This window comes from Monodon monoceros, unplaced genomic scaffold (assembly GCF_005190385.1).
Source record: "Monodon monoceros isolate NGI ecotype Baffin Bay Population unplaced genomic scaffold, NGI_Narwhal_1 Super_Scaffold_15, whole genome shotgun sequence".
Taxonomy (NCBI): Eukaryota; Metazoa; Chordata; class Mammalia; order Artiodactyla; family Monodontidae; genus Monodon; species Monodon monoceros.
In genome coordinates this window covers 14004889-14076977 of record NW_021703771.1, presented here as the reverse complement: position 1 = coordinate 14076977, position 72089 = coordinate 14004889, and the positions used below count along the sequence as shown (strand labels likewise).

The following is a 72089-nucleotide window of genomic DNA, read 5'->3' as shown; positions in this document are numbered from 1 at the left end:
AGGCTTCAGTAGTTGTGGCGCATGGGCTTAGTTGCTCCGCGGCATGTGAGATCTTCCCAGACCAGGGCTCGAACCCATGTCCCCTGCATTGGCAGGTGGATTCTTAACCACTGTGCCACCAGGGAAGCCCTTAAAATGTGTTTGAATTTAAATGACTACCTATTTAAAAAAAGTAGATACAGTTACAGGTCAACATATATGAACCCCATGGTAATCATATATCAAAAACCTACAATATACACACAAAGACTAGAAAGAAAGGAACACAGGAATACTACTAAAGAAAATCATCAAACCACAAAGGAAGAAAACAAAAAGAAGAAAAATGAACAGAGAAGACTACAAAAACAACCGGAAAACAAGTAATAAAATGGCAATAAGTACTTACCTATCAATAATTACTTTAAATGTTAATGGACAAAATGCTCCAATCAAAAGACAAAGGGTGGCAGATTGGATTAAAAAAAAAAAGACTCTTCTATTTGCTGTCTACAAGAGACTCACTTCAGTGCTAAAGACACACACAGACTGAAAGTGAGGGGATGGAAAAAGAGATTTCATGCAAACGGAAGTGCCAAGAAAGCAGGGGTAGCAATACTCAGATCAGACAAAATCAACTTTAAAACAAAGGCAATAACAAAAGACAAAGTAGTGCATTATACAATGATGAAGAGATCAATACAAGAAGAGGATATCACACTCATTAACATATATGCACCCCATACAGGGTCACCTAAATATGTAAAGCAAATACTAACAGACATAAAGGGAGAAATTGACAGGAATACGACAATAGTAGGAGTCTTTAACACCCCACTTACATAAATGGACAGAACATCTGATCAGAAAATCAATAAAGCAACAGTAGTCTTAAATGATACAATAGACCAATTAGAATTAATAGATACCTACAGGACATGACACCTAAAAACACCAGAACACACATTCTTTTCCATGCATGTGGAATGTTCTCCTGGATGGATCACATGCTAGTTCACAAAGCAAGTGACAACAAATTCTAGAGAATAGAAATTACATCAAGCATTTTTTCCAACCACGATAATATGAAACTAGAAATCCATTACAGAAAGAAAAATGGGAAAAGCACAAATATGTGGAGGATAAATAACATGCTACTAAAAAACCAATGGGTCAGTGAAGAAATCAAAGAGAACGCAGAAAATACCTTGAGATGAATGAAAATGGAAACACGACACTCCAAAATCTATGGGATGTAGCAAAAGCAATTCTAAGAGGGAAGTTTATAGCAATACAGGCCTTCCTCAAAAAACAAGAAAAATCTCATATAAATAGACTAGCCTAACACCTACAGGAGTTAGAGAAAGAAGAACAAAGCCCAAGGTTGGCAGAAGGAAGGAAATAATAAAGATCAGAGAGGAAATAAAAAGAGACGAAAAAAAAACCATCTCTCTGTAGCTCATGGACTGAGAAGCACTAAAAAATTACAAGAACTTGATGGAGCCCCACTCCTACTTCCACTCCCGGTTTCTAATGCACTAAAGAACTACACCTGGGAGTGAAATATGGAGAGGTAACAGGAGGCCTGGGGCACAGAAAGTTTCCAACACGTTGTGTGGCATGAACGGCCAACTGAGAAGCTATTAGTTATGTAAGATAATGGGTAGGTTTAACTCCATATACTTGCTGTTAATGAGATAGCACTAAATTGAAGACACTCTTAATGACCACAGTTTGAAAAAGAGTCACCCTGTCTCCATCACTTATTTCCAACTTTCTTCTCTGCTTTCCTTCTGTAAAAATTTTCATAGAGCCTCTAACACCTCTGATCTTCATTTTCTCCAGTTTTCTTCTTATTCCTGGGTTCCCCATGCTTCAGTTGGCTCTTATAAGATTTTTGCTGAAGGATTCTTCTTTTCAAGTGGTTTACCTGCTTCCAGGAGAGTCCTTAAAATCACACCTGCTACTACAAGTCCACTTGCCCCAACTTAGATTTTTTTTCTCTAGTGACTCCCTGTAAGTGTTCATGGGTCCTGTTCCATTTCTAGTGACTATCTCCCAATTTCAGCAATTCTTTCTTATATTTTTTCAGCATATAAATAATTAAGGAGCTCACCCCAAATTTCCAAAATATCAAATCCATAGGATATACTTGAGTGTTTGTTTGATCTGACATTTCTCTTTTTTTTTTTTTTTTTTGCGGTACGCGGGCCTTTCACAGTTGTGGCCTCTCCTGTTGCGGAGCACAGGCTCCGGACGCACAGGCTCAGCGGCCATGGCTCACGGGCCCAGCTGCTCGGCGGCATGTGGGATCTTCCCGGACCGGGGCACGAGCCCACGTTCCCTGCATTGGCAGGCGGACTCTCAACCACTGCGCCACCAGGGAAGCCCTGATCTGGCATTTCTTTGAGACTCTTCTCTCTTGCAGCTTTCCATCCAATGCTTTCTCCTGGCTTTCCTACTTCTCCGGGTGGTCCTTCATTTTCTGTTCTCCAGGACTTCCTACACTATCTCCTCACAGCCACTGTGCTGTCCGATGGTGAATTTAAGCACCTGGGTGTTTCACCTGCTCCTCAGACTCACGGTATCCAAAAGCAGCCTCATTATCTCCCGTTTTGTTAAACTGCATCCATCCACCAAGCCAAAAAATGTGGGTGTCACCCTCCCTCTCCCCAACTGCTAATGAGACATCTCCATGGCCATGAGCCTAGTCCAAGCCCATATCATCCCAGAATTAACTTTCTAATTGGTCTCTCAGCCTCTATTCTTCCCATTATCACCCTTCCCCACACCCAATCTTCTCTTACTGCCAACTCTGTAATTTTCTGAAAATGCAAATATGATTCTTTGACACTCTCGCTTTCAACGCTTCAGTGCCTTCTAGTCTCTACAGCAGTGCTTCTCAAACTTCAATGTGATTCTGAATCACCTGGGGGCTTGTTAAAATGTGACTTTGGGGCTTCCCTGGTGGCGCAGTGGTTCAGAGTCCGCCTGCTGAGGCAGGGGACGCGGGTTCGTGCCCTGGTCCGGGAAGATCCCACATGCCGCGGAGCGGCTGGGCCCGTGAGCCGTGGCCGCTGAGCCTGTGCGTCCGGAGCCTGTGCTCCACAATGGGAGAGGCCACAACAGTGAGAGGCCCGCATACCGTAAAAAAAAAAAAAAAAAAAAAAAAAATGTGATTTTGATGGGGTCGGAGTATAGCTGGCTCCCCTTGCTGCTGCAGCCTTTTGGACCACACTTTGAGTAGCAAGAGTTCCAAGTTCATGTCCAAATCCCATAGCCCCTGACAGTCTGGTTTCTGCTTAACATTACATCTGCAATTCCTGACATTGCCCAGGAATTACCTGTCAAACCTCTGGGGCTCCAAACCTTCATTCCACCTCAATCCAGGGACCCTCACGGTTTTCTAGCCACATTTCCCATTTCTTTTGCCAGCCAGTGAAATAAGCACCAGCTGAGGATTACCCCATATTCAAAAGATAAAATCAAATTTCCATAATAGCAAGGCAATACGTGTTTTACAGGCTCTTTAGTGTGAAATGGTTCAATAATATCACATTTGTTTCAAATTTCTGAACAATTCACCTTTGGGTCTTTACCATGGTAATCTTTTTTTCTTAATGAAAATCTCACTAAAATTTTCATGAGGCCAGTGGTAAGAGGACAAAACTATATTGAGTCTTATGAAAAATATATTATACATCTTCCTCCAGATACTGTCTTTTAATATTTTCATGAGATTATCAACTGCTTATCTTCATTCTAGCTTTATAGCTTCTTTTTCTTTTATCGTTAGAAGTGGCTAATAAAAAGGTAGATTAAAATACATTCGGCTGTTTGACCAGAGTTGAACAAAATTTCCTAACACCCTGAATACTGGGAAGCAATGTTTGCTTTTTAAAATTTTTATTGGAATATAGTTGATTTACAATGTTGTGTTAGTTTTAATTGTACAGCAAAATGATTCAGATATATATATATTTTTTTCAGATTCTTTTCCATTATAGAGTATTACAAGATATTAAGTATAGTTCCCTGTGCTTTACAGTAGGTCTTTATTAGTTATCTATTTTATATATATAGTAGTGTGTATATGTTAATCACAATCTCCTAATTTATGTGAGAGAAAATCAACCTCCTTGTTCCTTGAGCCAGTACAGAACCGACTGTAGAAGAAACACCTCTCACCACATATATGGTTGAACTATTAGGTTCAGCCTCCTCTCCCACCATGTCCAGCAACACAACCCAACATATTATTAGTCATGCAAACTGCTGAGCTATTTTTACACATTCCTGTACTTTTGCATATGCTATTTGCTCTGCTTAAAATTCCCTTTCTTACCTCTGTAGCTAACTCATCTGATCTTTCAGAACTAGGTCAAACGTCACCTGGATTAGGAAGCCTGCGCTGCTGATGGCCTCAGCTGAGACAGCTTCTTACTGAGTTACCTACGAGGACCGCCATTTGTAACGTGGAAAATCTGATTTATTTGCATGACCCCCGTTCCCACCCCATTAGAGGCAGGGACCTTATATCTCCTGTGCCCGGCTGTAAGAGTGTTGAATTACGACGTGGTGTTTGTGGTGGGCAGAAGAATGCCCTCTCCTCTCAAAGATGTACATATCCTAACCCCCCGCACCTGCTTTCCATTGGTAAAAGGGACTATGCAGATGGAACTCATGATCTTGGAATGGAGTTTATCCTAGATTGTTATCTGGGTGGGGCCAATGTAATCACAAGGATCCTTCTCAGAGGAAGGATGTAGGGTCAGAGTTGGAGAAGGAGATGTGAGGTGAAAACAGGTTGAGTGATGCAGTCTGGAGCTAAGGCCTCTGGAGGCGGAAAAAGGCAAGGAAATGGATTTTCTCCAAAACTGAAAGGAATGCATCCCTGCCAACACCTTGATTTTGGCGGCTGAGACCCATTTAAGCACTTCTGACCTCCTGAACTCTTATATTTATGTTGTTCTAAGCCACTATATTTGGGTGATTTGCTACAGCAGCAAAAGGAAACTAATACAGTGCTCAACCACTGCTCTTTTGCAGAATACAGGAAGAGGAAAATGCCTCGGGGCTCACCTCCTGACCTGACCAAGATACATTTCACACCCATAGTTGTTCCGCCCCCACCCCCCACCCCCACCCCCCGCATGGCCTTCTGTTGGCCCAGCTGGGTCAGGGCTGGGAGGGGATATGGAAGGGGCTCCCTACGCTATCACTCCACCAAAACTCAAAGTCCTGCATCACGAAGTATTTTCTATCAACTACTGGTGCGAGGCCCAGCGGTTGGTGCCGTGGGGAATCTTATTAGGTCTATAGTTTAAGATTCTCGAGAACTCCTTGAGAACGAGTACTGCAACAAGGTAAATTCAAGCAAAACACCTCTGGCGATCCTCCGCCCTCCACCGGGTCTCTCCACGCTCCCCTTCTCCCCCAGGAAGACGGGACCGCCTACCTCCTTGGAGAACCCAGGTTTCCCCACCCACTTCGGTAACCTTCTGAGATACTGCAAAATTTCCCCCTCCCAAAGCCTTCATTTCCAATGTAACGTATGTAAATATATACTGAAAAAGACCTTTTTGGAAAGGTAGATTTCCTTTTCACAGTTATCTCCATAGGTCTTTGAATTGCTATGGCGACGGTTAAGATGCTACACGAAGTCCACTCTGTAACTTGCAATCAGCCGTCGGGCCTCTAGGTGTCGCCACCACCCAAGTCCTGTTATCAGAGGGGGGCCGGCCCTGCACCTACGTGCTAGACGTTCACTATTGTTTCAAATTATACAGGAAAAAAAATACGCATATAATATACATTGTATATATAATATGTATTATATATACAATGTATATATTTGTTCCTATATTATATATATATATTTTCTTGGCCTAGATTTCATATATATGTAAAGAACATTGGCTTTTTCCTCCATTCCATTCCAGCTCTAGTTTTCTGTGCAAAATTCAAGCTAAGAGAGTAAATGATGTACCTGGCTACTTTTAAATTTTATTCTTTTATTCTGTTTTCCACATCAGCACTGGAAAATCCTGGACTTTCTTTGGCTACCAGAATATTCATTAAAGATGCACCGAGTTCCACAGACACACACACAAAATTCTTCTCATACAACATGGTGTCAGTGTTTTCTCTTCCTCTGGATTCGCATGCAGTTTTGGAGACTATTGTGAGTTGGTTTTCAAAGAAAGTGGAAAGCAGCAAACATGGAAGTGAGGACGCATTTAGAGTTCCGGAAACACGCTGAAATTTCACTAGTTAATCACTAACATTTGGTTCTTCCCCATTCTGAACTTTTACAACTTATAAATGTACATATATGGTATTTGGAATCTGAAATAAGAATGCTGGGTGGGAGAATTCAGAAGGGTTCACAAGGGTCGAAAGTCTGCTCTCCAATTCTGCTCCTCTGTGATCTTATGAAGTTTTTCTCTCAGCTGCCTATTCAGAAGATGTGTCCGTCTTGATTTCAAAACATATGACAAACTTTTACAAAAATCATCAGTTCAGTTGTTCAACTTTTTCTCTTTATGCTAGAGCCGCCTCCTTTGTTCCTGTGTCCTTATATATGCCCTAGCATGGCTATGGCTTCTGCAGCTCTACCTGTCACTCTCTCCCCATGATTCTCCTTGGTCCTGGCTCTGTAGCTATTGCACTTTACTTCTTATGTCTGCTGTAGGTCACATTTCATAGGGTAGGCCAAGTCTTAAATTGAATAACTGGAAAGAACATTCTGTTTAAAGATATTCCTTGCCTCTCTTTTTTTTTTTTAACTAAGATTTGGTAGAGCTAAAAATTGAGACAAATCTCCACTAAGATATATATGTATGCATGTGTTTGCATATACACACATACACATACACATAAATAAATGGGAACTTTCTAAGTCTTACATTTCAAATTTAGATAGTCATTTTCTGACAGCTTTGAATATAACCAAAGCTATTGTTAGGCAAAGAACTTTGACTGTAATCAAGGTTATTGTAAGACAAGAGAACATGCTGTTTTTATCATCCACCCCCTTGCTCTACCCAAGAAAAATACTGAACAGCAGTGAGCTCGTATTAAGGGCTATATCTAGTTACTGCTAAACTGGCAGGTTCCTGTCAGGCTTCTAAAAACAATTCGCATTGATTTTTTGACTTTGGAGCTAAAATTAATAAGGAGACCAGGAAGGCCACGGTTTTTCCTTGAACAGAGAAACAACCCAAAGGCTATGTTAGTGAATGAATTGGCTGTGCTAATGAAGGGTTGTTGTTGTTGTTGTTTTAAGTATGTATATAAAAGAATAGCAATCAAATTGAAAAAGTAGGGCAAACTATTTTATATAGGATGGATAAATAACAACGTCCCACTGTATAGCACAGGGAACTATGTTCCATATCCTGTGATAAACCATAATGGAAAAGAATATGAAAAAGAATGTGTATATATATATCTGAATAACACAGCATTGTAAGTCAACTATACTTCAATAAAATAAATTTTTTAAAAAATTGAGGGCTTCCCTGGTGGCGCAGTGGTTGAGAGTCCGCCTGCCGATGCAGGGGACACGGGTTCCTGCCCTGGTCTGGGAAGATCCCACATGCCGCAGAGCAGCTGGGCCCTTGAGCCATGGCCGCTGAGCCTGCGCGTCCGGAGCCTGTGCTCCGCAACGGGAGAGGCCGAGACAGTGAGAGGCCCGCGCACTGCAAAAAAAAAAAAAAAAAAAAAATTGAGAAAGTGGGTAGTTACACAATAAAAGTAAGTATCAAATTTTGGTCTGCTTCCATTGTAAGCCAGCAGTGACCCTTCCACTTGGCTACTGGGGAAATTAGAATGTTTCCTTAACTAATACTTTTGTAAAATAATAAAGTCCCCAACCTCCCTGGCATACATATTAACAGTTGACAAGTCTGGGCTTGTGGGTCAGGGTAATTAATTACCGGAACTAACACCGACGTTACCATTGATTTACAGACACCTGTGAAATCTAAACCATAGAAACTAAGAATTAAAAGCGTGCAGAGGCTGTCCAGGGCAGCTCCTCTGCACCACAGAAACCTTTTCTACAAGTGGGCTTGGTGGCACGACAGTGACATCAACACCATAAGCTCCTAAAATGACAGAGCCACACTAGAAGTTACTTTTCTATTCCCAACAAAGTCCAGAAGGGTGCTGGTACTCTGAATATCTATTTGTTACTCTTGATTTAGTAAACATGTGTTGATGGCACACAAACGCCTCCGATGCCGTTGAGAAATCAAAACAGAAAACAAGCATTCCAGCGGCACGCCGAGAAAGGCACTGGGAAGGAACAGAGAATCCTGGACTAGTCATCTTGTGAAGCCAATTACTTTCTCAGTAAAATTAATTTTTCTTTCACTTCAAGCTCACTTAAAAGTTAATAAAGAAGCCTAGCTGGCTGGATCATCTATCTCTTCATTTACCCATGCATTTAATCACTAGCCACCATAGATTGAGAGTCTGGGAAAGCACCTAATCATTGGATTTAATTGGTTCTGGCGCCTACCGTTTCCTAATAACCTTTTCTGCCTTGTCTTCCATTAGAGGTAGATCTTTTAGGGTGAGTAAATAGGTCAGACTTCACAGGTTTTTTTTTTTTCAATTTTCTGTTTGCCACAGGAGTAAATTAAAATCAAAAAGAGCTAATAGCTCTGTTCTTTATGGAAGTATTTGGTTCTTGGTATTTATTGTTTGGGAATTCAAGAGAAATTCTAGCGCTAGGCTAAGATTCACAGGTTGGTGAATATCCCCTAAGGAACAGATTACATGAAGAGTCATTTCTAGAAGCTTTGAATATATTCCTCGGCATCATGCTTTTTCCTTTAAATTTCAACAGCTTTATAAAACTGAGAACCACAAAGTAAGGCTGACTGGAAGTCAAGGTTACATCCTGAGCGTTGCATCTTCCCCTAACGTTTAGATTTGTGACAAGACACTCACCACCTTAGTTAGCAACTTAGTTGCTAGCTTCCCACGATGGATACTTGTTAGCCAGGCATCCCTACTGCTTGTAATGCAAATTTTCACTTCAACTACCTACACTTCACAAAACATGGCTCATCCTTTGCTCTTAATGAACATGGCTAATTCCAGATGAAAAGTCACTAAGTGAATCCTCTTATGATATGTGGCAGCTATCACTTTATTGTGTCTTACCTCCAAATTCATGCGCGAGCGCCCGTTCTGTAATGATGGACAGAACTCCTTTAAGCATCTTTCCTTCACAGTGAGCACGATGTTGCGTTCTCAGTAGAGAGTGCTGGAGGGACACTGCAGGACCAAGGGGATGCTCCTGTGGGGCTGCTGCGAGGTGGGTCAGTGGTGTCGGTCTGATGGTGCTGCTTTAACTCGGGCCCCCAGAACACCTGGTGCCTCGGGGACCTTGTAGCTCTGGCCTGGCCTGGTGATGACCAACCTCCCTGCAAGCGCCCTTGACATAGACACACATGCTTCAGGCCTCCTGCCAGCACTGGCACCTCATCTCCATCTGCAAGCACCTGCTGGGCAGGGCTCACCTGGTCCCGCCTACACTCCGGGGTGGGGGTCGGGAGGGTGGGGTGGGGTTTGCTTCCTGTTGCCAAGCAACCGTAGAGCAGCGCTGCCCAGGGGGAACCGTGAACCTCTCAGCCAGCCAGTAGGCTGTAACTACAGCAAACCCTGAAGCCCGGCCACCCTTCCTCCCAAGTTTGTCCTTCCTTGGGTATTCTCCTTCAGCCCCAGGGTAAAATATAGTTTTCTTATTTCTTATATTAAACCCTTTCATCAAAGTTTAATAATTCTTGATATTTAACTTCCCCTGTTTAAATCACCATGGGGTGTGTATCTCCTGATCGGTCACAGCCTAATACAATACGTTTCCCACTTAGCAACCAGTAGTTGTCAGCAGAAAAGACATAAGGCATCAAAGTTACCAGTGATACCATAAGAAAAAAACTAGACTTTTCAGTACATGGCCATATAATTAATTATCAAACAGACTACTGAACACACACTGACAAACCATGTATTTCATTTGACTGTAGGGTCAGCTTTTATCTAACAAATTTACTGTATCGAAGTAAAGAGGACATATAAATAATTCCTCTCTCATAATACAAAGCTGACCCAGACCAAATAGTATAAGATAAGAAACACCCCAAAAAAGCAGCTTCTGAGATACTAAATAGTATACACTTATGCTCACGGGTAAGGTACAAAGAGTACTACATCACACAAACGTAAATATCAATACAGGTACCAATGTAGTTATCAAAAAACTCCACACGTTGGTCCTAATACAAGATAAGAGATATGGATCTGGTTTTTATAACATATTTGGGTTTAACTGGTGATTGGTGATTATGCCATTTCTGAAATAGGAAAGGGTTTACCCTGTCCTTTCTCAGAGGTTTACAGGTAAAAGATACAAACCAAGGTACAAAGAACAAAACAACCAAAAAAACCCACGACTTATTAGCAGAGTTCTTGGGCTTCGGCTGGACAGTTTATTCGGTGACTTATGTCACCACACAAAGGATGCTGTTCCAACCAGCAGAAAATTAAAATGTAAATTATAACAATAGCATATTGAAAATACTACCCAGTAAAGGGCCGTTTGCAATGAGAATGACTAATAAAGTTTTCAGTAACACTGGAGGAAACTTAAAATCCATTCTCTGTTAAAATGCCCCTATTTTAGGAAGATAGCTGTCTCCCTGGGTAGACACTACTATCACCCAAATTCCCCTTTCATCCACTTGTCATTTTGTCTGCATTACCTGATTCCAGTAATACCTGTCCATCCTCACTGCAGATGTAACTGTTTACATTTTGGGGCTCGGGTAAAGCTGTCCCTAGAGAAGTGGGTCACTCTGGAATGGTCTAAGAGGGAGCCTGGTCCCTAAAGGAGTCAACGATAGGGAACTGGTTTCCTGCTGTCGTCATTCAGAAACTGCCCACAAGTCTGAATGCTGTGGTCATTCTACCTGCTAAATATGTAACCACTAAAAGTTCTGTTTGCCCAGTCAACTTGACTAGGATGGGAAACCTGTCAGTATTCGGTTTCTCATTTATGACTGGGATCCAGTAGAATAAATATTTCTTAGGCCTGTAAAACAGTACAGGAAGGGAAGAAGCAGCCGGAGTCCTTCCTTCTGGTTGCCAATCTGGAGAGTAAAAACATTGCCGTTGTCATCACTCTGTTCCCCCGTTCATGTTGCTTAGGCTACGGCTAGGAGCGGATTGTGTAAGAGTGGTTTATCCCCAAAGACAGGCAGGGAGAGAGAAAAGGACGAGTCTGGACTAGGGAAACAGTGTCGATGCTGAATTGGTGGTGTTTCTGCCCCGGCTCCCCACCTCAGAGTCATCTCTGAGCCTAGCTGTGGACTGTCCTAGAGCCCATGTATTTTAACCTAGTGATATTAGCACATGACGTGAAATGGATTGACAGGGAGAAAATTAAGAGAAAAGTATCATCCCAACTGAACAGATGGGAAAATAGTATCAATAAGCTAAATCAAATTAGCATGAAAAATGCATCTATCATTTATCTCAAGTTGTTCCACCCATTCCCAAAGGCTAAATCCTTCTTAGGTGTGGTAGCTCATTAAAATGACAAATAAAGAGCCCCAAAGCAGCATGCAAAAGCAGCTACAGGAAACACAGATGGTTGGCATCTTTTGGTTGGCAAAGGCTGTACTACAATCACTCTTTTATTTCAGGGAAGGGTCCCAAACTAAATAATTCAAAGAAACATTCTACCACTTAATGAGTACTATTGCCACCAATTGTTTTCATGATAAAAATAATACAGGCCTTCCCCCCCCAAACTATTTGGCTAAGAGAGTAGCAAAAAGAAAATGGTTAAAAACCCTGGGCAGGGAAAGGAAGCTATTTTCCCTTAATATTCACATTCTGTTTTAATCTTTGGCAATGAGACCAGAATGAAACTTTTAAAAGCATATTATCCATATAGTCTTTCGAGCTCAAATGAGTTTTACAGATACAGAGAACTAACATTCTAGGAAATCTAGGACAAAATCCTATTAATATTCATCACTGTCCTTTAGATTATAGATGGTATCTGTGTGATTCATTAAGGTCCCTCTTTTTTTAAAAAAAGAACAAACAGATAAAGGCCACCATGACTTAGTTGGACCGATTCAACAGGGGACATCAACTTTACGTGACAATACAGGAACGAGAGGTTGGACACAGAGAGATGTCTCATGTTACAACGCAGACACATTACTCTTCTTATTCCAGGAAAAAAACTCTCCCCCTTCGCGACAAAAATGCTTCAAGCTAGGGGGACAAAAAGCAAAATGAGAAAAGCATTTATCCTTGGCATCAGTATTAGAAAATTATATTCCAGAAGAGGTTCACATTTCCTTTCATATAACAATTAAAAAAAGGAGATATTTTGCCAAAATCCAAAAAAGCATTTAAAGGTATTTCTTTCTCTACTGGAAATTCAGGTAAAGAGGCTGGAACAGAACAGAACTGTCCAAGAGAACTAGAACACAAGCCATATACATAATTGAAAATTTTCTAGTGGCCACATTAAAAGAAGACAAAATTGGTTTTTAATATTTAATTTAACCCAAAATATTATCACTTAAAACATAACCAATATAAAAGTTAATAGATAGTTTACAGTTTTCATACTAAGTCTTCAAAATCTGGAACATATTTCACACTCATGGCACATCACAAAGTCAGTGAGCCGCGTTTCAAGTGTCCAATAATTCTATGTGGCTTGCTGGTACCACGCTGAGCAGCGCTGTTCTGTACTACAGAGCTTTCATTTCCATTACACTAATGATGATAGATATTTGCACTAGAGCTTTTTCAGCGGAAAGTTTGGTTACAGTGAGTTTTATCATTATAGAACCCCAAAGGATGTATATTGCAAGAGTATGGACCGCTGTTTTAATAAAAAGGTCTAAATCTTTGTGCCATTCATTATAAGCAGTACCAAGTTTTCAGTTAACATGCTTTCAAATGTCAGGGTCCTTGGTCTATTAAAAATGCTGTCCCCTGATTAGCAGGGGCCTCAGAAAAGAAGACTGCATTGTAGTTTCCTGTTCTTATACCTGTCAACCAGTTTACACACATGAAAACATGCTACTACCACAACATACTGGGTTATAGTCACATGATGGTCACATTTCATTCAGATTAAGAATTAGTCAATTATGAGTATAGGTTCAGTCCAGTCTCCTATAACTCAAATAAATCATTATGCGGGGGGTGGGTGGTGAAGTAGAAAAGAACAGCTTTATTGCTTTGCCAGGCAAAGGGGGCCACAGCGGGCTAATGCTCTCAAAACCGTGTGTTCTGCAAATTAATCATTTTTTAAATGTCCTTTTAAGTGTAACATCATTTTGGCCTATCGTTGTAAGCCTATTCTATGTTAACATAGTAAGGAAATGTGCGTATATAAACGTGCAGTCTATATAAAGATTTCCTTCTGGTTTAATTCTGTAGCAGAAAACCAAATCATGACATTAATTTCCTACCAAATAACTGGAATTGATGAGCCTTGAAATCTCTTCAGAGAAGGAACCCTTTGAGAGCACAGAGAGGTTTCCAAGGTATATCTTCTCTTGGCTGATATGCTGACAAGGTGAAAATTAGCATACAATAAAAACACACAATATCTGTGTTTAATTTTATTTTCTCCAAATAGAATAAAGTTTCACATGCTTTTTTTCATAGTTCTGGAAATAGTTTCAGAAGATTTCCACTCCAAATATGGTTTCTCTCTAATAGGTGAGCATTAACCAGGAAAAGGTTAAGTATAAAGAACTTTTAAAAATTAATAATTGAAAAAAAAAATATTCACTTATTTAAAAACAAAAAAATTGAAAACACACCACCATAGAAAAAATGGTAAAAGACACAAAGGGGGATTTCCAGGAAGAAACAGTAATTCCCATAGTAAAAACATGTTCATCTTATTAGCAATCAAATATATGCAAAATGAAACCACAACGAGATACACACCTCAGCTTGACAAAACTTTGAGTCTGATGATCTTAAATGTCGGTGAACATTGAGAGTACCAGAAATTCTAGTACACCAGTGGAGTGTCAGTTGGTACCATTACTTTGGAAAACAGTTTGGCCTTATCTGTTCAGGTTGACGATGTGCTTTATTGCACGTGTGACACAGCAATTCTACTCAAGGTATACATCTACTTGTGTATGTGCACCAGAAATCACATAGAAGAATGTTTGTAGCAACATTTCCTTTCTCTATTTCAAAGAAAGATGTATTTCCATATTCAGCAACAGGAGAAGGGAAAAATTGTGATATACGACAAAATAACACTTAGCAGTGAAAATAAACAAGCTAGGGCACTTGTTTCAAAATGATTATGCCCAAATGCAATGACCATAAAAAGAAGGTGACAGAAGAACAGAGTTTAATTCCATTTATTAGTTTTTAAGGATATGTACACAAAGGTAAAATAATAAAGGACAGGAAGGCTATGATCAACATGGCGTTCAGGACGGGCTCCCGCTATCAAACAGGGACGAGACAGGGTCAGGGAGGGAGCACACAGAGCCCCAAAGGAAAGGCAGGCAGCTGGTGGCAGACACACGGGGGTGTGTTTATTTTTCTTTATATGTCAGTGTATATATTATATACGTGTGTGTGTACATATTTATTCCATTGCATGTATGAAATCATTTTAAAAATTGGACTGGTTGAAACATACAAAGAAAAAGACTATACAGCACGTTTCAGATGACAAACCATCGCTTGGAACACTGTGAACTTACCTGTTTCTCAAGTCACTGCCACTGTCACTGCTGCTAATGCTTCTCCGTTTCTCTCCTCTTTGAGGGTGGAGACTATTGTCCTGCTCAGACAGTCCCTGTCACATTCTAGGGGTTCAACACATGCCGATTAATGGGATGACCAAACTAACCTGGCCTGTATTTCTAGAAAACTAGGAAAACTTTGAAAATCTGGGTTACAAGTGGGCGGGGATTACTTGGCTTCTTTGGCTTCACAATTTAGCGCATTTCTGGAAACTGACGGCCTGTTCTCTTTATCTCCTCCTTCACCCTCCCTCATCTTGGTGTTTAAGTTAGAAATAGTTCAGCGATGGGCTTAACCTCAGATGCTGCCTTCAGAGGTGTCTGCAGCAAAGGCAGCCCTGCTATTAAGGGTTGTGGCTACACTGTACTTTTCTCCTGCACGAAATTAGGGAAGGGAATCCACAGCCCATCGCTTCATTGTACTCAGGAAGCCACCATCATCTATTTGAACCAACCAGGGGATGAGTGATTTAACGCCATCCTTCGTCCTGGTCACTGTCTGAGATGATCCTGCAGTCACCTCCAACACACACACACACACACACACACACAAGTGTGTCTCCTCAAGTACTCAAATGATCCATCTGCATTTTTACAACAAATCTGCAGCTTTCAGGTATGGGGTTCACGATGGGAGCAGAAATACAGCATCCCAGCTAAACAAGAAGGTTTCAACCAAACACAGAAGCAAAATTAGAAAAGGTGTAAGAAATGGTCGGGAACAAGCACTCCATTTTCAGAATATGTGTTTTCTGTAATTTATTCCTCTTTAATGCTGAATATAAAATCTGAGATTTCACCAATGCCTTTAGAGACAAATAAATGCATACAAATGGAAATCTAAACACAATAATTTTGCAGATCAAAGTGGGCTCTGACACTTCAGAAAAGATGTAAGCATTTCTAGAAAAAGCAAAACCCTATACAGCAAAATCAAATTAAAAAACAAAACAAAACAAACCAGAAAGAGGCTTTGGTACCTTTCAACAAGGAAGGACAAAAATAAGTTTAGTTCTTTATTAAATTCATGTAATATAAAAACATCTATGTGGGAGTGTTGAATAAATCTATAAAACAGAAACAAATCTAAAATATATTAGAGCCTGAGAGAAAAAAAAAATCCTCCTTTTCTCCTTTGTGATTTTAATAGAATACCAGAATGTGGAAAAACAAGTACTTCCCCAACTAAATTTTCTTCTGGTCTGCATATACCTAGCAGGATGGCACTCTCTGTATTTTATCTCATTTTAAAATGGGATAATTTGATTTTTAGCAGCACATTTTCTTTGCCCCAACAAGCCTACTACAGGAAATAAAAATTCTGTCTTAAAATGCTTTTGATATTACATCTATGTCTGCAATTCCCATCCACTTCTTTCCTAGATTTTTAAGACTATGATTATTCAGATCTAAAGGCAGCTAGTTAAAGAAGGGATGAAGGGCTTCCCTGGTGGCGCGCTGGTTGAGATTCCCCCTGCCGATGCTGGGGACAGGGGTTCGTGTCCCGGTCCGGGAGGATCCCACATGCCGCGGAGCGGCTATGCCCGTGAGCCATGGACGCTGAGCCTGCGCGTCCGGAGCCTGCGCTCCGCAACGGGAGAGGCCACAACGGTGAGAGGCCCACGTACCGTAAAAAAACAAAACAAAACAAAACAAAACAAAAAAAGAAGGGATGAAGAAAACCATTACAGGTTTGGAATTCAGCTGGTAAAACACAAGTAAGGACACAGTGCGGTCCCAGAGGGCAATACCTTAGGACTCTGCAGAGCCTGGGTACTGAGGGAAATGCCACACAATGTGTTTCTAGCTTGCTCATAACAAGTACAATACCAGGTGAAGCTGGTCTCTCCTATTTCTTTGCTGCTCCAAAAAAAAAAAAAGTGGGGTGGGGTAGATGATCTGTAACTGTGGTAAATAATTTAGCACTCCTATTCATCTAGTCTGTTTAGGACAACCATACTGGGCCTACTACAACCAGAGTAATTCAGAAGTTTTGAGACAAACAATTCTGAGTAGCTTTCTTGGTCTAGCAGGTATTGAATTGATCCTACAACCCCAAGACTCAATCTTACCAAGTTGCTTCTCGGTAGTCACTGGCAAGAGTAGACAAAATGTAAGTTAGACCATTGCAATGTTAACTTTTAAAAACTGCTGTATCTTAAAAAGAAATTCTAAGTCTTCTTAGACTTTAACACGATATCCAGTTCAAAAACATTTCCTGGTTAGTCCCTGGGATTTAGCAAGTGGAATTTGACCTGGATCGTATTTAATGCCAACTAAGCAGTCATAGCCGTGATTTTACAGCAGCTTTCCTTGCAGAGAAAATTGTGGATTATGTATCTGTTCCAGTCATGTAGGAATCAGTGGCATGCTTTCCTTCTGGTTGTAGTCCTGGGATGCAAATCTCAGGCTGGGATGTCAGCTTTAGCATTCAACAGGTTCTTTACAATAGTCCACATTTAGCAAGTTGGAGGGAGAGAGAACACAGGTGACAGGGACTAAATTCTTCTGTTTTTTCCATTTCTTACAAACTTCCTGCTCAGAATCAAAAGGGCAGGTCCACCATCAGGACACTGAGAATAGCAGAAGATCTTAGGCAGCACTCTGAATTTATTCTATTCAAGACTATTCCCAGGTTTGGCAACTAAAAACTCTAAAAAAATGTGAGCAGGGACAAGGATGCAGAAAAGAAGCCTTTGCCCTAATGAAGTCGACGGGTTCAGTGTTTGTCAGCACCCACTCCAAAGGAAGGAGAGATTTCACATGCCAAGTACAATTCAGAGTGAGTCTCTGACAGCCCCTTTCTCGTATGTACTCTGTTCTGAAAAATCACTGGTGTTCATATATGGAATGAGAACATGTATCTATGTTACTCTGAAAATCCGGAACTGTGCACTGGCCAGAAATATGAGCTGGCAGTGTCAGAGGACCAATGAAAAGTAACACAGGAAAAAAATTAAAGTGTGCAGCAATATTAGTATCTTTTAATATGCCTCATCAAGGGTTCACAAAATATATCTAGCTGAGATCTTCCTTTCTCGAGAAATACAATCCCTTTGCAAAATATATAAGCAGCTATTAGTTGGGGGAGCTGCGTTTAAAAATATACGTGCACTTACGCATAATAAGTTGCTAGAGCTGAAATGCCTTCAGGTACGAGTGAGATAATGTCCCTATGAATTAACTATCAGTGCACCTCTTTAAATATATCTTTTAAGTCATCTTACACATTAGGTGAAACTTTTCCTTTGTAAGAGATAAAGAAGCATTTTTTTTTCCAAATAGCAATTCTTTTCATCCCTGTCACTTGGTTCTGATCACACATTGTTGCAACAGTGATTTCTGGAAACATCTGTAGGGGTTTGGAGGATTTATGGGGGTAAGAATTTCCATTACCGAAAGGAGGCTAGAACACCTAACTTTTTCTACAGTTATGACAAAGCACTGGAATAGTGATGCTCGTGAATCTGCAGCAAAGATCTTTAGCCCTTTGTCAACCAACATTGCTTTTTTTTCCTTTCTGATCAGAATATTCTAAGAGCCTGGCAGACTAATTTCAAGGACACCACCTAGGCAGCCTGAAGAGAAGCAGGTCTGAGCAATCCTGGCATCAACTACAACCCAGGGCAGATCCAGTATTTTCTCTCTGATGGTGCCACCTGCTTATCACTCAGTTATTCAGGAGGCACACCTTTAACAGGTGACAGTACCTCCGGGTGAGTGAGGCAACTGCAGGCAATTCTGAAAACAAGGAAAAAACCCACCATGGTCCTGATTTGGTTTAAAGCACTCATGCAATCCCATTAGACCCACGTCTTCCCAAAACACCTTTTCCATGGCAAGCAAAGTTACTGATAATGCACGTGGCTTCTGTCACAGTGATGCATTAGGTAAGCAGGTGTGTGCTGAGTACCAGGGGCGCTCCAAAATGCATCTCCGTCCTCTTCCGCTTGTCTTCGCTAAGGTTCTGCCTATTTATTTAAAAAAAAAAAAAAAAAGCCAGTTATTGCATTGTGTGGGCAAGAAATTTCACCCTGGCGGTGATATTTTAAATGTCAGGAACAGAGATGTTGGAAATCACCGCCATGTGATGGGTGAGAGCAAATAAATCCTGGGTTCAGGGATCAGAGCCCAGAGTTAAGTCACACCCACCTGACCTGCCAAATATAAAAGTGGAAAGAAAGCCACATGTTTTCAACAACTGAGGAAACTCCTCTGAGGTACTGTTCCACTCACACCTGGGTGAGTGGCGTGGCCGGGGGTTACCTTACTCAGGGGCCCTGCGGAGGGTGACCTGAGGGGACGAACGGCACTGGAATGGCCCATACCTGTTGGTAAATAGCTGATACCCCTCTCCTCCAAGTGCTACCATGATCCAGCCACTGGATGGCTGACCCCTGGCATCGGCTGGGAGTGGGCCTCTGAGACCTGCTCCCCAGCTGGTCAGTGCTCAAGGTTTACTGGTGGTTGCGTATTTTCAATATCACCCCTGAATGGCAGGGATCCGAAAGCAGAAACTTCCATTTCAGGCTCTGCTTTGAATCTGTTACGATAAGAAGACTGATGATTTTCTACCTGAAAAGTATTGGTGAAAAGGCCTTCTTTTCTTTTCGGTAGGTACCACGCTGGGCTCCAGCTGGCCACAGAAGGATGTGGGACCCCCTCCACCCCCCACCAGGGCTGCAACAATTCAAATTCTGGAGAAAAGTGGGAAATCTGTATTTTAAGTATCAGCAACCCACCTGAAGTCTTTAAAAAAGAGTCCGTGCAGGACAAACACATCCAGAACCAATGTGGCCTGCAGGCCGCTCTTCCGTGGTCTCCTACCCGCCTCTGCCCCATCCACTTTGGAGAACTGCCCAGGGTCTAGAGTTGGGTCTGTGAATGTTCTTTTCCTACGGACCTTCTCTCCCCTCACTGTGCGAGAGCAATTAGATGCTAATGGAGTCTTTATACGTCCCCTGGCGGGCTTGCTCGCTTGGTCTTTCGTGTGTGTACTGCAGAGAGGGTAGGAAAGGAGACAGGAAAGGGGGCTCCATCTTTTGGTACATTACACCCGTGAATGCTCCGTCTAGGCCTTAGAGGGTAGACTGTATAATCAATTACTACCAAGGTACAAAATGACTAACTAGAAAGGGGGAAAATGCTGACTCGCTCTTAAAGATATTTGCACTTCTTTCCTACGGAGGTGAAGTATGAGTTGCTATTAACCCTTAAGGCCCTGAATGGCTCACGAGAGGGAATGGCACACACACTGGCACCGTGGCCTTCCACTCTGGTTCCGTGGGCCCCTGCTCTTGTCTGACTGACTCAGGTGCCTGAAAGCGGGGGGCTGAATGGGTGGAGGTGCCTAGCGCCCTCACTGACCATGGAATGGTCTCCTGCAATCAAGCAAACCTCAATGGCATCAAGACCAACTCCCATGACCGTTAAGTCATGTGAGAATGCATATCCTACAGGTCATAGGTTTCCTGAGAAATTTCTAAGAGAATAAATATTTTCAAAGAGTAAAAAAGTCAGCCCGAAGCCTCTCAAAGGAACCTACATCTTCAGGGAAAATGAGAACAAAGATGGCAAGCACGCAGTATTTTTCAAAGGTTCTTGCACAGACGCTGGTGTCCGCTGGATTTATGCATCCGTTAGACTGCTCCTACCCCAGTTTATTCCAGTTCTCTGAAGATAAATCTGGATGGTTTACATGTCTTTGCACGAAACATGTTACAAAAATACTTTCATTTTCCTAAGTATTCCAGTGTTCCATCTTTATAAAGATAGTTTTAAGAGCCTTTAAGGGTTTTCTGTGTGGGTTTTGTCTCTGTTTAAAACATGTGCACAGAAACCACCCACAAGCATCTGTGGACTTACTGATGTATAACAAAGCATGATTTCACATCGGCGAGGAACTACAGGTGCTGTTGTATAATTTTTATTATTGATAGTCTCTGTCTTCCTCCTACAAGTGTTCCAGAAACGGCACAAATCCTGGGTAGCCTCAAAAGACCTATCACTTACAGATATCAAAGTTCCCAGCAATGTACTTTCATTTCAATTCAGTGTTACAAAGAGAAGCTTTAGAATTCAGTTTCAATTTGAAATACAGTCAAAACCTCAATTGCTATGTATATAAAGATTGCAAGGAAATACACCAAAGATGTTTATGTGGTTTTCTCTGGTGACTTTTTATTTTCTACTTTGTACTTTTTTGCATTTTCCCAATTTTTCTACATGAGCCTAGGCTACTTTCATAATCAGAAAAAAATAGTATTTCTGAAGTGGAAATAACAATCAAAATACTGCCTTATTTAATAAAGAAATGTTATTTTTTATTTTGAAAGTGAATCCATGTGCTTCACAAAGTTACCATAATATATATCATCTATAGCTCTAAATATTAGAAAAGTTTGAGCCTTTTACATTTGCTAAAAGACATATGACATAATAAAGTGGCTTCAAAAACACTCTGATTAGTTTAGGAATTGCCCTTTTTTTCAAGGTTGACCATTTGTTATTGAAAACCACGTCCCTTCCAATGTAAACGACTTAAGTTGCAGACGACCTTAAAAACATGGCTTTGATTCTATTTCAAAAAATGTAAAGTAATGTGAACTTGCACTTTAAAATAAAAAGCACCTACTGTTTTTTGCTACCTTAAATTTTTCTTGGAAGAAGGAGATATAAATTATAAACTGAATTTTAAATAAAGATAAACTCTAATATACAGCAACAATTGAAAATGGGAAAGAAAAAAAACTGGCTTCCTTGTGTGTCTTTATTTACCCTGAGCAGTCCTAACTGTGTATTTGAGAAAGCAAAAACTGAAAATTTAGGAGACTAGATATGCACTCCTTCAACCTCAATCCCTAAGAACAACTCAAGAAAGATACATTTTACAACAAGAAAAGATTGACCTACCTTTGATGCCAACTGTGATTTGAGGCCTAAGAATGAAAAGACTGTGTTGCTTTCCTTGGATTCAAAGAAACTGTCATAATCCTAGAAAAAAGAGGAGGAGAAAATAAACAAAAGCAAACGATTGTCTTTGTATTTGGTGCTGTTGACAAAGTCTCTATGTAGATAAAAAAATGTACCACTACTCCATCCAGGCCAGGGAAAAGCTACATAAATCTACTGGATTTGCTCTGTTTAAGCCTCAACATTTGAGCATGATGATGAAGGTAACAACTTTTTAATCCAAAGTCTGTGGCAGGATTAAAATGTAAAACATTGAGGACAGAAACCGAATCACAGAACATGCTCCCTCGAGTGTCAAACTAACATTTCTTTGTGTGGAGTCACTCTGACCTAAGGTTTTACTTAAGCATTTCAATCTGGAAGGCTGCCTCCCAATTCCACTCTTGATACTTTGTTACCTAGGGCTTAAAACAAAACAAAAAAATCACTGTGTAAACAGAAAAGCCATAAAGGTCTCCGTGTGTCAAAGTTGAGCGCTTCTATTCTGCTTTTGAAGTTTTCCACATTCCTTGAGACTGTCTTCAGAGAGAATAAAAAGATCAAACAGAAACTAGAGGGAACTATATTCTCTATAACATTTATCTTTACGTCACAGGATCACTTTTCTCCTCCTTCTTTCAGGAGAGAAGCCATTAAGGAATTCTGGCCAACGTGTTCATCAGTTGTTTTCTTTTCAAAAGCTTGCACGTGTTAATACTATTGGACATAGTTGCTAAGGCGGTGTGAAGCAGTCTTAAAATTGGAGAGAAATCCCTTGGATAATTTTAGGCAGAGGGTAAATATCACAGGCAGACAATGATCAGAATCACCTGTAGGCAACTGCTTTGTGCTTAGCGCCAGATCATCAGCACATCCTTTAATCCCAGCTACCGCCCACCAGGTTAGAGACTCGCGCAGAGCAAAGAAATACGGTACCCAAGTTTGACAGCTGATAGGCACCAAAGCTGAGATTTGGGCCCAAGTTTCACTGGTGTTGAAATCAATGCTTTTTGTAGGCTATGATGCTTCTTGCCCAAGAGGAAACCAGGTATGGGGTACCCTGTATATCAGAGTCACTGAGCCCTCACGAACCCACTGCTGAGCTGGGTCAATAGCATGACAAATACTTTTGAAACCTGTTTAGGAATCTAAACGAGAGTGGATGACTTAGAGTGGAGATCTGCTTCTTGCAAAGCAGGCCTCAGCTGAAGAAAAATCTTTGAATTATTTGACTCTGTGTAGAGATTCTCTTGTCCAAGTGCTTTAGCAAGTTGAGCCTCGTGTGGTTTGAAGGCAGCTTGATTGCAGTTCCCGGTCATCTCAGCCTCAGGCCTTGCGGGCACTGCTCCCGATCCTGAAGCGGTCACTCCTGCTGTCATTTCGGGTCAGCCCTGAGGCCAGTCACCTGCAAAGGGAGGCCTTCCTTGACCATGCCGAGAAGAAGCAACACATCTGAAGGGGGTGGGGGGGCTCAGCAAATACCTCCTTGGAAAATGGCATTTTAGGCTGAAATGTGAAGAATGAATAGAATTGACCAAGTAAAGGGTTGGGATAGGAGCCTCTGAGACGGGGAAACAGCACTGGGGAAGAGCAGAGCTGGCAGATGTGACCGGGATCAGCAATGTACCAGACTCTGTAAACCAAAAAAACGATTTTGAATTTTATCTTAAGTACAAAAGGAAATCACGGACGGGTTCTGAGCAAGGGAGCAGAATGACCTATTTCCTTTAAGAAAATCTCCACATTGACTGCGTGGGGAATGGCTCAGAGAGAGGGCAGCAAGAAGAGAAGCAGGGACAAGGGTTAGGAGTGCACTGGGGGAATTCAGATAAGAGACGGAGGCAGCCTGAACCAGAGCCACTGTCATAAATACAGGATAGGACAGACTGGAGATATATTTTGGAGGATTGATCATACTCAATTGTGTAATTGGTGTAGAGGGTTAGGGAGAATTAAGAATTAAAGCAGCTCTCGGGCTTCTCTCGGGATTCCCTGGTGGCGCAGTGGTTGACAGTCCGTCTGCCGATACAGGGGACACGGGTTCGTGCCCCGGTCCGGGAAGATCCCACATGCTGCGGAGCGGCTGGGCCCGTGAGCCACGGCCGCTGAGCCTGCACGTCCGGAGCCTGTGCTCCGCAACGGGAGAGGCCACAACAGTGAGAGGCCCGCGTACCGCCCCCCCCCGCCAAAAAAAAAAGAATTAAAGCAGCTCTCGTACAACTCATCATCAAAAAACAAACAACCCAATTAAAAAGAGGTCAGAAGACCTGAATAAAACTTTTTCCAAAGAAGACATACAGACGGCCAACAGACACATGAAAAGATGTCGGGCAACGTCGCTAATCATCAGGGAAAGGCAAATGGAAACCACAATGAGAGATCACCTCACGCCTGTCAGAATGGCCATCATCTAAAAGACCACAAATAACAAATGTGGTCGAGGGTGTGGAGGAAAGGAGCCCTCATGCACTCTTGTGGGAATGTAAATTAGTGCAGCCACTGTGCAGGACAGTGTGAAGAGTCCTCAGAAAACTAAAAATAGAACTACCATATCACCCAGCAATTCCACTCCTGGGCATATATCCGAAGAAAACGAAAACATTAATTCAAAAAGATTTATGCACCCCAATGTTCACTGCAGCATTATTTACAACAGCCAAGATATGGCAGCAACTTAAGTGTCCATATCAACAGATGAATGGATAAAGAAGATGTGGTATGTATACACCATGGAATATTACTCAGCCATAAAAAAGAATGACATTTTTTCCATTGGACTTGCAGGGTATTATGCTTAATGAAATAAGACAGAGAAAGACAAATACTGTATGATATCACTTATATGTGGAATCTAAAAAATAAAACAAACTAGTGATTATAGCAGAAAAGAAACAGACTCACAGACATAGAGAAAAAACTAGTTGTTACCAGTGGGGAGAGGGAAGGGGGAGGGGTAAGGTAGGGGTAGGGGATAAAGAGGTACAAACTACTATGTATTATAAAATAAATAAGCTACAAGGATATATTGTACAGCACAGGGAATATAGCCAATATTTTATAATAGCTATAAATGGAGCATAACCTTTAAAAATTGTGAATCACTACGTTGTACACCTGAAACATTGTAAAAACTATACCGCAATTAAAAATTTTTTGGAAAAAAAATTTAAAGCAGCTCTGAGCTTTGTGACTTGATGGGAAAGACCAGAGAAAAAGCAGGTTTGAGGATAAGGTTGGAGTTGAGTTTTAAAATGTTAAGTTTGAGAAACTGTATGAGACACTGAGTGAAGACGATCTCAGTGGGGCAGTTGGAGGTTCCGACTGACTCTAGGTATTACAGATTTCATAGAAACTTATGGAAAATTGTATAACTTTTAATAAGAAAAACTATGTCTCAATTTGATGTAGAATTTTAGGCAAAATCCCATGAACTGAAAATGTTACCACTATTCTTTGTAACAAAGACAGTTCCAAATAATTGAGTAGCATTTCATTGACCTGGGCTCAAGAAATAACCCTGTTTGACCCACACTTTCTCTATCTGATCGTTTGTTGCTTATATTCAATGTGGTAACAAAAGGAAGACAGCTGAATTACAGCCAGCTTATCTCACCCTTTTAGATATCCACCATATGAAAACTGGTGTACCTGTTTCTCTCTACACCATATTCTGCCACTACTCGGTCTAAATTCTTTCCCTAGGGAATCTCAATCGCAGCCACGGCTCTAATTAAACTCAGATCCCCAGCTCTGATTCTCCTCTCAATTCTGGTTCCATGTAAGCAACTAACCGTTCATAACAGACTATTAAACATAATGGGTCTAAATCGCAATTCATGCTTTTCCTTCCACCCCTTCCACAAGCTGGACCTCTCAGAAGACTGGCACCACCATCGAACGGGCTCTACCAGGCAGAAATCAAGCAGCATAGGACTCCTCTCTTCCCTCAACCAATAACTATCTCACATATCCCTTCAACCTCTCTGTTTTTCTACATCAGTCTCATTGCCCTAATCCAAGCTAGATATCTGCAACGGCACCTCAACATACCAACCCCTCTCCAGTCTACCCTATCTCCCCCCAACCCCCGAATCATGCTCAAGTGAGGACAGACTGATCCTTTAAAAATGCAAATTTGATCATATCATCCTCTTCTTAAGTCCTTTCCTTCAAGACTTCTCATTGCTCCTTGGGGGAGAAGAGGGGCCTTGAACTTCTACCTGCACCAACCACTGTCTGGGTCACAGCCTCACTTCCGGGAAACTGAGTGGTACATACACTCAGTCAACTACAGATGAGATGTCCAGCAATCTACTAGCTGAGTTATGACCTTGACCAACTCCTTTAACCTCCTCAGACTGCTTCTTCCTTTCTGTTATCAGATACGACCAAAGTCCCTTGAAGTTCCAGAATTCTAAAAAATAATGGAGCATTCAGTGGAGTTGCTCTTAAAGGGGCTGTTAGCTGTGTCCAGATGTGAAGTCCAGCCTATGTATTCCAGTCCCTAGTGATACCTGTTTGAAGAGCTTACCTCTCTCTGAACAGGAAACAGGTTTAACCAAATAGGAAAGGGAAAGGGCAAAAGTGAGAGAAAAAAAACTAAGGACTAGTCAACAAAATGTCGTCCCTGTTCTTGAATTCTGAAAGGGCTTTACCTATTTCTATCTGATAGATAATCTCTGATGTCAGTGTGAAAACGCAAGAATGAAAAAACTAATAATATAAGAAATAAAAAATGAGAAACAGTGCCTGACTCAATGTCTATAAATGCAGTGTGAATTTTACTTTAAAGACAGAAGTGCTGGGACTTCCCTGATGGTCCAGTGGTTAAGACTCCACACTCCCAATGCAGGGGGCATGGGTTCGAGCCCTGGTGCGGGAACTAAGATCTTGCATGCCGTGCGGCGAGGCCAAAAAAAAACAGAAACAAAAACAAAACAACAAAAAAGGAAGTGCTAACATGAAAATACAGTGCATGCAAAAGATCAAAAGGCAAGTTACGAGACTTAATATGTATAATTCAGGTTGCAGTGTTTATATTAAAAACCTTAATCTCAAAATGATTACAATTCTCCAAATCACAAAGCTAGAAATAAGGTCAACTTTCACAAGCGAGCTTCATACATATAAAACAAAACAGAGAATACATACGTGTAGAGAAAATTTGTAAACAATCCATTTAACCACACTGAACCAAAACTGTTCTCATAAATGTTAGTCACCAACAAAGGTATTTAGAAATGTCAGATATTAAGAAATCTCAGAATGGCAACATTTCTTATTTATATAAAAAATTCTCTTGAACTGTATTTCTGTCATAAAAGTTATAACCATTATTTTTAGTTTATGAACCTTTAACTCAGGGCCACATCACCGTGGCTGGGGGACTTCTTACCGAATATTAAACTGGATGCTCCCAACAGTTTAGAAATTGTCACCCAAGGTAATTAACTCCCAAAGTGACAAACATAAAATTTGGTAATTAACTTTAAAAGCAATCATTTTTAAAAGTCAACGTGAGAATAGTACCTGACACACACCAGGCAAACTGGGGGATGAGTTGTGTCTGCTAATTAATGACCGACATGCCATGTTTTAGGTAATCTCATGCTAATAATGTAATCTGATTAAATCCTATTTCTACTCTATTACTTACTGATTTAAAGAATTATGTAAAATGTTTACTTTCTGACATACAAAAGCTTTTGAATGGCCTGATGAATCTCAAATTGTAAGAAGTTAAATCATCTTCTTTGTCATGTTGACGCAAAGAGTAGATGATTGATAATTTAAAATCTAGAAGTTCTGAATGCCCTCTTTTAGAGGTAATAAACTAAATACTATGATGTGAAATAATATGAGTAACATAGTATTAGAAATCTTAAAATCACTTTCTATTAAGATAGAAGTTCTCTTATATTCTGGCCTTAGACATTCCCCAATAAAAGAGAAAGATCTGCTTCCTTATCAAATTCATTTCAGTTATCAGGCTTATATTTTAAAAGAAACAAACCACACTAGAGCTCATACTGCAAAAGTTAAAAGCACTGTATTTTAAAAACTCACTATAAAGTTTCTAAATGGGCTTGTTGAATTCCTTATAGTCAAAGACACTCTCTCTGAAGTGTTTGCAAATACATGTCTGCAAATTGAACACTGTAAGACAATCAACTGATATAACGATCAGTTAATATCACCTTTGGAGGAGAGTACAAATACATAAAGCATATTCAAGAAAAAAAATCATTCAGTTTCAGAAGCTGGAACATTTTTAACTACATTTAAAACAAAGGCTGAAAAATTCACTTTGTTTCTAGTGCCAAATGAAAAGAAAAAATTCTGGGTTACAAAGATATCAGCATAACTGAGCACTGTTACTAATGGAATATTTATCTAAATGCTACAATTTTAAGAAGAATAAAGCAAGCTAAATAGCTGTTAAAAAGAAAAAGGAAAAAAAAAAGGCTTCCATTACCTACACTTCTGTTTGCGTTTAAGTGAAAACCAATGTTAGAGACATTTATAAGCTCATGATAAAATCTACAACAGGTAGAGCTCACAGTAGTCTCATTCTTCCACAGAGCTTACTTAAGGACATTACCCGTTCCTACGGTTAGACTATTATGGACTGGACAAGCATTTGAGACAAAGGCCTTAAAGTTCTTTGCCCTTTTCGCGTTCCCTCAGAGAACAGCGAGGAAAACCCACAGTGGCCACTCTGAAAAGCTGCATCGCTTCCCACGCTAAGTCGATAACAAGTGACAGACCCATATTATTTCTACATGCCAAGGGCCTTTCCAAACAGAAGGTTGCAGGGAACAAAAACAACACGTGGCCCGCAAGGAAATGGTGGCAGCAAGCACTTCTAAACGAGCCAAAGCAAATTTGGTTTACCCCAAAGGAGAAATTAAAGAAAAAAATTCCTCCTAAGACTACAAGAGCTACCGCTGCTGCTGTAAATGGGCAGAGACTCCTTCCTCCTGAAATTTCTTTCAAGCCTGAGGGTAGCCTCTGAGCAGAATTTTTTGATTCAGTGGTTAAGGACCATTAATGCTATATTCCATCTTGTGAAATCTTGATAGAGGAGGAAAAAATATTTGACAGCTCCAATCCCGGTAGGATATATAAGATGTAGCTGTCTAAAACAGCTTCATTCAGCAATTTTTAGGCCAAATACCAAAAATATGAGTAAGTCCAAAGCTGAAGATTTAAAATTCCTAACACATTCAACATTTCTGACCATTCTGATACGAGATGGCAGAGCAAGCAAATACATCTACCCAAGCACCCACTGAAATTGGATGGGAAACAATTTTGTGCTAAACACAGGAAAAGCAACCAGCAATAAAAGTTTAAGAAATACTCAGAGGAGTAAGTGAAAAGGCTAAAATCAATTAAGAAAATCTCATAAATATTTGTGTCGTTCTTCAAGCCATAGGAATTTAGTAATATAGGATTATACACCTTCCTCTGTGACCACTCACACAGCTAAGCAGTTCTGTAGAGAATATTTATATGTTTATAACAATATAAATGTGGTATATTTACATAGTATACAATAGTTATTATAATTACAGATGAGTATGTGACTGTTATAAACTTTAGCAATGCAGTGTGTGCGTGCACACGTGTGTAAGTCAAAACGGGGGAGAAATGAGAGAAGCTATAAGAATGCTAGTTTCCCCTCTTCCAAAGAAAAAAGTAAATACTATCTAATTTAAAATCAAGGAATATAGGGCTTCCCTGGTGGCGCAGTGGTTGAGAGTCCGCCTGCCGATGCAGGGGACGCGGGTTCGTGCCCCGGTCCGGGAAGATCCCACACGCTGCGGAGCGGCTGGGCCCGTGAGCCATGGCCGCTGAGCCTGCGCCTCCGGAGCCTGTGCTCCGCAACGGGAGAGGCCACAGCAGTGAGAGGCCTGCGTACTGCAAAAATAAATAAATCAATCAAGGAATACAGATATTAGTCTATGAAACACAGAGTGGTGGTAACTTAAAACCACAAAGCAGAAACTCATAAAAGAGGCTACATCTTGGGAATCTGGGGGAGACTGACTTTTCACTTTGGACCCTCCCGTCAACAGACTTTATTGTCTTAACATTGATATTAACATGGCCTTAGTGTTTTAACAGTTTTGTTTTCTTTTCATTAACTTAAACTGTGTAAGGCTCAGAAAAGAGGAAAATTTTAACAAAAGGGAAACCGCCAGTTTGGGTATTAGTTAAGATACACTGTTAAACATGCAATTGGGGTGCCCTGAAATTGTCTGGACGAATACTGACATATTGAATATTTCAATATTCAGAGCACAAACCATAGTTTTCATGACAGACATGTCCTAGGGATTCATCACTGTAGAATACTGAGACAAGCATCTCAGTAAGGTGAACATGGGAGATTAAACATTTATAGACAGAAGAATAAAAACTAGGGTTATATAGAAGAGATAAGACTGCAAAGAATATCTAATTAAATTGCTATGCTTCTGGGCATCCAGCAATTAGCGATAAAGAGAATTGATATCTCCGCTCCCCACCACCCTTTCCTAGTATCTGTGAGGATGCCGCATGAGATCACGTATAGTAAAACATCTGAAGGAGAAGATTCTCCTTGATTAGATAACTGATCTTTTAGACAGAAAACCTTGGAATCCAGATTTTCAAATTCAGATCACAAGTTTCCTGAGAAAATTCTACCTGTGGGGTAGGCAAGCTTCTAATAGAGGTGATTTACCGAAAAGATTTCATTGTAAAATTTAGAAGAAGGTTCAATAAGCTTGCTTTTGAGAGATCTGGCTTTGAGTTTTATTAATAAACAAGAACGGAAACGCTCAGAACCTTGACAAGGCGAGACCCAACAGAATGGGTTAGCTACCTGCTTGGCTGAAAGTACGTGGAGCTATTCACCCACTTCTAGAACCAATTTTTGTTAAGTATGTTCTGTGTTCCCAACTTTCTGATAGGTACCAGATACTAAGACAAATATGCCACGTAGCCTGCTGAGGGTAAGTACAAGGAACTCAGAGACCAGCTGAAGGCAAAGGCATGAAAAAACATTCTGTGAACTAAAGGTCATAATAGGAGTAATGACACGCAGGTTTGCTGGGCATGGGGGAGGGGGAGGAATAACCAGAGTCCTAGTTAATTAGAGAGAGTCAATAGCAAGGCTCAGTGTGAACTGAGCTTTGAAAGGGAAACAAAGACAGAATTATGTAGGAGGTAAAACTTACAGGATTTGGTGGCCAAGGGAGTATCGAGATGAGGAAAATGGGTGTGGGGTGACTTTCAGGGCTTTGCCTTGAACCTACATAAATAACATCCCTACTTTAGAGACAGACCACATCTCCTATGGATAATGAAAATTTTTGACTTTAACTTTCCTTTTTATTTTTCTTATGGACTCTAAACAAAGTTCTGTTAATTACTGCAGACAGCTGGACTTCAACATAGGTAGGTGATGATTAAGTTAGTTCTGATAATCCACCCAGGGAAGTAAGAGGCAACCTCTAAAAAATTAGTTTACAATGACATGGAAGCTATTTTTGTTGGGAGAACAAAGCAGGGCACAAAATGGTATATACACTATGATCATTTGTGAATTTTGGTAGTCGTGGAGAGTCCCGGAACCAATCCCCTAATCCCCTGCAGATACCAAGGGTATGTGTATGTATGTGTGTGTGTTGCGCGTGTAATCTTTTTTTTTTTTTTTGCGGTACGCGGGCCTCTCACTGCTGTGGCCTCTCCCGTTGCGGAGCAACAGGCTCCGGACGCGCAGGCTCAGCGGCCATGGCTCACAGGCCCAGCCGCTCTGCGGCACGCGGGATCCTCCCGGACCGGGGCACGAACCCGTGTCCCCTGCATCGGCAGGCGGACCCTCAACCACTGCGCCACCAGGGAAGCCCTGTGTGTGTAATGTTGTTAAAAATAAAGTTATATGTATGAGGCAGGGATTTGTAAAACTAATAATTAAGGGAGTTGGTTCTTCAGCTTCACAGAAGATCCCCAAACACACTTAAAATATATTATCCAGGGACAATCTTCTCAAGAGTCTTACATAAACACTACACTTGGGAACAATACAACTGCATACATTTAGGTATACTTGTGGTGTGCTTCCGAACCTCTACCAATGGTTAGAAAATGCTAACACATCTTGTTTCCTTTCATACCTAAGAAAGAAAAGGAGAGGATACTCCACAAAGAACCACTGCTGGTCATTTAGCTTTTCTGTGCCTCATGAAGATTAGTCTTAACCTGTCTGTCGTCTACTTTCAGGCTCCATTAACCTACGTAATATGGGGAAAGGCTGCCATAGCTGGCCCCCAAATCATTACTTAAACAAAACTAGTCAGTAGCTTTAATGTAATCTTACTTGGTAATCTTATTTGGCTAGCAATACACCCAATGCTTGGGTACAAATTTAACATTCTACAAGTATCATCTAAAAGTGCAAAAAAAAAGTAATTCAATAGTTTTAAAATATAAATAATTTTATAAGTTGCCTCATGGAAAATAATCAAATGGTTATTTTTCTATAAAAGTCTGCCTTCTGTCTCTCAGCTGAACTGTCCTCTCTTCATTAGACAGGGCTTTACATGAGTAGCTCCAGCCACACATTCTACCTCACTTCACCTCTCTCCCCACCTTCACCCAGAGCCCAGTTCTAAGTATTGGCCAAACGTGCACCAGCTCATCTTGATTATCTGAATGGTCATTGGGTTCTTCCCCCTTGATGGCAAATCCACAAACTGGTTAATGTGACCCCAGTCAAATAAAATTTGGCTGCATTCCCATTTCTAACTACAAGTTTTTTTTTTTAATAAAATGAAAGAATTAATAAATTCATTCAGCAAAGTTGCAGGACAAAAAAACAACACATAAAAATCACTTGTGTCTCTATACACTAATAATACACGATTGGAAAAGGAAATTAGGAAAATAATTCTATTTACAATAGCACCAAAAATGCCCACAAAACTTAGGAGTAAACCTAACCAAGGAGGTAAAAGACTTGTACACTAAAAACTACAGAACATTGCTGAAAGAAATGAACGGAGACACAAAAAATGAAGACACCCACGTTCATAGACTGGAGACTTAATATTGCTATGATGTCAATGCTACCCAAAGCAATCTAAAGATCCAACATATTCCCTATCAAAACCCTAATGGCATTTTTTGCAGAAATAGAAAAAAACACCCAAAACTCCTAAAATTCACACAGAATCTCAAGGGACCTCAAATAGCCAAAACAAGTTTGAAGAAGGACGAAGTTAAAGAAATCATACTTCCTAATTTCAAAACACATTACAAAGCGACAGTAATAAAAACTGTGGTACTGGCACAGACCAGTGCAACAGAATAGAGTCCAAAAAAATATAAACCCTCACATATATGGTCAAATGATCATGAACAAAGGTGCCAAGACCACTCAATGGGGAAAGCACCGTCTCATCAACAAACGGTAACAGGAAACCTAGATATCCACACTCAGAAGAATGAAGTTGCACCCTTATCTTATACCATACACAAAAATTAACTAAAAATGAATTAAAGACCTAAACCTAAGACCCCAAACTACAAAACTGCTATAAGAAAACCTAGGGGAAAAGCTTCATGACACTGTATTTGGCAAGTAATGATTTCCTGGATATGACTTCAAAAGCACAGGCAACAAAGACAGACAAATGGGACTACATTAAACTTAAAAACTCTTGTTCATCAAAAGATATAATCAACAGAGTGAAAGGCAACCTAAGAATGGGAGAAAATACCTGCAAAATACATATCTGATAAGAGGTTAGTATTCAGAATATACAAAGAACTCTTACAACTCAACAGCAAAAAGCCAAATAACCCAATTGAAAACTGGGCAAAGGACTTGAATAGACATTTCTCCAAAGATTATATACAAGCTCAACAACACTGATCATCAAAGAAATGCAAATCAAAGCCACAGTGAGATATCACCTCATGCCCATTAGCATGGCTACTCTCAAAACAAAACAAAAACAGAAAATAACAAGTGTTGGCAGGGATGTGGAGAAGTTAGAACTCTTGTACACTACTGATGGGTTTATAAAATGGTGTAACCACTATGGAAAACGGTACAGCAGTTCCTCAAAAAATTACCAGCAGAACTACCATATAAGGCAGTACATACCCCCAAGAACTGAAAACAGGATCTTGAAGAGATATTTGCAAACTCATGTTCATAGCATGGCTATTCACAATAGACAAGGGGTAGAAGCAACCCAGAGTCCATCAATGGATGAGTGGAAAAACAAAATGTGATATATACGTACAATGGAGATCTTAAAAAGGAAGGAAATCTTGTCACATGCTTCAGTGCTATAGGCTAGACGTTTGTATCCCCCCAAAATTCATACAGTGAAATGCTGATGCCCAAAGACCTTTGGGAGGGGAGTAGGTCATGACAGCAGAGCCCTCATGGATGAGATTAATGCCTTTCATAAAACAGGTCTGGGACTTCCCTGGTGGCGCAGTGATTAAGAATCCACCTGCCAATGCAGGGGACATGGGTTCAATCCCTGGTCCAGGAAGATCCCACATGCTGTGGAGCAACTAAGCCAGTGCGCCACAACTACTGAGCCTGTGCTCTAGGGCCTGCAAGCCACAACTACTGAGCCCATGAGCCACAACTACTGAAGCCCATGTACCTAGAGCCCGTGCTCCGCAACAAGAGAAGCCCCCGCAAGGAGAAGCCAGTGCACCACAACGAAGAGTAGCCCCTGCTCGCTGCAACTAGAGAAATCCCACGCACAGCAATGAAGACCCAACGCGGCCAAAAAAAAAAGAGGACTGAGAGAGCTCCCCTGCCCCCTTCACCATGTGACGATACTCCAGGAAGTTGGCAATCTGCAACCTAGAAGAGGGCCTTCACCTGAACCCAACCCTAGTGTAACCCTGATCTTGGACTTAACTCTGAGAAATACATTTCTATTGTTTGTAAGTTACCCAGTCTGTGGTATTTTGTTATAGCAGCCTGAACGGACTAAGACATACAAGATTGATGCACCTTGAGGGCATGATGCCAAGTGAAGTAAGACAGTCACAAAGGACAAATACTGGGACTCCCTTGGTGGTCCAGTGGTTAAGACTCCGCACTTCCACTGCAAGGGGCACGGGTTTGATCCCTGGTTGGGGAACTAAGATCCCGAACGCCTCGCAGCGTGGCCAAAAAACAAAAACAAAACAAAGAAAACAAAGGACAAATACTACATGATTTCACTTTTATGAGGTCTCTAAAGTAGTCAAATTCATAGATATAGAAAGTAGAACGATGGTTATCGGGGGAGTGGGGTGGGGGGAGGGGACAAACGAGTTATTTAATGTGTATAGAGTCTCAGTTCTGCAAGATGAAAAAGTTCTGGGGACCTGTTTTACAGCAATGTGAATACACTTAACATTACTCAACCGTACACTTAATAGTGGTTAAGATGATAAATTTTATGATGTATGTTTTTACCACAATAAAAAAATTTCAATAAAAAATATAAAGAAATCCAAATTTTTTTTTTCCTTCTGAATGGGGAGGGAGAAAAGAAATGGGAGGAAATGTTTTCCTTTTGTGTAGATATGTGTGTTTTTATTTCTAGTGCATTCCACACATGCCAGTTCCACAGAGAGAGAGAACAGAGTTTAAACCTTGAACGTGAGGATCTGAGCTTTCTAAAATGAGAAAAGCCTGTAGGCGTTGGGATGTTGACCTTTAGGAACCCATTTCCAGAGAAGAATCGTGCTTATGGTAGGACACTTCAGGGAAACAGCAAGAACAACCAGTCTGCCCCAAGAAGGGTTCTTGCCTACAAACAACTGAAATAGACACTGGCAACTTAAAAGGAAAAGACTGTATGAAGGTATAGCGGGGAGCTCACAGAATCCACGTTAAGCCTGGAGGACCAGTTCAGAAAATAGGAGGAATTTCCATGTCTGGGGAACCAAGAACACACCTAGGCCACACCCCAGGATCAGCCTCCTTAGGACACCAGCCGTATGGTGTCCAGCCACCAGGCTCTGCCTGGCCCCATCACCCCTGGACACTCACTGAGCCACCTCCAACTGATGCTGTGTTTCGGCATCATTTCCTCAGTGTCCAAATCTGGGGTGGGAAGAACTGATTGGGCACGCCAGGGAGCTTCTATTCGGTGGGGAATTCCTCCCAATAGGCAGGATTTTCATGTGCTAAAGGAGAGAGAGAAGGCAGTTGTCCACACTGGTTAGCAAGCAGCTCAGCAGCTGTGTATGTCTCACATGCCTAGCTCATCCAGTTTAAAACGAAGTAATAAGTTTCCAGCCAATTCCAGGAAACAGGAGAATCTTCATGCTTACTGGATCCTGTCACTTGCAATATGGCAGATTTCCACAGGTTATCCAACCAGATACGACCACTCATAAACCATTACCGGGCACTGCAAGGTGCACAGAAGCAGGTGGGATGCACGAGGCCATGGTTCATTGCCCTCAGATGTTTTTGCTTTTGTCAAGATCGAATTTATTTGACCTTGGTAAGAGCAGACACTGTCTTCAAAACTCCTGCCAGAACAGACTATAAAGACAGAATGAATACACCAGCACTGCTGTCACAACTGCTACGGGACTGACACTGCTCAAGCAGCCATTTACCTAGCACAGTTTAATCAATATGGACGCCTCTAGCCAGCTCCCAGTCTACCTGAAAAAACTTCCATAGACTCTATAAGGCAAAGATACACAGAGATTTAGAAAGTCATAAAGAGGTGGAAATAAAGGGAAGGAATTAACTTTATTTCACATCACGTTCTTTTTTATTCATTGAATACATTCTTCTACTCAAAGGGCTCTGAAGACTTCGGCTTTTATGGTGATAGAGCAAAGATGTCTCTGCGTCCTTCCTCTTGAGAGGTCTATCAAACAACAAGGACTAAAAAAAAAACCAGCAACAACTCCACTTTTAAAATAAACTTAGGAGATGTCAACAGCCCTGAACCATGTATGCAGGAAGTGGGTAGAGCAATGGAGAGGGAAGTCAAGAGCAGAGGATGGTCAAACCTCAGTGTCTGCAGAGGTAGCATCAACAAGAAATAAGCTGCATTATTATATAATAAAGGTTATTATTTTTGTGGAATTTTTTTACATCATGATCTCATATTAGGGAAAGTATATGGTTACCAAGAGTGTATTCCATTCATGATTACAGAGTCTAGAAAATGTACTTTTGTGCCTGCAGACCAAAATAAGATAATAGATGAAGATGTGTGTAAACTGTACAGTTCAAAATAAAGCTATCAGTCAAACAGTGCTAGAAAACTTAAAACAAAAATCCATTGGTTCTCTGTTCCTCAGACTTGGCGGCTGTGAAAATGCCTTTATTCTGGTCTTACAGTTGAATGGTAGTTTGGGTGGGTATAGAGTTTTAGGAGTACTTTAGAAACAGTGACAAATATCCTGGGAAGTGAGATAGATATTACCGTCCTTTGCTAAAGATGAGAAAATTGAGATATAAAGAGATATGTGACTTTCCAAAGGTGTCAAGCCAACATAAAGTAGTACTAGAACTCAAATCTGTGTCTTAGTGCCAGGTTCGGTTTTCTCTTCATGACATGTAAAAACGCTGGGCACGATCTTTATGGCTTTATGTTTCAGCATTTCATTCTGCCTCATGTTCTTGGAGAACTGTTTCACTGTTATCCCTTTTCTCCACCCTAACGAGCACCCAGTTATTTATTTCACCTTGAGCACCTCTGCACTGTAGCCCCTTCCCCTTCTCCTGGCCATCCTTAAAGGACTGCAGTTCAGGTCTCACAATAAACACTGACTTACATACTTAAAGCTACGGCAGAAAGCAAATCCTAACGACTCATTAGAGAGACATTTCTCAATGTTTTTTTCTTAACCTAAGAAGTGAGAAGGAAAATAATTAGTCGAAAGCGGCTTCATCTTCTCAATGCCACCTGCAGCAGGAAGGCATCTGATGTATTTTAGTTGTTCATAACGATCCAGTTGGCTCATGATCATAAAAAAGTGAAACTCTGGTTTATAATCAGCCATTAGCAGTTTTTTTACACTACAGAGAGATAAAGATTCAAGAATAATTACCGCTTCCCCTCTGCCCCCCCAAAATGTATTAATAAAAAAATACGCTTTCAAATGTAGAACACAGTAAACACACAGGTACGCAGCTTCCCTTCCCACCCCCTTTTCCCAAAGCAAACAGAAAGGCACGGTCTGTGACCTTGGACTCATACACCCTCTCGAATTCACCCTCTGTTAGACTTGTGGAACTGACTAGGTACTAGGTAAGGAGGTCAGTCTGCATTGAAAAAAACCCAACTGCACTTCAGATAATTCTGTTTTCTTTTTGTTTTTTGTTTTTTTTTTTTTGCGGTACGTGGGCCTCTCACTGTTGTGGCCTCTCCCGTTGTGGAGCACAGGATCCGGACGCGCAGGCTCAGTGGCCACGGCTCACGGGCCCAGCCACTCCGTGGCATGTGGGATCTTCCCGGACCGGGACACGAACCCGTGTCCCCTGCGTCAGCAGGCAGACTCTCAACCACTGCGCCACTGGGGAAGCCCCAGATGACTCTGTTTTGAATCAGGCAAAGAAATGATGTGATAACAATCATTTGATACTTACTCCACAGTATCGGTTACCATTAAATATCTGAGGTGGCAGAGGGTTGCCCTGGGCAGGCTTCTTCTCCAGGGGGATGTTCTTGTACATCCACTGCCTCTGCTCTTCTGACATCGTGATGTCCACCTCCTCAAACTCTATCTTGTTGGCTTCCAGAAATCTAACCACATCCTGCTGCTGCTTCTTTATCTGCAGAGAGAAGACAAACACATAAGGAGAAATGCTCCTCCAAAACCATGTGGAAATATTTCCAATTTGAACTAGATTTGAGTGTTCATCGTCAGAGGCCACTGAGCTAAAAAAAAAGAGGTGATTTTTGCAGACGGCACGCACTGTCCACTCCCTGGTGATCCAGCAGACGTCTCAGCAAGTGCTGACACAGTGATTTCTCCAAGAATTCTGGGGCACAACTCTGCCAGTCTGGGAGGGACAGACGAGGTCTGAGGTGGGAGATTCACTTAGTCCTCAGGGGGCCATAACTACCCACTCCCAGCCCCGCAGTTGACATTTACAGTCACGAAAGCCCTGTCTGTCCCCAACCAATTGAAAACCACAGACAGCCCATCTGAGATGTCGACACTTCATTGATTCCTGGGAGCGGCAACAGTTTTATTCCCCTCAGCAGCCTCTTTCAGATATGCCACAGCTGTAGCCACTGTCATGAGAGCATCCTTTCATCAATTCACAAGAGTAAAACGTTCTCCACTTCCAAGGGGAGAGTAAACAACAAGCACCATCCTACTTTGAACTCTCTTTCTTAACCCTTCTTGTTCCCCTGATGTTTCATCTTTCCTTCTCCAGTCACTAGGGGTCAGGTATGCTCTTGAAGAGCTGCAAACACATCTGCAGGTTTTCCAGATGTTACCAATCTTCTTAACTGAAGGTACGTATGAACTCATTGAGATGCGGTGACAAGATTCAGGTATCTTAACCACAGCATGTAAAACCTGAGAAAACAAGTGTGCTTTTTCTGAACGATCCTGGGAAATCTGCAAAAACAACAAACTTAAGTGGTGAAGTAAATGTTATAATGGCCAAAGAAAAGAATCATTTTGAGAAGTGAAAGCAGCTAGAAAGACCTCTGGACAAAGAAAATAAAATGCTGAAGAACAAACTTTCACAGACGGATTGTCCCAACCAATCTCCTCCACCCCACCTCAATCCGACTGCTCCCCAAAAGCCTCAGTGACATGTGTCTCTGATCACTGGGTTCAAGTCTATGAATGACTAATGACGCGATGGCACACTTAGTATGGACAGAAATAAAAGGCTGGCAAGAAAGGACATCTTTTAAGCACAGTAATATTATAAAAGGAGAGAATTACTGTATGGTTGTAAATCCAAGTTGAAAATGATATTATCTCCATTTCTTGAATTAAGCCACTTCTCATGTCTGAAAAAGTCAACTTTTTCTCCTCACTCATAGAATTTCAGAACATATATTATTTTGTAACTTCGGTATGCAAAGAAGTATCATCCATCCTACTTAATTTTCCCTTACAACTCTACCAGGTAGAGTTTATCGACCCTGAGGTTGAAAGCGTTCACCTATTTTGATCCAAGTCCTAGTGTGTGTTCTTATCAAGACAATCATGTCACTGTCCTAAAATCCTTCTATTTTTTTTTTTTTTCCCGGTACGCAGGCCTCTCACTGTTGTGGCCTCTCCCGTTGCGGAGCACAGGGTCCGGACGCACAGGCTCAGCGGCCATGGCTCATGGGCCCAGCCACTCCGCGGCATGTGGGATCTTCCCGGACCGGGGCACGAACCCGCATCCCCTGCATCGGCAGGCGGACTCTCAACCACTGCGCCACCAGGGAAGCCCCCTAAAATCCTTCATTAGTGGGTCCCCACTGGCTTTTGTAAAGCAAACAAAAAGTTACCTACAATCCTACTATCCAGACAGCCACTGCCAAAATTTAAATAGAGGAAAGAGTCTGGATTTAATGTCCATATATGGAGCTCTACATACCCAGCACATTTCAACTGTTCGTGAGCATGATCAAAAATGGGACTTATCCATAGTCAAACCTTGGTTTTCCATATATAATGTACAGACATATAACGTCCACCACGACTCCAAAATGTGTGTACTTAAAGGCTCAATATGAGGATAAATCAAGACATGTACACAGCTTCTTTACTCCCCCTCCTGGCCTTAACACACACTTACCTCCTGGCCATAAACACACAGGGACAACATACACATACACACACACACAGGGTATTTATTGCCGGACTATAATCCCCTACAGCTCACCTGGTCTTTCCTTTCACACAATCATACCTGGTAAAAAACTGCACCTTGCCCCTTTCACTGAACAATAAATGTATCATGACCACTGCCCTCTGTCATTGAAAATTTTTCAGAAGTATGAATTTTAATATCTTCCTGGCAATTCCATCATGTAGATGCACAGTTAACTATTACTCTATTGTTGAATACTTGGCATGCTTGTAGGTTTCACCACTAGAAATAATATCTTCTTTATATATCTTTGATGGTATCGCTCAAGACTACTTTAGGACAAAGCCCTGTGAATGAAGCCCAGGTGAAAGGGCAGAGCTATTTCTCAGACTCCTGAAGGACTCAGGGTAAAAACTGTCTTTCATCAAGGCCGCCTCAATTTACATTACCATTAGTCTAAGAGTGTCCGTGTCTCAACACCCCTCCTCCTTATAGCCAATATTTGAAAGTTACATCGTAGAATATTAAAATTCAAATGACGTGAGGTGATGGATGTTAATAAACTAATTGTGGTAATCGATTCACAATATATACATACATCAAATCATTATGCTGTACACCTTAAACTTATACAAGTGTTGTATGTCAATTATATCTTAATAAAACTGGGAAAAAATGGTCGCTGTTTTAAGAAAAAACGTCAAATGCATCATTATACCCTATCAACGCGCAGGAAGCAAAGGACAGTTCCTCACCGACACTGGTGATGGCTGATGGTAGCGTGAGGAGTGAAATGTAACTAATTATATCTGTATTTTAAGAGGAAAGCAGGAGAGGCATGACCAGCTTTGTGTTTCAAAGAGATCACTTTAATACTATGCAGCTTAAAAAGAAAAAGGGAGAAATTCTGTAAGTACTGTTAACACTGCTATGAAAAGGTCTCCAAGATGTATACATGGAAAAAAAAAAAGCAGAACTGTGTGTAGGCTAGGCACATTAAAAAAAAAAAATAAGGAGAAAAGTAGGAACACTTTTGTATTTAGTTGTATTTTCATTTTTTAGAAAAATGCTTGAAGGTTTATACAAGAAACTAACAAAAGCGGTTGCCTGGGGGGTGAGTGGGAACTGGAGGATGGGGACAAAGTGACAGCAAGAGTTTTCACTCTATGTTTGTAAACCTTTTGGAAAAGTGTGAATGTGTCAACATTCAAAAGATTAAAGAGAAGAAATTTAAGAGAGAAAGAAAGCCTCCCATAGAAAACAACCTGGAGGGGGGCAGTAGTCCATGGCCATAGAGACCAGGGGCATTTCGTATAAATCAACAGGACATGAAGCTGGACTTGGAGCGTTTTGTCACTTGCTGGCCTCCCTGACTCCTTACACTTAGAAGAAAGGCCAGATGATTAAAAAGAAAAGAAAAAAAAAAAAGAGCTACAAATCCTTGTTCCCCCACTTATTTACTGGGTGAGTTTGAGCAAGCTACTTAATCTCTCTATGCCTCAGTTTTTCCATCTTTAAAATGGGAATAATAGTATTACCTGCTTTATTGGATTATTGTGAGGGTTATAGATAAATTATGTGTAGCTTACAATATTTATTGCCTGGCACATAACAGTGCTGTATAACGTCTTTATTATTGTTGAATTTGTTATTTGACATCACATTAAAAAAAATCTTTCAGAATGCAGTGTCAGAGAAAAGTTCACTTTTTTGAGACAAGGTGAATCAAATTATCATATTTTGCTCTGCTTTTGTTGAAGTTTAGAAATAAATTTAGCACATGTTCAAAATTTTTAAAAATTAAAAAAAAAAAAAGAGCTAAGGCCACAGAAAATTAATACGATAGCAGGTCACCCAAATAAACAAAGGGGAGAAATTGCACTCCAGAGAAGGAAGTTTCAAGGGGATGTTTGTGACATTAGCCTCAGGAAGGAAGATGAGTCATGGCAGCAGGGCTGTTTTGAGATTTCCCAGGTGACCAGGGCTGGAACTGTGGAAGCCCAGGAATGAGCGGCAGGGACAGACCAGCGCAGGAGGTGGGACCTGGGAGAAGCCAGGGTCGTAGGTAACGGAAGGGCTTCCCTCGTGGCAAGAGGAAGCCGTCAAGGGCACTGCACAGGCGGGCATAAACCCAGGGTTCAGATAACAATAACATATACCGTCACTTCCTTGACACAAAGAGTTTTATTTACGTTTCAAGCGTTCTGAAACAAAATGCACCTTGCAATCAATATCAAAAGAAGTCTGGGGAGAGAAATTTGTGGAAGAGAAGTAAATTGTGGGGCGACAGTCAAGGCCTTCACCCATGTCGATTTAGCCATGCGTGACGGTACCTGTAACTCACGTGACTGTTTTTTTTCCTTCAAACACACTTAGAAGCCATGGCAGATAACGCTATTTATCCAGTAGCCCATCTCCCTTTCTTTCTTAATAACCGAAGCCTGATTTTGTTTTAGAAAGCAATGTGCTCAGCTATAAAAACTTGTTGAGCCAGCTGCTCTGCAGCTACGGGTGATCACAGTGCTGGCCAGTGAGATGTGAGGCGTCTGCTCCTTGGGAAGGCTCCACCTAATGAATGAAAAGACAAAGCCCATTTTGCACCTGGTCACTCTTCTCCCTTCTCTCTTGCAGAAATGCACCCGTGGTGCCCGGAGGTGCAGAAAGCATTTGGCAATTGTGAAAACCAACACCATATGCAAGAATGGCGGTGGTCAAGCAGAATGACAGGAACCTGGGTTCTTGATGACATCTTACAGCTGCCACACGAGTCTTGTGCAGCCCACTCTAAACCTTATTAGACAAATAAAACCCTAATTAGTTAAGCCACTTTTTAGCAACTCTTCTAGAGCTTGCATCCCAATGCAATGCTACCTGGAAAACTCTTAATTGCTACATAAAATGTCTTCGGCAATACTGTAGTAGGATGGATCGAAAATAAAAGCTATTATTGCACAGCAGGGCCTAAAAATAAAAGCTGTAAGCCATAAATTTCATATAAGTGAAATGAGGATCTGTCACTGGATAAACAGATGAATTTTCATTCCTTTTCTTTGTGAAGCAACAGCAAAGCTGTTGGACCTAAAACAGGCAAATATCTACAAAAGCATGAGTTGCATTCCACCTTATCTTTCAAACGTACACCATTACACGTCATCCAAAGCAATTAAGGGGAAAGGACACTGTTAAATCTCTTGGGCTCTATCGCAGGGAGGCCCACAGGCCAATTCTAGCCCAGTAACTGTGTTTTTATGGCCCACAGCCAAATATAGCCTTTATCTTTTTAAATGGTTGGGGGGAAAAGAAATCAAAAGAATGATAGTATTTCATGACATAAAAATTCTATGAGATACAAATTTCCGTGTCCATAAGTAAAGTTGCATTGGAAGACAACTACATCCATTCATTTACATGTTCTCCCTGGATGCTTTCCGTCCTAGAGAAATTAGCATAATTGAGTCATTGTAACAGAGGCTGTACCGTTCCCAAAGCCTAAAGTATTTAACAGCTGCCCTTTTCAGAAAAAGTTTGCCAACTCTACGCTAGATCACAGATCTTCATTTCCGGCTCAAAGCTCACTTTCTCAGTGAGGCCTTGCCTGACTATGTGATTTTACACTTTTACCAGCCTCCCTCCCCCAAAACTCCCTATTCCCTTTCAATGCTTTATTTTACCATAGCACATAGCATCTGACATACTGTCGTTTTACACATTTGTTTGTTCACCTCGTCCTACTAGAACACAAATTCCACAAGGGCAGGGGATTTTTTTTGTGTGTGTGTGGTACACGGGCCTCTCACTGTTGTGGCCTCTCCCGCTGCGGAGCACAGGCTCCGGACGCGCAGGCTCAGCGGCCATGGCTCACGGGCCCAGCCGCTCCGCGGCATGTGGGATCTTCCCGGACCGGGGCACGAACCCGTGTCCCTTGCATCGGCTGGCAGATTCCCAACGACTGCGCCACCAGGGAAGCCCTCCTGTTGTTTTTGAGCCACCCAGTCTGTGGTATTTTCTTATAGCAGCCCAAATGGACTAAAACAATAAACCGTTACCCTTTCAACTCCGGGGCCCTGCAGGACCCAGATCTGCTGAAGCCCCAAGCCCTGACGAACCGGCCCCAGTGATAAGCTGTCTGGGCTGGTGCCACTCAATCTGCTGATGTAGCATGAACACTCAACGACCCACGCAAATCTTAGTGAAGACACTGGTAGCTTTCCCTGGCAACCTCCTGGCTCCAGGCATCCCTAGGGACTGGATCAGAGGCCAGGCTAACTAAATTATACTGCACTTGACTTACACTTACCCCCTATTCTCAGGCACTGACTGCAAGTAAACTTGCACTTCTCTACTCTCTCTCCACGTAGGATTAGTTCTTTCCCAGAAGGCTGCCAGTTAACTTATGTAATTAAGCAGCCCCTGCCAGATTCTTCCAGACGCTTCCAGACGTGTCTAATCGTGTTTGAATTCCGGGGTGAACACAGCGGAGGCTGTACCCTGGGACCTTGGGAGTCTCTAGTAAACAAAGACATTATCAATTTGAATAAGATAGGGCTTGTTTTTTTTTCTAACTGAGATTTAACGTGAGCAATTGTGGGAAAGCAAGTGTAAAGACAAAGCACAAAAAAAGAATGAAATAATGCCATTTGCAGCAACATGGATGGATCTAGAGATTATCATACTAAGTGAAGTAAGTCAAACAGAGACAAATATCTTATGATATCACTTATATGTGGAATCTAAAAAAAATGATACAAATGAACTTATGTACAAAACAGAAAGAGACTCAGACATAGAAAACTTATGGTTACCAAAGGGGAAAGGGAAAGGTGGCAGGGAGGGATAAATTATGAAGTAACATAACATACATCTATATATAAAATACATAAACAGCAAGGACCTACTGTATAGCACAGAGAACTCTACTCAATATTTTGTAATAACCTATATGGGGAAAGAATCTGAAAAAGAAAACATATATATTATATATATAATACATATACACACACACACACACACACACACACACACACACACATATATGTATATCTTGAGTCGCTTTGCTGTACACCTGAAACTAACACAACATTGTAAATCAGCTATACTTCAATTAAAAAAAAAAAAAAAGACAAAGCACAGATGGCAGACAACAAGAAAAACTGGAAAAAAAGAAAAGTATGTATTTTAGAGTTAGACTGTCCTGGTTTTAACCCTGGCCCTGTCAGTCGAGTAGCCTTGGAGATATTACTAAGCTTCTCTTTTGGCCTTAGTTTCCAAATCTGTGAAATGGACCCAGAATCTTTTTTCACAGGTTTATTGGGAGGATTAAATAAGAAAAGAGCTAAACCATAATAGGCACTGCTCAGTTGTTTCATTCATTCAAGCATGTTTTCTTTCTTTGCCCTAGATGTGGCCTTCTGCAAAAAATATAAAGTAACTTCATTGAACTTTCAAAGGCTTTAGGTATTGGATGTAACAGTTCTTCATTTCACCTCCTTTCACACTTCAAATACACAGTTTTCTTTCTTCTGACTTGAGGCAGATGTAAGGCTGATTTAGGGCCTTTTATGTCTGTCACAAGGAAAAAATCAAAGGCAGGCAGAGGAAAGAGGACAGAGAGCATAGATTTTCTTATAACTTTCTAAGACTTACAGAGGAGGCGCTGGACTAGACTAGGAGGGGTAGGGGGCCCAAAGACAACTCCTCCTTCCAAATAAAAAGGGAAGAAAGGTCTGATGATCTTTTCTGGGTCAAAGACACACGAACTTCCAAGCAATTGAGTAGGGTACCTCGAAGATCTATCATTCCATGGCAAATTCTTTAACTAATAAATACCACACTGTTGGACTTACTAGGCGTCACATTCTCATAAAGAGGATGTAAATGGCAGGCGATAGACTAGTTGCCCCAAGCTATTCACTACGTCTCCTGTGAAGACTAGAAAGTGAAAGCCCTGTGTTCCCAGCCACCCTTGCAGCTGGGAAGTCACTGACCCAGAGCCCACTGCTAAGCTGGGGGCCAAAGTCCAATGGGTGGAGCTTCTGCACGAGGCTCTGCTCTCCTGCTGAAGCTAATGGATCAATACCAGGGCCCTTTGTCCCTGCCCTTCCTCCCTCTTCTTGCTTGGAACCTTGGTGTGAGGGCTGGAGGTGCAGGGGCTGCCTTTCCACCATGAGGCAGCAAGCATCAGGAAAAGGCCAAGAGATCCCAGAAATACAGGCCCTGGACAAATCAGTCTCCAGACTTAACCTGGAGAGACCCAAACACCTCTGTTCATTTAAATTCACGTTACTCAGGTTCTCTCTTACCTGCAAATGGACACACGCCTCCCCTAAAACACCCACCCGATATGTTTCCTTTCTGGGAAGCAGGACGGGGTGTAGAAGAAACCCCAACAAGCCATTGGCTCACTGGCAACATTCAAATGCTGTTTAACTCAACATGAGATTACACGTAAAGTGCTGTGTCTCTGGTGTCTATTTCAGTCTGTCTTACTAGAAAGCAAATACCAGGCTTCCAAGCCGAAGATAACAATGAGAGAGGCTGTCTTGCAAGAGATTGAAACTTGAGTTTTAGGGAATCAGAGTGTCAGAAAGAGCAACTGTGAACTACAGGGCAATTTTTGAAAGAATCATTATTATATGTTGTAAATTAAAGCAATACAATTTCAGTGATGGAAAACATTGTGCTTTTTTTGTCTGTGTATCATTAGCACAGCCCCTGGTACTTACTAGGCACTCCATATGTTTGTATTAAACAAATAAACATTATTGAGCTTGAATAAATACTTTTAACATATTTTCTTTTTAACCAGTAAATACTTTGGATCCTGTTTTCTTAACCAACTTGCATTGGCTTCTTTTTTCCATGTTTATAATGTTAAGTCGTCTTTTCAATTAAAAAATAATAATAATATCATCCCGAAGTTAATTATTTTTTATATTACCTTCCAAGGATTCAACGTTCAGAAACAGACTTTATATGGTTGCCATAGTAACATACACATTTTTGGGTAGAATGTTTCGGTTGTATTACAAATATTTTCTGCTTTTATAATCTTCATAGTTATCTTATTGCATGCATGGATTCTATTAAGTACTTAACTCTAATGTTTAGAACATTATCCAACCATTGGAAATTTAAGTATATTCTAGATATATTTTTCTTTTATAAGAAAAGAAAGCTGTTTCAAACGGGCTGACATTTTTCATGATGACAAATGATATCAATAGTAAGCTACCTAACAGATATTAAAACACACAGAGATGCTCACACATACACACACACCTTCTTTCTTGATTTCTCCCTTCAAAGTAAAGATGAAACTTTATCAGGTAACTATTTCACAAAATGGATTTTAGGAAATGTTCGGTATTATGATTTTGTTACTGAAAACAATGTTTGTTGTCTGTAAAAGTTGTCACTACGAAAACCTAGAAACATAATTTTCTAATCTACTAAAAATCTTTCAAATGAAAAATTCCAGTGAGTTTTTTTAATGTAAAAATCTAACATCTTTCAATTCGTTTTCAGGAACAACTAATTGACATCAGGGAAGAGAGTAGGATTTTAACTACAAAATTTTTACCACTTTTGCGTTATTGATGGATGGGACCAGAAAAATGATTATCACTGTCCTTTAATTCTAATGATGCTTATCCTCCATTTGCATATCCTTTATAATCTGCTTTCTCTTGATACTAATACTCTGAAGACATCACATACTTCCACATCTTCAACTGTCACCTCTATGGAGACATATCTAAAATTTGCATTTCAAAATTGGCCTCTTTCACAAGGCCCAATCCAGAGTGCCAAAGCCTTTCTGGAAATGTATGCTTAAACGTCCCACCATCACCTCAGACTTCACTGCTAAAACAAAACAACAATACAAGGTTTTGACAAGGTTTTGTTGTCATAAGATCAACCTAGCAATCTACCTCCTTCTCCTAACCTCCCTGTTTCTGTTAACAGTACATCACTGTGTTGATGGCTCAGCATGACCACAGACCTGCCTGTGAGTCCAACACTTAACACTGTTCCAAAAATAACCTACCTAAGGAAAGCCTTTACACACACACACTCACACACACACACACACACTCTCTCTCTCTCTCTCCCTCCCTCTCTCTCCCCCTCTGTTTTAGATGAAGAGCCTCTCCTATCTCAGTTTGGTAGGCACTGGAATTGTGGCTCTGATGTCCTCGAGGGGCCCTGGTTCACCTGTGACTTTTTCCATGACAGTTAGAACATCTGATGACGATGTCAAGGGCAGCGGCCTGACCCCCAGAGGGGCCACTTCACTTTGATTTGTGTTCTAGCGCTGGACAACCAGCAAGGGATGGATCTGTCACCTCAGGCAAGTTACTTCTTCTGTCAAAGCCTCAGTTGCCTCATCGGTGAAAGGCAGATCAGAATTTAGGGCAGACGGTGGTGACGAAAATTAAATGACGTAATGTTCTTAGTGCACGGCACGTAGGAAAAGAGCTCAACACACATTAGTCACTATTATCATTACACTTTTAATTCTAAGGCCACAGACCTCATCGGCTATTCTGTTCTTTGGCAAGCTTACTCTCCTGCCAATCACTGAGGACACCTGGGCCCAGTACAACGCCATTCCCTCAGTGAGTCACTCATTTGTTCACTCTAGAAGGACATTCTGAGGGTCGAGCAGGTGCCAGGCACTGTGCTAGGTTTAGTGGGTACACACCTGCCTCTGCCTTCCTTCAGCTCGCGCCCAAGAAAGCTGGGAGTTACAGGGAGTCAAAGTACTGACAGTGCCCAAACTATAAAACTAGGTAACGCAGAGAGGATTGATAAAAAGAAATGTTCACAGATTGAGATATGGGGAAGTCATTCTGGCTTTCCCATGAGTTACATTGAATTTTATGCTGACTAAAATAGACTGTGGCCTATCAAACATACATTGTACATCGGTTTTAATTATTAGAGGACACATTGATTAAAAGTAAAGAATGTCCGTGTTAAAAATAGAGATTAAGGGCTTCCCTGGTGGCGCAGGGGTTGAGAGTCCACCTGCCGATGCAGGGGACGCGGGTTCGTGCCCCGGTCCGGGGAGGATGTAAAGGGAGGATAAGGCTCCCTTCCCAGGGGCCAAGGCCATGCTGACTTGCTGGGTACTGGCTGGAATGTTCTTCTTCTGAAATCTTGAAGAAATGTAACCCTGACTAGTTTCATGTTCTTTGTTCTGACAAGATATAAACTGTGCTGGAAACCTTGCTTCTGCAGAGCAGTTTCTCAGTCACCTGGGAAGCTGGCTTCCGGCTAGTCCTCAGTTTGGCTCAAATAAAACTCTTTTCTGTTCTTACGATTGATTGTTGATTATTTCCATTGACAGGATCCACTCTCTGGGAACATACCCTTTGGTAAAAATGGGCTTCCCTTTAGAGATGAGCATGATTGCTATCACGCTAGCACATATTCTGCGAGGCTGTATCCTCATGCCAACCCTGTCGTCCTCCCATCCTGCGAGGCAGGCTAGGGCAGCCTACAAGTGATGAGGGCAGGACGGGGTCTCCTCAGGCACACGCTGCACAGAGCTCGTCACAGCAGAATGCGCCTCAACTGCCCAGGCCAGACTCACCAAACCCAGGAACAGACAGGCGCTGTCCCTTGCTGTGTGTTCACAAGAGTAACCTTTTTGACTTACCCGTCTCTGCTGCATACAAGGACTGAGAAAAAGAATGTTAGAGTTGGGCTTCCCTGGTGGCGCAGTGGTTGAGAGTCCGCCTGCCGATGCAGGGGACACGGGTTCGTGCCCCGGTCCGGGAGGATCCCACGTGCCACGGAGCTGAGCCTGCGTGGCCGGAGCCTGTGCTCCGCAACGGGAGAGGCCACAGCAGTGAGAGGCCCGTGTACCACAAAAAAAAAGAATGCTAGAGTTAAAACTAGAAAGTGCGGGTGGGGGGGAGGGAAGGACCGGGAGTTTGGGGTTAGTAGATGCAAACTATTATATATGGAATGGATAAACAACAAGGTCTTACTGTAGCACAGGGAACTCTATTCAGTAACCTGTGATGAGCCATAATGGAAAAGAATATGAAAAAGAATGTATATATATATATATATATATGTATAACTGAATCACTGTGCTGTACAAGCAGAAATTAACACAACACTGTAAATCAACTATACTTCAATAAGATAAATTAAAAAAAAACAAACTAGAAAGTGGAACAGGGAGAACCACAGATGTCAGACAAGTAAAGAGGAATTAACAAATGTCCCCATGGCTGTCCTCTGGGACTAAAAGACCTACTGTACAGCACAGGGAACTATACTCAATACCTTGTAATAACTTATAATGGAAAAGAATCTGAGAAAGAATATATATATGTATAACTGAATCATTTTGCGGTACACTTGACACATACACAATATTATAAATTAACTATACTCCAATATATAAATAAGTAAACAAGTAAATAAAGAAAAAAGGAAAAAAGAAATTGACTGGGTCTTTACATAATGGCTTCTGTTAACTAAATCATCTCCATATGGTCCACACTTCCTGTCCAAGTTCTATTTATTCTTCAAGGTTCAGCCCCAAAGCCCACACTGCGATCAACTATGCCTACCCAGTGGTTCTCAGTTGGGGCAATTTTGTCCCCCCCCCCCCCCAGGAAACAGCTGTCAATGTCTGCAGACATTTTTGGTTGTCACAGTTGGCAGGTACAACTGGCATCTAGTGGGCAGAGGCCAGGGATGCTGCTAAACACCCCGTGATGTACAGGACAGCCCCCCAGAATGTCAACAGTGCTGATGCTGAGAAACCCTGACTTATACCAGCCACAGCCCTCCCAGATCCTCTTTTCATCAAACTCCCATTATCCCCACGGGTCACCACCATTTAATGATATACAGCCTGGCGCTGTTGATAACAGTTGCGAGTACCTGTGCCTCTTTCCCCAACTTAACTGTAAATTCCTCTGGCGGATGAAGACCATGTGTGTATCACATCTGTGTCCCCACCGGGACTCAGCAGGGTGGCTCCGAAGAGCTGCTCGTCACATACCTGCTAGTTGACTTGTCTCCTTTCCCACCTGCTTGATGCAATATAAACGGCTTTAACTAATTTCTCTATCAACTCATGCAATAAATTGCTTTTACTCTGCATTTTGAAAAAAACAAAAATGAAAACAAAACAACTTGTATTACTTGGCAATGCGAAGCCATAAAAAACATGAGCAAAAACCTGGAATGAAAGATGTGGGTGGTTTGATGTTTCTGTTTTTACACTCCCTGTCAAGATTACATGTTTACTTCCTTCAAGGAAAAAGTCAGCCAAGTATAAAATATGAACTTAAAATGCCGCTCTTTTGCAAGACTATCTATGAAAATTACATACTGCTGTTCACACGCATGCTTCCTGTTAATTAGAGGATAGTTTGTAGAAAAACCTGCTCCAGCAAAACTTGCTGTAATAGTCCAAATCCTCTGCAGTAATGAGGAAATCCTGCTGAGGATGGTATTTTCCACCAAGAACGACAGGACTGCAGCCAAAAGCCATGCTTTTATCAATGGCCGGAGGTGCTGCCCTGCAACAGTGTGTTTGGAGTATGTTCTTCCCAGTTCTACGCCAGTCCATACTCAGATGTGCGAGAAGAGATCCTAAGAGGTGATCTAGAAACTATATCTATTTACATTTGACAAATAATATGGGGACAGCAGATTGTTCTCACAATTACATTTTTAGGGGGATCATATAATGAATTAGTATTTCCATAGTGGGTGCACACTGATGCCTCAGAGAAAGTCTGGGCCTTTTCACCCGCATCCCATGGACCGGTCCCGTCAGCTTTCTCTTCCCTCCTTGGGCTACTGAGCCAGGCCGGTCAGTGCGCCTTGGGTGCTCAAAATTCCCATTCAGCTGGACACTCCATTCTGTTTAGATGCCACACAACCGCCCCTAGGAGCTTTCAAAGCTAGCTCGAATCTCTGCAAGCTCTCACCCTTCCTACAGAGGACCCTGATTCCTGCAGCCCAGATAAGACAGTCTGTCTTGAAGAGTGTCTCCGCCTCAGATTCCTTGTTATCTTCAGCTGTGTCATTTCTGCATTCCGTCTGGACTCCAAAGAGTCAGTGGAGAAGTTAACAAAGAATGAGAAATTAACACCACATCGTAAAGCAACTATACTTCAATGAAAAAAATATTAAAACTGAAAAAGAAAAAAAAGGAATTAGAGAGAGAGCAGAGAGACGCAGCACAAAGAAAAACCGAAGTCTCTGAAAGGTCAAGGAGGCACGGTTCACTCAACAGGTTTTACAAGACCTTGTGGAGACCTCGCGAGGCTGTAAACGCTGCCCTAGTAACTAGGGTAATGTAAGTGACAAATCAAGGGCTCCAGTGTGATGCAGTGCATAGTCGTTGGGGAAGGGGGTGGAGACAGGGCTTGTCAACAAGTAACTTCCATAGAAAACTGGCAGTGACACAGGAGCGCCCACAGGGCCAGGGCAGCCCAAAGGCAGGTGCTCCGTGGGGAAGGTGCCCGGGACGGGCTATAAACACTGTGGCTGATGTGGAAGCAAGGAAGAGAAGCACAGCATGAGAAACATAGAAAGAATATAAAATAAACGGCTCCTAAGATGATGAGGAAAAAGAATCTACAGCTGTAATATAGAAAGGCAGAGAGAAGGAAAAGTGGCAGGCCACATGGGCACAGAGTGAAGAGCAAGTAAGTTACTTTCTCCTGGGATTGGAGAGTGAGGTCTTCCATATAACTGAAACTTGGCCCTCTAAGCACAGATTTATTATTATCTTGTTTTAAGCTATTTTTATTTTAGAAATCTTTCTGAAATGCACCACATGTGTTCCTGCATTGTTCAGCAGGGTACATCAAACCAAAATGTGCCGAAGCCGATCTGATCTGTTCTGGACAAGGTATCATCCTTCCGGCCCATTTTTGTCCTTTGATGTGGTGCACTGACATTCTCAGAGCCCACTTACAAGAGCCCGCTGTTTTATTTTATGCCAAGCAGAGCCCAAAGCTGTGCTTCTGGAATTCTCCATTTCTGCTTTCAGAAGGTGGCTGTCCCTTCTCAGAGCTTCGCCTGGTGATCCCTCAGCGGGGCCCAAGGCTGCAGGGGCCTACTGCATGCCCAGTCTTCTGGGTGAGGCCCTGAGGTCAGCTCCCTGACCCCTGCTCCACTGAAGGGAGAACAGCTGACTGCCTCTCAGAGGTCTCCCTGCTTCCTCCCAAATGAAGGTTCTAGAATTATGATATCTGGATAAGAGACGTAATACTGTAATAAAATTATCCCTAATAACGTAGATTCTCCATGCCACTTATTTACAAAGCAGCGAAATAAATCATGGCCCTCGCAGCCTTTCTGTTTTCCAATCAGACTTTCGTCTACTACATACTCCACTCCAGTCCCGCCTTGGCATGGTCACCAACTTTTATTAGCTTTTGTTTTTGATGTGGAAGCTACAGATACAATATTTCTTCTCCACGTGTTCAATAAATACAACATGCCAAGCTCTCTAACAGGAAACGTGGGGCAGTGTGAGATAAGATGAATAGGACCTGACCGCAACGAGCTTAGAACTTGGCATGCAAACCACCTGGGTACAAAAATTGTAACCAAGGGTGAAATGCGCTGGGTGCCAGGAAAGCAGTTCCACATCCTGGAGGGCTGTGGAAACAGCATCCTCCCAGTTTGGAGGGCAAAGGACGGATGTCTTCATTGGGAAATATTATTGGCATGGGCTTCAAAGAAGGGAGGGGACTCTGACCAGTTTCAATGCAAGGTTGGCACAATCAAGGCAAAGAAAGCAGCATGAGAAAACGCACAGAAGGCGTTTTAAACCAGGGGTTTAAGAAAGGCCTGGGGCTTCCCTGGTGGTGCAGCGGTTGGGAGTCCACCTGCCGATGCAGGGGACATGGGTTCGGGCCCCGGTCCGGGAGGATCCCACGTGCCGCAGGGCGGCTGGGCCTGTGGGCCATGGCCGCTGAGCCTGCGCGTCTGGAGCCTGTGCTCTGTAACGGGAGGGGCCACAACAGTGAGAGGCCCATGTACGCAAAAAAAAAAAAAGGCCTGGTGTGTGTATACAGTGGTCTAGAGAATAGTGAAAGAAAATGCTGTGAAGGTAGGTCAGATTCGGATCAGAGGGCCCAAGATGCAAGGCCAAAAGGTGAGGCCCCCAAGGTAGAAGCTCTCAGCAGCCAGTGAGGTTTTCCTACACTCTCTGAACCTAACATGCAGACTTAATCTTGTTAGAAGGAGGACGCTGTTTTCCCTCCTTTAATGGAAAAGGAATTTAAAAAGGTGAATAATTAATCATCTCATCTCAGTTAATTATCTCTTAGAACCAAGCTCACTTTTAAAATATCACTATGGAACTCACTATAGAGCATGCATGTGTCATGCTCTCACTCGACAGGAAATGCACGCCAGTGGAAAAGGAATCATCTAGTCTACAACAAAAGGCAGCATGGGTACACAAATCAAATTCATTTCTTTGACAAAAAGAGAACAGGGGGGCTTCCCTGGTGGCGCAGTGGTTAAGAATCCACCTGCCAATGCAGGGGACATGGGTTTGAGCCCTGGTCTGGGAAGATCCCACATGCCGTGGAGCAACTAAGCCCGTGCGCCACAACTACTGAGCCTGCGCTCTAGAGCCCGCGAGCCGCAACTACTGAGCCCGTGTGCCACAGCTACTGAAGCCCGCGCACCTAGAGCCCATGCTCCACAACGAGAAGCCACCGCAGTGAGAAGCCCGCGCACCGCAACGAAGAGTAGCCCCTGATCGCTGCAACTAGAGAAAGCCCGTGCGCAGCAACGAAGGCCCAATGCAGCCAAAAATAAATAAATAAATAAACTTATTAAAAAAATAAAAGAGAGAACAGGAAAGATGACATCTGTTCTAGTTCACAAGCCAAGCTCAAACAAAATATTTTGGAAAAAAAAAAGTCTCTCAATTTTCCACTGGAGCCTTTTATTCAAGTGACACTTTCTAGAATCTTAAAAACAGCCACCTTCCCCATTTAAAAGATGCCATCTTTCTGTCTCGCTCAGAATATGCCTTCCTTTGCCCTTACCCAGATAAATATATCTGCCCCGGAGACTTACCTACAGGATAGATCATTCATTCTAGCACTGTACTCCCTATGGCTCTGTTTTCTGTGCTCTTCTTCTCAATCAGATGATCAGCTACTTGGGGGGAAAGGATCATGCCATGTATTCTGTCCTAAACATGGCTGAACATTGGGCAATAGAAGGTACTTATGAACATATGGGAATTGATTAACTCAATTAATTATACACACACACACACACACACATCCCCTAAAGACTCAATTCTGTCATACTGGTCTAAGTGTGGAATAAAAGAAAAAAATTAAAAAGTTAAAGCGAGCTCTTAAAAATAAAAAAGATCTAAACCAGTTCTTAAGAAACAACACCAACAGTACTAGGCAGTAGGGAAATGCAAATCAAAACCATAGCGAGATTCTACCACATACCCACTAAAATGGCCATAATAAAAAACACAGACAATAACAAGTGTTGGTGAGGAAACTGGAACCCTCATCCATTACTAGTGGGAATGTAAAACAGAGTAGCCGCTTTGGAAAACAGTCTGGCAGTTCTCACAAAGCTAACACAGTTATTACCATATGAAACCACCAATTCCTCGCCTAGGAATATACCCAAGAGAACTAAAAACACATTTACACAGAAACTCCAACACAAATGTTCACAGCAGCATTGTTCCTAGTAGCCAAAACATGGAAACAACCCCAAATATCCCTCGACCGATGAATGAATAAACAAAATGTGGTATATTCATACACAGACTGTTATTCAGCCATACCAAGAAACACAGTGCTGATACATTCTACAACAGGCCTGGACTTTGAGAACACGTGCTAAGTGAAAGAAGCCAGACACAAAAGGTCACGTATTGTATAATTCCACTTATATGAAATGCCCAGAACAGGCAAATCCAGAGATAGAAAGTAGATTAGTGGTTGCCAGGGACTCGGGGAAGAGGGACTGGGGAGTGCGACTGCTCATGGACACGGGTTTCTTTTTGGGGTTGATGAAAGGAGCTAGTGGTGATGGTTGCACAACCCAGTGAATCCGTGAAAAACCACTAAAACAACAATTTCAAGGGTTAGGGTGTGTGAATGACCTCAACTAGAAAACAACAATCACAGGATGAGAAGCCTAAGGCCCAGAAACGCAAAGTTTCGTGTCCAAAGACACAAAGCTGATTAAATGGCATCTCCAGAACCAGATTTCAAGTGTCCCGACGCCCAGGACACCGTTCCAGGAGAATCAGGACAAGTAGTGTAGACGCGAGGCAGCTAGTCCTTTACTAGCTCACGCCTCAGCAGAAGAGAAAGATGAACTGAATGATCTCTGCTGTTCCTTCCAGTTTTTGCGATCTAAGTCTTATATCACATCGGGAGCATTTCCTCTCCGCTACTGGTGACGAGAGCAGGGGTTCTCAGTCAGGGAGTTTACCCCTCAGGGGACATGGGAGAACGTCTAGAGATATTTCTGGTTGTCGCAACTGGGGGACGGGGTGGGTAGAGACTGGGCACGCTGCTCTCTGTCTGCAACGCACAGGGCAACCTCCCAGGACAGAGAACTATGCAGCCCAAGATGCTGACGGCGGTGCTGCTGACCAACCCGGGCTTAGGGTATGACCAGCTTCATCTCCAACCTTTCCAAAGAAGCTCCAGAGCGTGATGACCTCAAGCCGCAGTTCTGAGATTACAGACTGACTGGGAGGCTGGCACAGCAGAGACAGGAAATAGACACTTTTCACCTCCCATAATAATTAGCTTCCACAGAGAGTCGACTATTCAAATGCCCACAGGAGTCCGACAGTTAACAGAAAGGAATGCAGCCAACAAACACCTAGTAACCATTTGGGACTATTATGTCTTTTCTTCCACAGAAAAACTCTCACTGGTTCCCATTCTTCCTGAAACATATAGAACCCTCTCAATACACTCTCAATCTAACCCACTTTGGACAGACACGGATGCCAAGAAATACTTTCTAGCATAAGAAAAGGAATAGCACGAGCTCAAGAGCAAATGGCTCAGAGTGGGGAAGATGGTGGGAATGGTGGGGGGCTGTGGAGACCCCCGGGGTATATGCCCCCATGAAGGGGCCACCACTAGTCAGCTTCAGTGGATCCATGCCAGGATGGAGATCAAAAGGTCTCCAGATGTCTCAAGAAGAACGGGAAATCCAGATGATGTGTAGGGGTGAGAAAGACATCTCCCAGGACTTAAAATCTTTGCTCAAAAAATTTTTAAACACTGTTAAATCAAAAACAATGGGGTTCCAGCCTCTGCAACCAGACGGTGACCTCTTAGCTCACACTAATCCCAATAAACAATGTCAGTTTCACAGTTTCAGGTCTTCCTAGGGACATGTTCCATCGAATGCAGGACCTATTGTCTGATTATAAGAACAATTCTTTTTCCTTAATTAAATCTTGATAGTTCATTTAAAGTTGAAAATTTACCAGACACCAGAGAATTATTGCTGACTTAAACTCATAATATCATTGATGGCTGCCATTTCTTGAAGCTCCAACAACTTTACAAATGGGGACGCTGAGATCCAGAGGAATAAAAAGGCTTGCTAAGCTACCCTGCCAGTTAGGGAACCAGAGGCATAATTTGAACCCAGGTCTCTCTGCTCAGAAAAATCGATTCTCTCCGCTTCCAATGGCTACCACGCCAAGTTACTGTAAGGGATACAAATAACAAACGCAAAGCCCTGAGTACTTCCTGCACATGCTGTGAATGGCAGTTGTTACTATTATTATGAAATATTAGCTTTCCATCTCAACCCATACTCACAGCTTTTATCAGAGTCTCTGAAGAAGCAAAGCTATTGTTTTCACAAGCCCTGAGGACACTGTGCCTAAAAATTACCTGCTGAGTGGAGTTCTGCCCCTTCCCCCTTCGTTAGCATGAGTTCACACACTGTTATCCCAGCCAGCTTTCTGGGTTGGCATGACCAGGTCCTCACTGATCTCCAATCAGGGGCCCTTCTGGTGGGCAATGTGGGGTCACGAAACAAGTACCACACACAAAGTCAGAAGACAGGGGCTCGAATCTGGTTTCACTGAGCTGAATGATCCTGGGCATGTTACTTAACAACTCTGTGCCTCAATATTCTCATCTGTAGATTGGGTATAATAGACTGCAGTCTGTAGGATGATTGTAAGGATTAAATTACCTACAGAAAAAATCCTCCCACATTGCTGGGCACAGGTAAACACTCATTGTTCACCTGACTTTTCAATGTCCAAGGCTCGGCACAGTGGGCAGGCTTATCCTCGAATCTACCTATTCCAGTGCTTTTCTCCCTCTCCTGTCTCTACCACCTTTTTCCACAAAGCCCCTTATCTCTTTTACCACCACCCCTGCCCATCTGCCAGATTTGAAAGAACGCTGCCTACGTTTCACAACAACAAACAAGGTTCGGTGTTCAGTTTCACAGTCAAGATAATCACTGTCTTTTCCGGGAAGTATCACTCATTTTCATTAACCACAGAAATCCTGCCCTTTCTCTGCTGCCACCTCCTCACCCCATATTCGACGTGAGATGTTTGCAGAGGATATAATCCATCAATTCAACCCACTTCTCATATTTCTCTTCCCTCTTACAGGCTGAAAATATTCTACATTCAGTTACATGAATTTGAAAGACAGAGTCCAACTACACAGAATCTAAGACAGGGCTGGCAAGTATGTGGATAAGCCCTGGTCTTCTCTCCTCTGGGGCCAGAGCAGACATCAACAATCAATCACACTGTGTGGGGGGCTTCCCTGGTGGCGCAGTGGTTAAGAATCCACCTGCCAGTGCAGGGGACACGGGTTCATGCCCTGGTCTGGGAAGATCCCACATGCCACGGAGCAGCTAAGCCCACGCACCACAACTACTGAGCCTGCGCTCTAGAGCCCGCGAGCCACAACTACTGAAGCCTGCGCGCCTAGAGCCCGTGCTCCGCAACAAGAGAAGCCACCGCAATGAGAAGCCTGCGCACCGCAGCGAAGAGCAGCCCCCGCTCGCCGCAACTAGAGAAAGCCCGCACACAGCAATGAAGACCCAATGCAGTCAAAAACAACAACAAACAAACCAACAGAAAAACCACACTGGGTGTTTTCCAGCTGATCCCAGACAAGGCTCCAAAACCCCTCTCCCAGCTCTGCAGGCAGCCACCATTCATCAGACAGAGCTGCCATTTGGGATGAAATCTACTTGCCAAGTTTAGGAAGCCTTAAATCAGATGAGGACTCTAGAATCATGTACTGTGTACAGCAAAGGAATAGTGCCCATTTGCATCATAGTAAGCACTTTGTAGGCTGTGAATAAATATGGTTTAGTGACTGGTGCACAGCATGCTGTGTCCCTATAAAGTGTTCAAAAATTGCAGAAGAACTCTAATTAAGTGGTTTGCTGGGGAACGACCTCAAATTGTCATGTTCTTATTCAAATTTCAGTTGAAAACTCTTTACACTTAAATTTACTAAAAATTCTCCAAAAATTATATCAGCATGCATCCTTGGCTTAGTAAGCATTGTGTACCATATGCAATATTTTGATGATTAAAGATCTTGCACAATTCAGGGTTATAATATTTTTCATGCTTTTATTACTGCTATTACTACTGCTGCTGCTGTTAATAACGATATAATAGAACTAATAGATAAAATGCGTCGCATACTTTCTATGTACCTACCACTGTATGTGGAATACTTCAGGCCTTCGATGCTCACAGCAATCCTACACAGAAGGTACCACTGCTGTCCCACTTTTACAAATGAAGGGGCTGAGGCTCCTTGCCTAAGGTCATGTCGCTCACCAATGGCAGACTAGGATTTGGACCAAGCCCCGCCTTAACCATGAGGCTACACTAATGCAGCCAATGTGCTGCACTGGGTGACATCTCTCTAATGGTACATAATCCAAAGATGAGGCAGAAGTAGGTGCATGGGTTGAATGTAAACTGACTCCAGAATTAAATAAATCAGTAGGTATTCAATCCAAAGACCTACTTCGGCTAGTATGTAGTTTATCATAAAATGACAGTGTAACCCAAACCTCCTGTCAATTGGGGATCCAGGCTTATGGAAATGGCCAATTTCCAGTCAAAGGAACTATCCTGATGAACATGATTACTAAAGAAGAGAACCTGGAAGCCTCAATCCACACGGGAACGTCATGAATGGAGACCATACTCCCACTCCTTGTGCAACCCACGGAAGGAAAACTAACTCAAAAGCTATGTTGGCTGTGTTGCTTTGGGTTTTTTTGTTTTGCTTTGTTTTATTTTCACTTGAACTTATTTGAAATCGGATGGTGGTCATAAACTGATTTAAGTCAGATATTATAGTCACAAACTCTTTTCCCAATTTAAGTTGCATACGGGTGGTGTATTTTTTTATTTACCTTTTTTTATATTGAAGTATAATTGATTTACAATGTTGTGTTAGTTTCGGGTGTACAGCAGAGTGATTCAGATATACATATATCTATATCTATTCTCTTGCAGATTCTTTTCCCTTATAGGTTATTACAAGATGTTGAGTATAGTTCCCTGTACTGTACAGTAGGTCCTTGTTGCTTGTTTTGTTTTTAATATCGGATTGGTGTGTAGCAATAGCTGCTGGCTTTAACTACATATATTTGCATTTACCAAATACCACTGAACTGACCTGTCAAGCAAGTCACCTCTTACTCTTAGCCCTCTACTCCCAAGCCACTAGAGCCAAGGTGACAAAAAGCCATTTCCAGATCTGGACTATCCATCACCAGTAGGAAATGGAAAATGCATCCTGACGTAGTAGAACTCTCTGCCCGCAGTCACAGCCAGTGTTCCCTTTCCGGCTTTGGGAGCTCTGAGGTAATATTGGCAGGGAACACACAGAGGTGCCGCAACAAGGCAGACACACCCTGATGCACACCACTCCACTCTCAGGGGTCAGTTCCAGGAAACCGCCTTTGGGGTTTAGCCAGTTACGGAGCCAGCCCAAAAGAGTCAGGTCCCCTCAGGAATACCAATCAAACTGTTCCAGAGTCTCCCAGGGGCCATTCCAGCCTAAGAGTCCCTGGGATTGTAGGTCGGGGCCCCCTCTGCCAGCATCTAGCTCAGCTTTCAGTCCTACAGCAGAGTTGTCATGAGTCCAGAAGGGAAACATTCCATTAGGTACTTTTCCTCAGTCCATTAGCGTTTGGGAACAAAACAATCAAACATAAAAGAAGTAACAACTCTAACCTTAAATTACCACAGCCCAGTTCCTGGGGGACTAGCCTGTGCTGGCAGATAAACTCAGATAAGCCTTTTCAGAGGACAGAGGGAAACCACTGCTTTAAACTAGATGCTCAGTTGCAGCTGGTGTCCATTTCCAACCTCTGACTCCCCTGTCCCACTCTCCCAGCCACACCAACTGCCAATCAAAACTCTGGCAACGGTAAGTACTGATCCTATTGGTCTAAAAAAACACCAAACAGAAGGTTTCATCGACTTGTTGTTAAGCTACAACAAGAAAGAGGGCCCAAAAAGAGAATTGTACATGATCAGGAGTAGAGGATTTCCCTCACATGTTAAAAAGCACTGGTCATTTCTGAGAAAAAATAACTTTTCACTACATTTCTCATCTGGAAAGCTAAGCTCCTTTTCGGCAAAATGGATAAACAGAATAATATAAAATTGATCGCAGAAAAATAATGAATACAGGAATGTGATTTAAATGAGAACTTAAATTTCTAACGAACTCTGCAGCTAAACTAACACCCCTGAAAGCAGTCCCTACTGAAAACCTGATGAAACCTAAAAGGGTCTCCTTCTGAGTTTAGAGTTTGGAAGGCAAATTTTAAAAAGATTAACCCTTGGCAGCTAAACTAATAATCTCTTGATCCAGTTTTTTTCAAATCTGCATTTCAAAATTTCATATATAATGATCGCTAAGTCATAGTAACTCTTATGTTAAAAGTGAAACATTCACTAAGAATCTAGAATTTTTCTATTCTGTCACCCATTTCTAACTTTACTGAAAAAAAAAAAACCAATTCATTTCAGAACTTTTTATAAATTAAACATGAGAAACCTGAAGAAGAAATATTCTTTAGAGTTAGTATCTCACACTGCTGTCTGTAGAATTGTTGGGTTTTTTCACAATAGCTGTTTTCTGCTTTTGATCAAAAAATTGAAAAATACAGAAATAAACAAAGCTCAATTAGGCTTACACTCCTGCGATGTGGAAACCACCTCATACTTTTATAAATAGATGTCAAAATTTAGTTTCCTCAAATCAAATGAAATATTTATTTAAAATGTCCTAATGCACGTGGATTTGAAAAAGTCCCTAATTTCGTAAAGGAGTCCATGCCCTTGATTATATTTACAAGTTTAAAGTATCATAGAATGGAAAAATATCAAATTTGGGAAATATTAAGATGAACTAGAAAAAGTGAGGTCAGGTCTTCACTTGGGATATCGATAAATCTCCCTTTCTAGCAATGGACCTTAGTGTATACATTGACTATAATTCCATACCCATATCTGACTTTAAGATTCAGGAAATTCGCCCATAGTCTTTCCAATTAAAGGGGGGAAATGCCATCAATTAGTCCTATTTCAACTGTCAACTTGCATGCTGTTATGGGAAATGAACTGTGTCCCCCTAAAAGATGCTGATGTCCTAACCCCCGTACCTGTGACTGCGACCTTATCTGGAAATAGGATCTTTGCAAATGATCAAGTTAAGATTAGGCCAATAGGGTAGGCTGAAGTTCAATATAAAAAGGGGAAATGCAGACACAGAGGACACACACACACACACAAGGGGAATGCCATGTGTACATAAAGGCAGATATCAGGGTCATAATCTACACGCCAAGGGGGAGTGCCAAAGATTACCAGCAAACTGTCAAAAGTTAGGAGAGAGGTACGGAACACAGTCTCCCTCACAGCCCTCAGAAGGAAGCAAGGCTGCCAACACCCTGATCTTGCCTTCTAGCTTCCAGAACTGCGAGACCAATTTCTGTTGTTTAAGCCCCACAGTTCTCGGTACTGTGTTAATGGCAGCCCTAGAAAACCAATACACAAGCCTTCCCAGCCTGACGTTCCCTTACAACTTTGTCCTTGCACTCCCAACTTATTCCTGTCTCTCCTATTTATTTCTTATAATGCTCCTGCCACTTCCCTAAACTCACTCCCTCCCCTCCCCTGCCAATGCCCTTCGGCGCTGTTTCTTGTCAGGGGTACCACTGGCATTTTGCATCGGGCAGCTCTTACGGGGGACTGTCCAGCACACTGCAGGATGTGGAACACCCCCGGTACTTTCATTCCGCCAAGGGCCCATAGTGGAGAAATTTTGCTCTAGAAGCTTTGGAGCCACCTGCCTGCCAGACTTTGACTCAGGGTCCCACCATCTACTGTGTATCATCTCAATTAACTTCAGTCTCTCCATCTGTAAAATGGGAATAAACCTTGCCATGTGACTCAGGACTGAGTTAAAGATCCTAGCAAGCCCAGGCTTACCCTCACTAGCTTTTTTTGGCATTAGAATCACTGAGGAATTGATGCTCACTCTGTTTTATATGGTCACATCCTGACTTTAACCACCTTGGAGCTCCTTTCAGAAGCTCCCTTATACAAACGAAGCTTCACAATGCATTTTGATCATTATCATGGATCTGACCATTGCATGTTTACAGCAGTCATACGTCACACAAAGCAAAGCACGGGCACGCCTTTCTACAGCTAAAAACGAGTGTGACAACTCTGAGCACAGTTTCTACATGTTTCCCCTCCGCTCCCACACCCACCTGAAAACACAGTTGCAGCCGTGGATAAAGGTCCATGTCTTCCAACTCTGCTTCCACCTCTGCTTTCTTTGTACATTTTCCTCCCGGTGACGGTCCCCTCCAACATCCAAGGATATACTACTTCTGTCTAGCTCATTTCCCCTTGTCCCATGGAAACATCCCCCAAGCCAGCATCAGCCCTTCATTCTCCTTGATGAAATGGTTTGCAGCCCAAGTCTTTGGGCTGTGGAGTGTCCGCACTGATTTACGCCATGAAGGCAGAGTGTGTGCCTGTTCTGCTGACCATCATACACCTAACAGCACCTAACAGAGAGCCTGGTACTTCACAGGTTTTCAATGATTGATAAGAGCATGAATCAATCAAGGCATGAATGAATGTAGGGCTGAATGAACGTACAAAGGGATACATTCAGTAGTCAGGAGACCTGGCCTCCACTTAACCCTCAGCTCTGCATTGACTGCCATTAATGACCTCAGGGGAAGTCATTTAATCTCTAGGCCCAAATTTCCTTCTCTGTGAAATGAGGTGGTTGGACTTCACTAGAAAATTTCTTTCGGTATTCTTCCAGCTCTCACAACTGAGCCCAAGAACTTTTCACAAAGAGTGACAAACTTTACTTCCTTTTTGAGAAATTTTAGTCAAGACAAGCAGGATGGTAAAGATTCTCCTGAAATCACATACCAGGGATCTCTCCCTGTCAGACAGCACCTTGTTCCCTGGGGACAAAAGGCTCCAGACAGCACGCCAGCTGCAGATCCTGAAGACATCTCTGAGATGTTGAGTACTGTGGAGTTTGTTATCACCGGCTGCTTTCAAGGACTCAGAGTCTACTCCGTACTCAAAAGGTCCACAGGGACCCCAGGTGCCTGTCCCCTCCCACCTAAGGTTCTTCCCTTTCCAGCCTGAACAAGATGGGCTCAGGCACTCTCTCCCGGGCTCCAAATCCAACTCAATCCCTCTCTCTGCCATCTGCCTGAGGCTCCCACATGCATATTTTATGATTTCTGGCACATTTCCTCCTTATCTGACATCCTGCAATGCATCCCTCCACCGCCTATATAATTTCTATCTCTGGTAAAGAATGTTCCTGAAAGAGGCATGTGTCCTTGGGTTGTACTTTATTACTGGTGGTTTCACTTTTCCTATCTTATCTTCCCACCTGATCCCCACCTGAATTCCTGGAGGACAGAAACCACACCCTCTGCTCTCCTCCAATTCCCACAAGACCAAGGACAGGTCTAGGCAGGCAGCAGACCCTTAGAAAATGCTTGTTGAGCGAATAAAATAATGAACGAATGAAATAATCGACTGATTTCAATGTTTTTACATTAAAAAGTCATATCAATACATTTCTTGGATAAAGTTACCAAGACCTCCCCTTCTGGGTATACAACCAGAATAAATTAGATTTTAAAACGGCACTTCTATGACTACACTATTTTCTTAGGACTGAAATAAAGTGCCCTTCTCTATGATATGAATGACAGCGGCATGATTAGTTGCATAAGAAATCTGATTTTCAAGTAGCCATAGCATAATAATGTGGCATTGCTTTTATTTCCTATAAAAGCTGATTTTACTTGGAGCTGGGGAAGAGAAAAGGGCAATCACCCCTTCTGTTAATTATTCTAACTACCACTGTTAGGTGTTGAAGCTGCAGAGTTCAGGCAAATCAGAACAAGATATGAGAGTTTTCCCCAGATAGATTCTTTAAATCTATTGTTGACTGGGGCAGAGCATCTTTTTTGGAAATTCCTGGGACTTACTTGGCCACGTCTACTTCTAGTCACATTCCTTCCTTGTGGTTTAATCCACTCCAGCTAAAACCAAACTGACTTGGGAATCACATTATTCATTCTCCCGTGCACTTGCTGGTCATGGTGGGTCACCAAATGAAACAGAGCCAATGGTCAATGCAACACCGCTGGAGGGAAAACACAGCTGTGCCCTCACAGCTCAATACAGCATAATACCATAAGCCCTAGTGAGCCTCTTCTGCTCAACAGCTGACCTTAACAACTTCATTATCTCTTAGAAATCACCATTCTTGCATAGAAGCATAAACTTACCCTCACCCAAAGTATTGATGTTACCTAATTACAGAAAAACTCTGTACTGATATAGGAGATAAATTTACAATTGGAGGGACTCAATGACTGAGGGCTGTCTGAGACCCGAAAAGATCAGGTACTTTAAAATACATAATTAGCATTTATGGGCTGTACATATGGTATGTGATAACAGAGTATGTCTTCCAGCTGAAACCGTATCTTGTTGGAACACAGACTACCGGGTGTGTTAGTGAGGGGACCTGAGCCATCCCAGTAAAACACCAGAGGAAAAGAATAAATTCACTTTGATACTAACATGTATATTGTCAATGTGAAAGAAGTCATTATAAGGATTTATCCACATTTACCCAACTAATTAATTCAAAGCACTTTAAAGCTAGAGTGCAATGCTGAGTTATTCATCACAACCGTTCATTCTATGGACAAGAAACTCCAGCAGAGGTGAGGTACTTCAACCAAACTCACACCACGCGTCAGAGCCTTCCTCAAAACTGGGGTCTCTTAGGTCTAGCTTCATGTGCAAAACACCCAACATTAAATTTAAAAGTTAAAAAGGCACATAGCAGGCAGGCAATAAATATTTGTTAATGGAATTGAGGAAACAGAGATGTGGGGTTCCAGAACTCTCTTGATATACGACCTTCTTACAGGATAAGCCAAGTCATTACCGTAAGTTTGACTTGTCCAACATCGGTAGCGTAGGCTTCTTAATACATAAAGCATCCCTTTTTCAATCAATAAAATGCTATTGCAACAATCATCGGAGCACGCAAGTTGATGGTGAAACCAAAAGCTTTGTAGCACTCTTATGAAGAAGTGAATTGGAAAAAAATCTATCCATGAAACAGTATGGGTTTCCAAACACATGAAGTGCAGCTTCAGTGCAGACATCTATAAAAGGCAGGTATGACTAAGCAGCCCCAAATAACAAGAAACACCAAAACTATCAGGAATGTGGGAGACCAGGGCATGCCTGCATACAAAGATAAATTGGAATTTCCCGTCTATTGTAACTAATGCAAAAGGGGGCCTTTTTTTCTATTGTAGGGTAATTCCTTTTTAAATAAAAAACCTCAGTGTTGTGTTGCAAACAACATTTTCTTCCTTCCATCTCACCTGCTTCAGAAACAAATTTGGGGAAAACATGGTTGAGTTGCTGGGCCTGCAACCAACTGGCCAGACCAAATTTCAAGCTATCAGCATTGCACTTTCTGATGTATTTGATTCTGTATCTCACCAAAGAGCCTCTTAAATCTAGAGTTTTACTCTTAGCTAAGGTAACCAAATCTTAATAATCTAATCGTGTAGAACATATTGCTACCTGTCTTATTCAGTGGGCTATCAAGTATATTACGGAATTTTTCCCTAAAGTCTGACATTTAGCTATGTAACTTCTTCCTTAAAAAAAATTCAAGAATATCGACCACACAAAACAGCTTAAAATAATTAAAGAGACCACAATTTATATATCCCCAAGATGAAACTGAGCACAGCATTACTGGAGAAAAGAAACCAAACGCACCACATTTTACATATAGATGTAAAAATATTTATAGTACCCGAGGCCAAAAAAAAAAAGGACAAAACAAAAACCCCTGGCACGACAGGACAAACCTGGTTTACTGTTCTCTCTGCGCAGGTATAAAACTGAAGAAACGTGCTTTGTGGCGGGGCACAGAGGGTGGAGAGCAAGTTCCACTTAAACTTGTTCCATTCAGGAGCTAGGTTAGCAAACCAAGCAGCCTGACAAGAACCGGGCTGAGTGTCCCAAATCGGCAAGAACTGACACCAAGGGAAGCGGGACCCCCGAAGCTCTCGGACCACCCATCCCCAAATCCCCGAGCCACTCAACTGGAGCTGGGGGCTTCCCGCCGACTCCATTTTCCTGTCTCCCTCTCAGGCCGTGCAGGGTGGGCACGTGGGTGAGTCCGGGGTCCCCCACCAACCTTGGCTCCCCGCCCTATTCATTGTCCGAGGATGATGGATCACCTGCCGGGCGCCGGCTCCCGCCGCCGGACGCGCAGCGCGCCGAGACGCACCGGGGCGAGCGCCGCGCGCCTCCCGCAGGATCGGCGCCCTGCTGCCCCTACCACGCAGACCCGGCCCGCAGCCGGTCCCCTACGTGCTCACCGCCACGAAGCCCGAGGAGGAGGCGATGAACACGCGGATGACCATCCTCTCGCCGCGCCGGGACTGACCGTCGGCCCCCGGAGGCTCCGGGCTGGCGCGGACGCAAAGGCAGAACTCGGCTGAGAGCCTCCGCCACCGCCACCGCCGGGCACAGCGCTCGGGTCTGGGAAGATCGCAGGGATCCGTATCCCTCCCGCCCGGTCTGCAGATAAAAGCTGAGAGCTTCCCAACCGCCGGCCAAGGTAGAGAGGGGGGGCAGAGGGGAGGGGAGGGAGCCGGCTGCGGGGCGTGATGGGAGTTGTAGTCTCCGCAGCTCCCTGGGATGGCGGTGGACTGAGCTCTTACCAACCGCCTCCTCGGACGAGCGCAGGTGGCTGGAAGGCCACCCGAGGCCGGGAAGAAGCATGACGGGGGTGGCGAGGATCCTGGCGAGACGAAGGGGCAAAAAGAAAACTAGGCAAGAAGAGCTTGGTTCAAAGTCCGAGCTGGGGTTTCAGTGTTGTGGTTTACTGGTGTGGAGCATCCCCTCCCAGAAACGTCCACAGACTTAGTGGTGCCGCGGAGACCCATCGTCTCCGGGTCTCCTGCCCGCCCAGCAAGCCCCAGCGACTCGCGGCCGGCGGGGTGGGGCGGGCCGGGCGCTCGGGGAAGTGGGGACGGTAAGGGCGGTGGGGACGCGCGCTCCTCTCTTTTCCCAGCGGCTCTGGAGGTGCGGAAAAGTGATTCTTTGCGGGGTAAATGAGAGGCTTTCTTTTTCGGTAGACGCTGAAAAGTAGAAACCCAGGTGAGAGCACAGCCGATATTTTATTTTTCTAGCAAAACTGTAATTGTAGCAGAAAAAATAAATACCAAGCGAAATTAGAATCGTACTATCAGCATCGGGAATCAGGACCCCGCCCGCCCCACCCCCTCCCCTACACAATGGCTTCGCCTCTGTGCACCTGATATTTACAGTTGAGCCAAATCTGTGCCTTTTTCAGACCTGCTGCACATTCCAGCGCAGTCTCCCAGGAGGATGCTGTTAAAATGAAAAGCTTCTATGTAGTTGCTAAGAGTTTAGGAATAGTTCTTCAGCAAGTGTTTTCTGTTTCACGAAAGCGCAAGCCTGTCGCAGCTCCGTGAAAATGAACCCGTTTTCCCTGCAGTACTGTATTTACTTTCTTCCTTTCAGCAGGGGAGTTTTAGCAGAGTTCTGGGAGCAATGTTAATTAATAGTTCTAGAAACAAAGAAATTAGATGATGAGGTCTCCGGCTCTTTGGTAAAATTCTTGCACAAATACTAATCGTTTTGGAGCATTTGTTTTTTAGAGCGATTTTGAATATTTCAAGTGTATAACCGTCCCTATTTATCAGAAGTCATGTCTGTAGTGTTCCATTTTTTATTTAGTACAGTGACAGAAGATACAATGCTAATGGGACTTTATTTCTTCTTACTATTCAACAATTTTAACTATAAATTTTGCTGGCTGTAAATAATCTATCTCTGCAGATTTACTTTAATTTGGCCACCGTAAACGCGTAAATGAATGTTTATTACTTTTACAATAATTTTCTTAAAGGTAGATACCGTATTTCCTGTATAAATGCAACTTTATAAAAGTCTCAATTTCTTCGGTTTGGAATTATTCAGCTTTGAGGATATGGTTAAACTCAACAAATGAGAACTCAGAGCCTGTGCTCTAACAGGTACCAGAGTGGGTGAAAAGCTGAATAAGTCATTTCCTCAGTCAGCAGAGCACCTGTTGTCTGCAAAAGAAAAAGTCAGGTACAGAAATAGCGACAGAATGAGATACACTGTACCAGTAGAGTGTTGTATGGATATAAAAGAAAGCGAGGGAAAGGGTGGCCTTCTAGAAGAGACTTTAAAGGTGAGTAGAATTTCTGCTGGCAGATAGAAGGGATGCAGGATGGAAAATGCAGGGTCTGTAGGAACAGCAAGGGGTCCGTTTTGCTTCAGGAAGGAAAATCAGGGTCCTAACAGGGGGCAATGCTGAAAATACAGCTTTGGTTGAATGCAGCAAGAGGCTCTCTCTGGGTTGTCTGCCTAACTCCCTGCCTTTTTCTGGAATCTCTTCCTCAGCTTTGATCCAAGAACTTGTAGGGGTGGTTTCCCAACACGCCCCTGGTTCATAGAGCAAGACCCAGAGCCCTGGCCACAGCTGATAGGTTGAGGGGTGAGCGTCTGAGCCAAGCAAGGCCAGGCAACATCTCTTCCCTAAGGATTTAAAATTAGGACTAGGGCTTCCCTGGTGGCACAGTGGTTGAGTATCTACCTGCCAATGCAGGGGACAGGGGTTCGAGCCCTGGTCTGGGAAGATCCCGCATGCTGCGGAGCAACTGGGCCCGTGCGCCACAACTACTGAGCCTGCGCGTCTGGAGCCTGTGCTCCGCAACAAGAGAGGCCGCGACTGTGAAAGGCCTGCGCACCGCGATGAAGAGTAGCCCCCGCTCGCCGCAACTAGAGAAAGCCCTCGCACAGAAATGAAGACCCAACACAGCCAAAAATAAATAAATAAATAAAAATTTGAAAATAAATAAATAAATAAAATAAAATTAGGACTAATAGAGAGAGAGAACGCTTGAACTTCATCTTGTGACCTGGAAGCTCAGTGCTTTCAGAAGCCCTGTTCCAACATGAGAACCAGAGAAGCTGAGGAAGGTAGTCAACAGGAAGAGAACAACAAAGCAGGGGCGTGGAGGGCGATGGAAATGTTTCAGAGAATCCTGATAATGCTTTAGCCCAGGGGCCCTAAAACTCTGGCCTGTGTGTCAAATCCAGTTGGTTGTCTGTTTTGTAAATAAAGTTTTATTAGAACACAATAGTTTTCCTATTGTCTCTGGCAGAATGCCAGAAACCATATGGCCTGCAAAGCCTAATACATTTACTCTGTAGCCCTTTTACAGAAGAAGTTTGCCAGTCCCTGTTTATGGCTCAGCCTGTTCCTGTATCCCCGCTCTGGAGGCCTGTGTCATAGTCCTGTATTCAAATCATAAATTCCTCATCTTAACCTAAGTCACCCCAAATAGGTTTCTGTTTTGTACAACCCAAAGTGCCTTAAGAAGGTTGTACTTAATTTGTAAGCATTCTGAGGAAGAAAAGGATATGATCAGAACTATACTTTGAGGACTTCCCTGGTGCTGCAGTGGTTAAGAATCCACCTGCCAATGCAGGGGACACCGGTTCAAGCTCTGGTCCGGGAAGATCCCACATGCCGCAGAGCAACTAAGCCTGTGCGCCACAACTACTGAGCCTGTGCTCTAGAGCCTGTGAGCCACAACTACTGAAGCCCTCATGCCACAATTACTGAAGCCCGTGCACCTAGAGCCTGTGCTTGGCAACAAGAGAAGCCACCACAGTGAGAGGCCCGCGCACTGCCAGGAAGACCCAACACAGCCACAAAAAAAAATTATTTTAAACAAATTTGTTAAAACCAAGTCTTTAAAAAAAAAAAAAAAAGAACTGTACTTTGAGAAGATTACTCTGG

At 42.4% G+C, this 72089-nt stretch overlaps 1 protein-coding gene across 1 annotated transcript; it reads right to left on the bottom strand.

The window, feature by feature from the left end:
• Positions 1–15563: 15563 nt before the first annotated feature.
• SH3BGRL2 (SH3 domain binding glutamate rich protein like 2) lies at positions 15564–68814 on the bottom strand. Its single transcript, XM_029223316.1, has 4 exons — positions 68605–68814; positions 38395–38580; positions 21723–21803; positions 15564–18781 (listed from the first exon to the last, which is right to left on the bottom strand). Exons 1-4 carry the CDS (start codon positions 68647–68649, stop codon positions 18770–18772), a joined length of 324 nt encoding a protein of 107 aa, XP_029079149.1. The 5' UTR covers positions 68650–68814; the 3' UTR covers positions 15564–18769.
• Positions 68815–72089: the final 3275 nt, after the last annotated feature.

What these genes read in the sequence shown, in the direction of transcription:
- SH3BGRL2 (XM_029223316.1), bottom strand. Translation starts at nt 68,649, where the DNA reads ATGGTCATCCGCGTGTTCATCGCCTCCTCCTCGGGCTTCGTGGCG. An exon ending in CCTCCTCGGGCTTCGTGGCG is followed by an intron (nt 38,581 to 68,604) that starts GTGAGCACGTAG and finishes TTCTCTCTGCAG; the next exon opens with ATAAAGAAGCAGCAGCAGGA. An exon ending in ATGGTAACCGATACTGTGGA is followed by an intron (nt 21,804 to 38,394) that starts GTAAGTATCAAA and finishes TCTTTTTTCTAG; the next exon opens with GATTATGACAGTTTCTTTGA.